The sequence below is a fragment of the Berghia stephanieae genome, chromosome 1 (genome assembly GCF_034508935.2).
Source record: "Berghia stephanieae isolate SIO BIC M18660-M18661 chromosome 1, UCSD_Bste_1.3, whole genome shotgun sequence".
NCBI lineage: Eukaryota > Metazoa > Mollusca > Gastropoda > Nudibranchia > Aeolidiidae > Berghia > Berghia stephanieae.
In genome coordinates, this window is record NC_088360.1 from 5,599,830 (window position 1) to 5,671,918 (window position 72,089).

The window sequence follows — 72,089 nt, forward strand, 5'->3', positions numbered from 1 at the left end:
AGGGAGCGTTCACATATTACGTCATCAAAAATTTGCCCTTTTTAGACCCCCCCCCTCCCCCAAGTCATCACTTGTCATCATTGACCTGACCCCCCCCCCCCCCCCCCCCCCCAACAGATGATGACGTCATCTAATTTAATAAAAACTAAAAGATAACTTTAATTTCACAATATTTATTATTCGTTTTTCAAACCATAAACATTGATTATCAACGTTTGATAAAACACATTCAGACATTTTATTAATTTCAGAAACTGTTGATAATTTATGTTTTACGATACAATGGGGACATAAAATTTAAATTTGCAAAGATAAAATCTAACAAACATTATTTAAATTAGGCTACTTGGTGCAGGTGCTATTAAAAAAAATTCAGAAAGTGTAATTTAAAATATTATAGGAGGCAAATTATTTTATAGCATATTAGTCTTTTAGTGGAATGAATTTCTGTTTCAATTTCCAAACATAAAATTAATTGATTCAAAAATGTTTCTGCCTTGGACCTCTGGCAATGTACTATAAATAGTATCATCAATTTCATCTTCATCGTCATCATTTTCTCCCATTTGCTGTTCTTCATGTATGCCGCATTTTCGTGAATGGTCTTTCATTGCTGTGATCGAGGAGTGATACAATGAACATTGAGGGCAAGTTCGCCTTTTGAGAAGTGATACCCCTTTCCCATTTTGTTTCTTGAGAGATGGGCAATACTCATCATAGCAATTTATCTTTAGCTGTTTTGAAAGGAACAAACTTTGAAATAGGCTTAATTTGCCTATGTTTTGATGACATCATCTTGGGTCTGACCCCCCCCCCCCCCCCCCCCATGTCAACACATGTCAACATTTGGTAGACCCCCCCTCCCCCCCTAGCTGATGACGTAATATGTGAACACTCCCTTAGCCCAAAATCCATCCATCATGATGCAAAACACATCATAAGAAAAATTCTGACCAAATTTGAAGACAATCTGATGGGAAACAATCCAGATGTGAATGTTAGAAAATCAGAGAATGACGCACAATGAAATTTTGAGAAAATGAAAAATTTGTCTTTAATTTGATAATAAAGCCAATTATGCAGACAAAGGCCAACATTCATCAAGTATATAAACAATATGGAACAAGAAAACAGTAATATTTTATAAATTGATCAAATTCTGAAAAAAATTCTAAACGATTCGCTAACCCATACCTCTAAGAAAAAAATTACGAAATAATTTAATATCTGCTGTTATTCACCAAAAAATTACTTTAGTGGTCAAATATGCTTTATAGTTCTAAAATTCTTTAATTATATCTCATGAACTAATAATGTAATGTATAATTTGATGTTAAACACCAAAAATAACTGAATTAAAAAAAACAACTTTTTTAAGGGGCAACATAAGCTAAAATTAGACGTAAAACCCTAAAATTCTAACATAGATGCACCAAAAACTAGCATATAAATTTCTTTCAAATTTAAACACAATGTTTCATAAATAGCTATATCATGAAAACTCTTGGAATAATTTTTTTAGAATTTTTGATTTCAACTGAAAATTTAGCGCGGATCAACAGGAACAAATGAATTTTAAAATTTATAAAATTGCTAAATTTTAATTTACCCCAAACACTTACATCATGATGTAAAACACATCATAGAAAAGATTCTGAATAAATTTGAAGATAATTTAAAGGAAAATGATTAAGGTAGGATTGCTAGAAAATCAGAAAAATGACATAAAACAGACATTTGAGAAAGCGCAAGCTTTTTCTATAATTTGACATAAAGTTAAAAGGCTGATTTTGCAGACAACTAAAAGAAATGATCCATCAAACTTTCAAAATATGACCGTAATAGGACAAGAAAACGAAAATTTTGTAGATTGATCTAAGTCTAAAAAAAATTATAATCGGTTCACTAACCCATACCCCATAGATAAAAAAAAATGCTGTAAAATTGATTTTTTTACGCCAGAGATAAAATAATTTTGTGGTCGAATATGATGTCATACCTTATGAATTCATCATTATAATCACAAAACCTAATTATTTACTGTATACAATAGGTTATACAGATGATTTCTAGATATATTAAATGATTTTTCAAAATATGATAGGGCACGCTATCCTCATTTTTCATTTTTTTATTCTACTTGAGAGACAAGTCGTATAAAATTAGATATCTAGTCAAGTTGAACTGCAAAATCAATTCTATTTTAGACAATAAAACAGTTAAATAGTGCACTAGCTCTGAATAAAAAGCAATTTGCTTTCCCAAACCCTTGGAATAAAAATCTCTTTCGCCTCAATACAGAAAAAGTCAACACTACTTGTTTGCCACCACTTTTTTTGTAGTTCCACAAAGAGGGTTGATCCTGCTCTGGATGGAAAAATTGAAATAAAAAAGAGACACAGTTCATTAGCAATTTTTGGAAATGGCATTATTGTCATAAAATGCATTTGTCAAAGACATAGGGAGCGTTCACATATTACGTCATCAAAAATTTGCCCTTTTTAGACCCCCCCCTCCCCCAAGTCATCACTTGTCATCATTGACCTGACCCCCCCCCCCCCCCCCCCCCCCCCCCCCCCCCCCCCCCCCCCCAACAGATGATGACGTCATCTAATTTAATAAAAACTAAAAGATAACTTTAATTTCACAATATTTATTATTCGTTTTTCAAACCATAAACATTGATTATCAACGTTTGATAAAACACATTCAGACATTTTATTAATTTCAGAAACTGTTGATAATTTATGTTTTACGATACAATGGGGACATAAAATTTAAATTTGCAAAGATAAAATCTAACAAACATTATTTAAATTAGGCTACTTGGTGCAGGTGCTATTAAAAAAAATTCAGAAAGTGTAATTTAAAATAGTATAGGAGGCAAATTATTTTATAGCATATTAGTCTTTTAGTGGAATGAATTTCTGTTTCAATTTCCAAACATAAAATTAATTGATTCAAAAATGTTTCTGCCTTGGACCTCTGGCAATGTACTATAAATAGTATCATCAATTTCATCTTCATCGTCATCATTTTCTCCCATTTGCTGTTCTTCTTGTATGCCGCATTTTCGTGAATGGTCTTTCATTGCTGTGATCGAGGAGTGATACAATGAACATTTAGGGCAAGTTCACCTTTTGAGAAGTGATACCCCTTTCCCATCTTTTTTCTTGAGAGATGGGCAATACTCATCATAGCAATTTATCTTTAGCTGTTTTGAAAGGAACAAACTTTGAAATAGGCTTAATTTGCCTATGTTTTGATGACATCATCTTGGGTCTGACCCCCCCCCCCCCCTCCCCCATGTCAACACATGTCAACATTTGGTAGACCCCCCCTCCCCCCTAGCTGATGACGTAATATGTGAACGCTCCCATAGCAATTTTTAAAAAATGATCATTATTCACACCAACACACTTGAAATTTCATTGGTTTTACATCCATAGAACAAAACTCTTGGCAACAAACTATAGTCATTCGTTAAGTTAATACATTCAGTAGTAATTCAATTCAAATGATGCTTTGCCATTTTCATTTAGAAAAATGAGCATTTATTTTATTGATCACCAATAAAAAATGTAAAGGCGCAATGGAGATTTGAAAACATTACTAACCATTGTCAAAAAGTGCATGCAGACACTCTGGTCTGCTGGCCCAGATGATGGTTTGCTGATTGATGAGTTTTGCCACAGGCAAAGGTTTGCCTCAACACACCTTGCCAGAATAGCCCTTGAGCCAGCATCTTTATGGATTGTCAGGACACCAGTAACGTCAACAGTGTTCTTTCATGTTAGCTGTCAATGAAAACAAAAAATTAAATTAAATTCACTACAGCGAAATAGGCACATACATGCTAATGCTAAAGTTTATAACAGCAACACTTCGCATGTTGAACGGGACATAACGTCTGTTAGGCAATATTACAATTTCTTCGGACAGAGACAACGCATTTAACGGCCAAGTACACATTTTACAACTGAGTCCGGTGAGAGAAAGTGAGCAAAATGCCTTTTCCAAGGGCTCAACTATGCGCAGAGCGAGGCTCGAGCCCAGGACCTTCCGGTCCAAAAGCGAGTGTCATACCACTACGACATAGCCGTACGTAATTTAAAAAAATATAATAAAAATAATCCACACTAATATAATTATCTCACATTGTCATCATCATAGGCATTTCAAAACTACTAATAATACTACCACTACAGATATCTTATCATTATAAAATATTTACTCTCTCTCTCTCTCTCTCTCTCTCTCTCTCTCTCTCTCTCTCTCTCTCTCTCTCTCTCTCTCTCTCCATGAACATAACATACAAAACCCAATTTTCCGATAATAAAAAAACAGCCACCCCCCCCCCCCCCCCCCCCAAAAAAAAGTTTTGAAAAAGTATGGACGATGCATGCTGTGTCGGCCATAATAAAGATAATAACAATAACTGAATGAAAAGTATTTTTAAAGGACCCTGAGCCTGGAATGTCGTGAGTACTCGAAACCTCTTGATCATGATCTTGACAAAATTAGCAACCTTTTGACTGGTGATCGAACATTGAAACACCTGGTTTTAATCGTCTGACATGGAAGGCTGATTTAAATTATTGGGGGGGGGGGGGGGGGGGGGGGGGGGGAATTAGTATTTTAATTTTTTTAAGCCCTGTTATTGTTATTTTTCACAAAATAAAGTTAAGTAATTCGCGGTAGCGACAAATGTGTCGTCAGCTGATGCACAATCAACAAACACACAACCCCAAAGCATGTTTAGTTATAAAAATAAGAAATGAATTAAAATGTGCATTTCGTATGCTTACCTTGTAAACTGAGTATTCTGTGACTTGAAAAGAGTGAAGAATTACCAAAGTCCGTCAAAATCAACTTGTAATAATAGTAATAATTAATAATGTGATTGTGATGAGATGAAGTGTTCACTTTTTGACTTCCAGATAATTCATTGTATATTGGGTGAGAGAGGGATCTAGTAATGACTTTGAGTTTGAAACGAATATTTTTGTGTTCGTGGATAGCTCACACGGTAGAGCCACGCTCTCACCTGCCAGGCGGAGTTGTCGTACCAATAAGGTCGCAGGTTCAAACCCCACCACCGCCGCGAAAAAAAAAAAAAAAAAATTTTATTCTCTATTGTCTTCTGGCACTTTTCTATTCACTTCATATCTTGTTGTTACCAACATAAGTGCCTGCTCCACTCACTTTTCTGAATTAAAATTCACCCCATACACCGGAGCATACTCAATGTCTCAATCGTTTCTATGTTATATGTTTGTGTTGAGAATATTGGCTATTAAGCTTAACTGCTGGTCAAAATTATTCGCGATGGTGGTGTACGAACGAATCGGCGATCTCAAGAAGTGGGTGAGAGAGGGATCTAGTAATGACTTTGAGTTTGAAACGAATATTTTTGTGTTCGTGGATAGCTCACACGGTAGAGCCACGCTCTCACCTGCCAGGCGGAGTTGTCGTACCAATAAGGTCGCAGGTTCAAACCCCACCACCGCCGCGAAAAAAAATTTTATTCTCTATTGTCTTCTGGCACTTTTCTATTCACTTCATATCTTGTTGTTACCAACATAAGTGCCTGCTCCACTCACTTTTCTGAATTAAAATTCACCCCATACACCGGAGCATACTCAATGTCTCAATCGTTTCTATGTTATATGTTTGTGTTGAGAATATTGGCTATTAAGCTTAACTGCTGGTCAAAATTATTCGCGATGGTGGTGTACGAACGAATCGGCGATCTCAAGAAGTGGGTGAGAGAGGGATCTAGTAATGACTTTGAGTTTGAAACGAATATTTTTGTGTTCGTGGATAGCTCACACGGTAGAGCCACGCTCTCACCTGCCAGGCGGAGTTGTCGTACCAATAAGGTCGCAGGTTCAAACCCCACCACCGCCGCGAAAAAAAATTTTATTCTCTATTGTCTTCTGGCACTTTTCTATTCACTTCATATCTTATTGTATATTGCAGTTCTATCCGTATAAAATGTTATATTTTTAGTAATTACGCAAATTCTATTTTTAGTAAGAGTACAAATAAGCTCTGGCGTTATTTGCAGTGGTAGTACAAATAAGCGTAGCCTATGAAATTATGGTGTGAAAGACACCCAGGTGAATAATGACTGTTTTGTAAAGCTGTGGGTTTTGCCAGACAATATCGTAAGCTTTCTTTGCTACAGCAAGGTCAAATGTTACAAATGTATATGTGTTATATGCCCATTAATCATGCCTGAATTGTGCTAGTACAAAATTCCTCTTGTTTATTTATCACTGAAAGGAAGCAAATACACTGTAATATATATTTTTTTCATATTATAGAGAAAATGGCTATCAATATCAAAGATTTAAAAACCCTATATAGCTTTGTAAAATATTTTATGATATGAGGCAAAAAATGAGAAATGACAATAAAATTCCACTATTTATTGCATTTGAAGCAATTTTAGGGTGATAAACAATCATTTTATTCACAAAAATGAGTTCACGAAAAATTGCACCCGATGACCTTTCAAGGGCCATAACTCCTGTAAATGATACTTGAAAAAACTGTAACACCCGGATTAATTTGTGTTATATGTCCCTGAAGCATGCCTGAATTGTGCTAGTGCAAAATCCCTCTTGTTTATTCATCCTGAAGGGAAACAAGTACACTGTAATAGATTTTTTTTTCAAATTATAGAGAAAATGGCTATCAAAGATTTAAAAACGCTATATGGCTTTGTAAAATATTTTATGATATGAGGCAAAAAATGGGAAATGACAATAAAATTCCACTATTTATTGCATTCGAAACAATTTTAGGGTGATAAACAATCATTTTATTCACAAAAATGAGTTCACGAAAAATTGCACCCGATGACCTTTCAAGGGCCATAACTCTTGTAAATGATACTTGAAAAAACTGTAACACCCTTATTAATTTGTGTTATATGTCCCTGAAGCATGCCTGAATTGTGCTAGTGCAAAATCCCTCTTGTTTATTCATCATGAAGGGAAACAAGTACACTGTAATAGATTTTTTTTCAAATTATAGAGAAAATGGCTATCAAAGATTTAAAAACGCTATATGGCTTTGTAAAATATTTTATGACATGAGGCAAAAAATGAGAAATTACAATAAAATTCCATTATTGATTGTATGTGAAACAATTTTAAGGTGATAAACAACCATTTTATGCACAAAAACGATTTCACAAAAAATTGAACCTAATGACCTTTCAAGGGCCGTAACTCTCGTAAATGACACTTGAAAAAACGGTAACACCCGGATTAATACTCAAGATATAGTGCTGTTTCAGAAAAACCATGTGGCGAAAACTCCCCCAGGGGGGGGGGGGGGGGGGGGGGGGGGAGGGTTTCGCCCACTGGCCCATGCACTATGTGTAATGCATTTTAGAAAGTGAAATATAAAAACGTGTAGACTGTTGTTGGAAGATAAATACAATGGAATTGAAAATCCTTTCTTAAAAAAATATAGTCTAGTCTTGTGGAGAACATTGTGCCATTTGAATCAATAAAAAAAATATACGGCGCACAACTCTACTGAAAGATTTGCAAATTAGAAATGTATTTTTTACAGATAGATAAACAGATAACTTGATTCCTTTTATAATTTAAAGTCAGTTTGAAAGTTCGTTGAGTCAAACCGACAGCACTAACACTCTCAAAAACAACCAATTTCGACACTGTAAAAAGTTGTCAGTTTGGCGTTTTTACGCAAACCGTCGCATTCGAAATAATGTATTCACTTAATTACTTTCAGATTTCAGATCGACACTAAGTTTTCAACAGTTTTCATCTATTTATGACATCAAGTATTATTATTATTATTGCCCCTTTGATGCTTTCAATGTGATGGTTTCGGGTGGATAATACCCAGGTTTAACTTATGGCCACACCCTCAACTTTATCTGTCCAGTAGAGTCCTTACTTCCGTAGTGTTGTTGATTTAGCGATGATCCGTGTTTTTATGTAGTAGTGTCTTCTCATTGCGTGTGTGTGTGTGTGTGTGTGTGTGTGTGTGCGTGTGTTGTGTGTGTGGTGTATAGATAGCATGCGCTTGGCTAAGAAGTTCACAACATTGCCATCCGGAAGTATAACGGACCAACACACACAAATGTGTGCAACCATGATCGTTTATAGTCAGGTGAATACAGCTTAGTGAGAATTACTCATAAACGCGGATGGCAAAAAACAATAACAAAGACCTGAGTGACGTCAACTTTGAACTATCTATACATGTGTGTGTGTGTGTGTGTGTGTTTTGGAATGTGGTTGCGTGGAAAAAAGGGGGAGGGGGGGGGGGTATCCATCAAGTACAGAAATTCCTGAGCGATGAGGGGGGGGGGGGGGGGGGGGGGGTGTGTTTGCTTGGAACTGTCAGATTGGCATTTTTCAGCAAATCGTGGCATTCATACTGATATTATTCACTTGAAGGTGTTCGGATTTACAGAAATTTTTAACAAGTTTCACCGATTAACAACATCAACTAATATTACTGCTGATATTACTGTCGTTTTTATGCCATCGATGTGATAATTATTGCCCTGGGAAATATTTAGTTAAACGTTGTCGGCAAACTGTCAATTGGTTCTGTCTAGCTTCTCGCCCGAACAAACCAAAAGTAGACACATTCGGGGACTTGAAATTTTTCGCGTCTGCTTCAGATTTTCATTTTACCTCACATAAGTTAAGTAAAGGGGAGACATTCCGAAAGCTCCTACATCCCCAGTATTCTTTCAATTTGTATTTTCACCGTTGATCTTTTGTCAGGCGTTTATTTATTCAATTTGTCATCATATAGAAGCATTGTAAAAACTCTAGAACAAACCTTGATAGATTTGTCAAAGTTTAAAATTTCCTAATTTGACCATTGTTTTGATTCTCGGCCGCCATTTCAATTTATGAAGTATTCAAGGTAGTGCAACGCACTCCCAAGTAAAGCGTGGTAAAGACTTGCGACTTATTGATATTGATATCTACTGACTGATAAACTAAAATCATGCCGAATAAAGCATGGCAGCTACGACAAGCACATCGATTAATCGTAATCAAGCTAATCAAGAAAATGATTCAGGCAATATCGAATGAAAATAGTTCTTTCCCCGCGAAATTGCGGGATTTTTACTAGTTTATATATAGGCTCGAGCCCAGGACCTTCCGATCCGAAAGCAAGTGTCATGCGCCATACTCATACCACAAGAACACATAGCCGTACGATAGGATTAGGATTGTTCGGGCGTCGAAAAAATCATGTGATGTCAACAAAGCGTGTGAGTGATGAACTCATTATACTCCAATCAACTGTCTAGGATGTTTTATGACACATTTTTAATGCATGGTTTCATTTCTATATATAACTGATATAGAAGCCCCAAAACCAAAGGACCTACGCAACAATCCCAAATATTTGTGAATTGTTGTGTATTTATGGGTTTTACATAACAGAGAGATTAAACTCCTTATACTCTAAAAATATAATCTCCCAAAACGTATACTTTACATTTGACTGTTTCCCTCCGAGCTGAGGACTCCGGCCAGGGATAGAAGAAAACCTCAGGAATCTCATTCTAGGACAAAAACAGAATGCTTGTTTGTTTGTTTTTAAGGGTTTTACGGCGCTTGCAACACATTAAGGTCATATCAGCGCCAGTAAAAAGGAAGAAAATGGGATAGTAAAAAGTTCTAGAATTACAATTAAATCACAAAAGAAAAGGTAAGACAAAGGGCAATTGGTTCAAATAGGGAACAGATGTAGATTCCAAGAGCACACCGTCGAAGTACTTAGTTTGAGATCACCTAAAAGTCTCATCCAGACACAAGCACAGGTCCCAACTAAGAGGAATACACTCAAATGTTTACCAATCATATAATATAATATGTAAACTAAACATAATATAATGCATAACAGAGAGATGATTTACAAGGAAAAAAATATAATCTCCCAAAACTATAACTATACATTCGACTGTTTCCCTCCCTGCCAAGGAACTCCGGCAAGGATCAGGACAAAACTAAGTAATCTCATTCCAAGACAATGACAGGAAACAGTTGGAAAACGGGTATGGAGGTATAGAAGACACAGCATGTACCTCCCTGCCCACTATGGGAGGTCAGGATCCCCACCCAATAAAGACAGAATGCAACAAAGAAAATGGATATTATAGTGAGATAGTAGACACAGCAAGTGACCTCCTGCCCACTATGGGAGGTTTAAAAAAAAACATCCAGTTCCCCAACGTTGAAGGGTGTCAACCTCCCTCATTGTTGAAATTGAACAGTCGGTAATTGGTTAAGTGAAGGGTGGACATGAAATAACTGAAACACATTTGCTTTATTTTAAAATTAAGCATACAAAAGGCATTATTCTAAAAATATAAAATTATTAAAACAACATACTATGCCCTTAAATACATTTCGCCATTTAAATAACGATAAACAAATCAAGTAAAAATAGGTACATTCTTAATAACCCTAACTACATTAAAATATTTGATTTTAAAGTAAAGCTTTTCCATCCAAAGAAGCATAAAATCAAATGTGTAAATTAAACAATCACAATAAATAACTATTTGAACCACAATTGTTCATAACATGTGAAAACGAATATATTTTATATAAAACCAATAATGGCTATATTTTATCCGGAGGTGCCAAAACAAAAATAAACAAACAAACAAACAAAAAAGAAAAGAAAAGTAAGTTTAAGAAGAAAGTAATTAAGAAATGAATAAACAAATAAACTTTCTTTTATAAGTTTCAAAGCGCTATCAACACTTTAAATTAAAGTCGTATAAGTCATGAGCGCCAGTATAAAGGAAATGTTTGTTTTTAAGGGTTTTACGGCGTTTGCAACACATTAAGGTCATATCAGCGCCAGTAAAAAGGAGGAAAATGGGATAGTAATAAGTTCTAGAATAACAATAAAAGGTAAGACAAAGGGAACTGGATCAAATAGGAAACAGATGTAGATTCCAAGAGCACACTATCAAAGTACTTAGCTTGAGATCGCTCATCCAGACACAAGCACAGATCCCCACTAAGAGGAATGCACTCACATGTTTTACAAATCATTTATAATATGTAAACAAAACATAATACAGTGCATAACAGAGAGATGATTTACAAGACAAAATATACCATCTCCCAAAACTCTAACAAAACATTTGACTATTTCCCTCCCAGCTAGGATATCCGGCTAGGGCCAGGACAAAACCAAGTAATCTCATCCCAAGACAAAAGACAGAAAGCATGTAGAAAAACATATATAGGGGGATAAAAGACACCGTAAGTGCCCCCCTGCTCACTTTGGGAGGTCATGAACCCCACCCGGAAAGGGGAAAAGGTGACAGAGTCAATCGATAGTAATGTATAGAAAGTTTGCTTGCGCTTACATCACTCGATAAAGGTTAAGGAAAGGGGGACTAGCTCTAATGAGGAACAGAAATTGAAACAGATCCCAAGAGCAATATTATGTCAAATTGGATGTAGTTGAATCACTGCAAGAGGGACTCACTCAAATGAATAACTTTAGTGAGATTAAAAAAAAAAAATACTCGTATATCATCTCCCACAAAAGAGAAGTGTGTACCCATTTGTCTCGGCCAAAAGACATCGAGCTGGGCCCAGGAAAAAACAACATCAGGTGAATTAGACGATTTGACATAACCAAATTAGACCACAATCAACATCCTATTTTTTTTCCTTTCGAGCGAAAAAAAAAAAATAGCCACTAATCCTTACCATTACCATGAGCCGTTGCAATGCAACTGACACCCGTTTTATCTGCTGCTTTACAGCTGATGCCTGGATATTATCGTTTGTTTTGTTTATATTCTTTAAAAATCAAAATGAACCCATGAAGACTAATTTTCTATTACTATTAGTATTAATTTAAATAATATCAACCATAACATCTTTTTAAAATCTTATCAAAATAAAGACATCAAGTTTGGGGTTTCCATCCCCAGCTCTTCCTCCTCCAGTCACAATGTCCTATCCTAACCATTACATATACACGATTCGATATTCTATTTCAAGACATGGCACGGTCCTGGTGATTTAAGAAAAAATCATTTATTTAATCATTTTGATCCTATTTTTTAGGCGTGTACTTGACCATTTTACCCCAAAACACCGCTGTTATTGAAACAAGATCACAACCTGAAAAATCTAATATTAAATATATTTATCCCTGCTGGCAGTTGTAAAAAGACTGAATGAACAGATCTGCTGATGATTATACTTTTAATTTATACAAAGCTTTCTTTCCACTGAAACTAAAACCAATCCAACACCCAAAATAAACCGAAGAAGACATAATAACCACACACCACCATTTGTCTATAATACATTGTACAGTTAGAATCAACACAACAAGCGAAGTCAAAATCAAACAATCGTGTCAACATTATATTATATGCTCTTATTATTAGTTGCTTACCGGTACAAACAAGATTGTGGAGTCCAACAAATCAGATGGATATAATGACTCAATGGTTCTCTTAACCAGTTAACCACCGTATTGGAAAGACAAATATTTAAAAATTTGGCCAGAAAACTCATCCTTCTAAGATCGATAGATTTAAATGACCTTCATCTTGGCAAAAACTCTCAAAACTGGGACCTCCTGAATTTGGAGTTCTAATCAGATGATTCCCTGTTTATCTATTAACAGGGCTTATAGGATTCCAGCTATCTTGCACGGACTTCTGATCGGATGATTCCTTACTATCTCTATTAACAGGGCTTATAGGATTCCAGCTATCTTGCACGGACTTCTGATCGGATGATTCCTTACTATCTCTATTAACAGGACTTTTAGGATTCCAATGCCCGTTTTCATGAACGATGACTAGATTTAGTAATTTACTAGTCTAGTAAACGACTAGCTAATCTTAAGCCCAAGCGAAGTAAGTGTAAAAAAAATTGGATTTCATGAACGCTTTCTAGTCTCGGACTAGCAAGTCTCTTTTGCCTAGAAGGGGACGTTGGAAGGACGGTGACTAATAATTCGAGTATTTTGTGCGAGTAACATCACCTCTCTACTACACGAAGGCAGGTTAAGATACACAAACTTTCATACTTACAACGCAAAAGATTTTCAAAGAGGAAATTAGCAACACACGTGATGTTGACTGTCGACTATTATAGACAATGATGTCCATCGTCGATTGTCAATTCTATATTTAGAACAATGGCAGTTTCATTGAAAAGACAAATACCGAGATTGAAACTCAAAGAAATTGGATCAGAATAAACAAACAAACAAAAACAACAAATAATTATACAAAAGAGAAAATGTGTTCTGATTAATCACATTATTTCAATCAATTGCAATGTCAACAGAATAACTTTTGTCTCCACTATACTTTCTTATCATTTTTGTTGTTGCCGTTGTTCTTTGATGCAAACCCTTTGATTTCGGAGTCTTTCGTTCACTCTCAACTCACCGAGCCGATATATTCCGTTGTTTCTTTTAGTTTTTACTTTTACTCACAAAAATGTTTACTTTCGACGATCTGCACTTATCTTATAGTTTCCTAAAGCCAGTGTCAATGGCAACAAGACACTTTTTGCCTCTTTCATTCGTAACCGACGTATTTGTTTTCCGAATCAAAACGCAATCTAAAAATAGATGCTATCTTGTTGACGCTAAGACGTTTCCTTGTTACTAGACTCAGTCTAAGCTTGTGAAGTCCTGCCTCAGCAAATGACTAAAACTTGGTCAAACTTAGTCCGAAGGTACCGTGATTTTAGTTCCTGACTTGCTTAGTCAGCTCACATGAAATTCGATTTTTGCAAATCATTGACTAAAGTCAGAGATTGTCAGAGACTAAGCGCTAGACCGCGTACATGAAAACGGCCCCAGCACTCTTACATTTGGAGTTCTGATCGGATGATTCTATATTTACCTCTGTTAAACAGGGCTTTTAGGATTCCAGCACTCTTGCATTCGCCGTTTTCATGAACGCGGACTAGCGCTTAGTCTCTATCTCTGACTTTAGTTAGAACTTGAAAAAAATCGGATATGGCCAAGTTTTAGTCATTTGCTGAGACTAGTTACGAGGATATATCATAACTATTTTAAGACTGAGCGCTTCGATTCGGAAGGAAAATACTTCGGTTACGAATGCAGGCAAAAAGTCAAGACAAAAAGTCAAAGACTGTTGCTATTGACATTGGCTTTAAAAAAAAAAAAAGATAAGTGCAGATCGCCGAAAGTACACCTTTTTGTGAGTAAAAATTAACAATTAAAAAATGAATCTAATCGGCTCGCGAGTTGCGAGTGTACGGAGACTCGAAATGAAGGGTTTGTGTCAAAAGAACAACCCAAAAAAGATGCTTTTTTAATGATTAGAAAGTATAGTCGAGACAAAAGTTATTTTGCTGGCATTGCAACTGACTTTAAAAATGTGAATCATCAGAACACACTTTCTCTCTCTTTTTTTTTTTTTTTTTTTTTGAAGAGGGGGGGGAGAGGGGGGGGGGGGGGGTTTGGGGGTGTTTTGTTGTGTTTTTTTTTGTTGTTGTTGGTGGTTTTTTTTTGTTTTTTGTTTTTGTTTTAGTTCAATTTGTTTGAGTTTCAATGAAACTTTCATGGGCCTAAATATAGAATTGACAGTTGACAATAGACATCATTGTAGTCTAACGGTCGAAAGTCAATATTACGTGATTTGATTCTCATGAAAAAAGTAAGTTAAAATGTGAAAAAGAACGAAATGTTATCTATACCGGATGTGTTGTTAATTTCCACTTTGGAAATATTTTGCGTTGAAAGTATGAAAGCGGGTATCTTTCATGCAACGATATTTTGCTTACATGCCATCATGTACTCGAGAGCGTGATGTTACCAGCACAAAATAGCCGAATTAGTCACCGTCCTCACAACGCCCACTTCTAGTCAAGAGACTAGTTTGTCTGAGACTGAGACTGTTTATGAAATCCGCTTTATTTAGTCACTTGCTCCGCTTAGGCTTAAGATTAGCAAGTGATTTACTAGACTATTAAATAACAAAATCTAGTCCTCGTTTATGAAAATGGGCCCTGATGATTCCATAATTATCTCTGTTAACAGGGCTTTTAGGATTCCAGCAATCTTACATTTGGAATTCTGATCGAGTTTCCAATATTAGCACTAGAAGACATTGGGAATGCTTGTAATGGGAGTAAGTTCAAAATGAGTACAAGAATCATCCCCCTCATTTAAATTCTAACATTACTAAAACTTTTCATGTCATTCAAAAAAAAAAAAAAAAGGTTTTGTTTATCCTCCTCAACATATCATGTGTTTTGGTCAAATAGAGGCTTTTGTGTTCTCTAATATTATTGCGCGTGAATTGTTGCCCTCCAATGATTTTATGTTGCTTCCTTCTCTTTGACAATATTATTTAATTTCCAATAAATAAAAACCTGGACATGTGTTTATGCATAATGAAAACCTACATTTTTAACAAAGATAAAAGCACTCCCCGTAGGTTTATGGCTATATTGATAAAGTAAACTCAGGATTTTTTATGACTCCAACCAGTATAATGAAAGTTATTTTTAAGGCTCACTAAAAAAAAATATTTTAAAAAAGGTTTGATGAACCTTTGAAATCTTTCCAATTAATCAGCACGAGTGTTCCAATTAACCAGTAAAATGATATAGGGTAAACATTCAGATCACTCCCGAGTCAGCAGATCCCCGATTATTGACCTCTAGTTTTATGAGATGGCAAGATAAACAGGTTTACATTATATGTTCTGCCACACACAGACAAACGTTTATTTCAGTTCATTAATTAAACGTTTACTTCAAAATATCAATTCATTAAGACGACCCCAACTAATCCTAAAGTAAACCAAGTGTGTGTGTGTGTATGTGCGTGTGTGTTTGTGTGTGTGATAAATTAACAGTTTTCCTGCTAAAATGAAAACAAATTTTTTATCAGTGCATGACAAAATGACGCGCATAAATATAATAAGTCAATACGCAATATATACTCGACCGGTTTTTTAAAAATGATGGGCAAAATTAAAGTCTTTGGTAACTAACTTAATTAATAGTTGAAATAAATATATTGCTGTCATATCGTGTATATAAAGTCAATAACAACAATTCTATAAAAATTCTAACAAAATCTTTGGTCAACGAAATATATAATGCAGGCTATATATATTATTATAATATAAAAGAAATTAAATTTTAAAAAAAGGGGGTGGGGGGAGAACAGAAAAAAAAGGATAAAACATTAAAATATAATGATCTTTGGCAAATTTTAAACAAGAGCAGTTACATTCTATGTACATAGAGGTAATTTTTCAAAAATAATTTGTTATAATAATCTACGCTGTTTATTTTAGGACCGGGAGAAAGAACATAGATATCTAATTGATATTTGCGGTACAAATTCCAAAAATAAAGGTTGCAGTATTGGAAAGTAATTCAATTACAAAAAAAAAAAAAAAAACCAAAAAAAAACCAACAACAACAATAACAAAAGCAAACAAAGCAAAAGGAAAAACGGTGATATAAATGGAAAATTCAAAATACATTGAGCAACAACTATATTTTATGAACAAGAGCAAAACAAATTGGTAAATAAAAAATTGAACCATTAAAAAAAAAAAGAAAAAGAAAATAAAATTGTCAGTGACAGGATTGAGTCTGCGTCTATTCTTAAGGGGGGACCTATAGTCAAAAATCCATTTTTGATTGTAATGCTAATATTGCTATTCCCTTGTTATTTTCAGGTGGTAGGAGGTCTAATTTGATGATTAACACCAAAAAAAAAAGCCACACAAAAATAAATAAAAAAAATATAGGCTAAAAATAGACAAAAAACCCCCAAAATTTCTTACAGTAATGCAGCAAAGACCAACGAATTAAAAAAATTAAGGCTTCGTGAATATCAAGTGGAGTTACAAGGATATTTTGCAGAACTACCTGGTAAATCCTATACAAAGTCAATATCGGCCTCTCAGCTCAAAAATATAGTATGCATGATTGCCCAACTTATTCGCATTATTTGAAGAATGGCGAAGCAGGTCCCAGTGCACTTTGTGCTACAAAAGGTTGGCTTGTCCATTGTTAATCAAGTGCTAGGTCTGTTGAGGAGAATGTTTGCAACCAAGTCTCTTCAACCTTCTCTGTCGTCCGCTCTTTTCAAGAAACCCACACACCTGTTATCTACATATCAAGACTTCATACATGCTATTTATCCTACCGTAATCTGGAAAAAAGACGTATTTAACATTTTGGCCAGAAAACTCAGCCTTCAAATATCAATCGATTAAAATAACCCTTATCATGTCAAAAACTCTCAAACATGGGACTTCTCAAAATTTCAACGGCGTGTTTTTTAGTTTTTCCGAGTACGACAGTATATAATTCTTTGTCTTCAGCTGTTTTCCCCTCCCTTCTCTTTTACTTGTTATCCATGTCTTTTTTCTTCTGTGCCATTATCTCTGTAAATGTGACCAAGATATTTCGTCTTATTCTGATCACTTTGCTTACGAATAATTGGCTTTAATCAGAGGCAATGTTTTCTTCAAGTACAATAATAATAATAATAACAACAACAACAACAACAACAATAATAATAATAATAATAATAATAACAATAATAATAATAATAATAATAATAATAATAATAATGATAATAATAATAATAATAATAATAATAATAATAATAATAATAATAATAATAATTTAATAATAATGAATTAATAATAATAATAATAATAATAATATAATAATAATAATAATAATAATAATAATAATAATAATAATAATAATAATAACAGGACTGAGTAAGCGAAAAAAACGAGTTCTTCTAGCAAAACAACCCCTACCCAGAAACACGAGAGGTGAATAAAATATATGTGGTTAAATTATCAATAACAACATTATATTAAAGAACATTAACCAAAATATTTTTTATCAACCCTCTAGTCACTTGCCAAACTTGGATAACAAAAATAATCCCACCTTATAGTTGGTCCATGAACATTTTTAATGTTATAAAATTACACATTAACACTTTAAGACATGCAACAGTTTAGTAATGGTCCATATTTAAGAGATAGAAAAAACCCCCACAAGATTGTAAAGGTTTTTAAAAAAAAATTAATTCTGTATTTGTTTTTATTTTAAGGGTTTTACCATTTAGAGCGTTTGCAACACTTTAAGGGCATTTCAGCGCCGTTAAAAGAAAACTGATAGGGGAAAAGTTGTAGATCTGAAGTTAATAGTACCAAAGAAAAAGTGAGACAAAAGGACTGATTAACGTAGTAGGGAACAAACAGAAGGTTTATTCCAGAGAGCAATCTATTACCACAAAAGTTACACCCTGGACAAGCGAAGGACCCCACTATGAAGGATACTCTCAGATTTTTGCTAGGTACAATAAATTCAATACCTATAAGTATAGTACATAACAAAGAGTTGATTTACAAGGAGAAAATAAATAAAATATCTCTCAAAAAGGGTACTATATACCTATCTCCTCTCACAAAGGATCCCTGCAGGACCAGGAAAAAAACTGAGCAATATCAATCCAGAATCAAAGAGGAGAGCGACGTGGAAACTGAAAACAGATATAAGGGAATAGAAGGCCAAGCAGAGTGACCTCTCATCCAATCATACATAGGAAATAAGTGTAATGCAATCTTTTACAAAAACAAAAAATTAAATTCGACTTCAAATAAAGTGATTAATAAACGCTCTCTCTCTCTCTCTCTCTCTCTCTCTCTCTCTCTCTCTCTCTCTCTCTCTCACACACACACACACACGCACACACACACAAACACAGGAACACATACACACACTCTTGCATGCACACACACACACACACAAACACACACACACACACACCACTACTACTACTAAATAAAAAATATTCAAAAAGAGTAGCATATACTCATACAAACAACATTAGTAAGTCTAAGGCACTAACAAAATTGCATTTTGAGAATATGGTCTGCTGAGATTCTTTGTTCTTTACCAAAAATATATATTAATTACCAATATTATTTATTATTCTCACCTCATTTGGTTTATTCCTCCTACAACACTGTTTCCTCCATCCGCTGGTATATAGATGGATTCTTCAGGGAGGTATGCTGTAAGTTGTGTCAGGGAGGAATGCATACTTCCCTCTATCCATCTTTATACCAGCGGATGGAGGAAACAGCGTAGTAGAAAGAATAAACCAAATGAAGTGAGAATAATAAATAACTTGCGCTCCAAAGAAACTGTCGAGCACTCTACAGACATTATTCAAGCCAATTCCCCTCATCCATATAATTCATTAACAATATGCATTTAGCTTCATTGGTTCATAAACAACTGTCAACAAGAATTAAGCTATCATTAAAATCAAGGCTTCTTATTATTTCCGGATCACTGCCTTGTTACAATACTGTGCTTGGATTAAATTAAGGCTGACAATTAAATTTACTGTGCAAACATATTCGGAAATACAAAATTTGATTAAATGATATGACCTTATTCAATTCTTAGTTTTCTTCATCCAACCCTAAAGAACTGATCATGCGTAGGTCACATTTAAAATTTTAAAAAGCACATAATATTTTCAAATTCAAAAACATTCTCAAGTCATTTATATATCATGGGAAAGGGGAAAAGGGAGAAAAGGGGAGGGGAGGGGGAGGGGGGGGGGGGGGGTAAAGAAGAACATTCATTTCAAAAGATGTGGAATAAAAATTAACAATAAATAAATATCATATCAAATATGTTTATGTATCTTTACTTCACACAATCAGAACATTGTTTAAGTTCATTCATTTCAAATTCATGAATATTTTGCTATTTAATTTTGATGGGGGCTATGTATCTCAATCTGTTGGCACCCAAAATAGCACAAAAATTGATCTAAGGTCAATATTTTGTCTTAAATCAGAAATTTTTTTTTCAAATTCAATGCAACCGCTTAATCAACATTAGACCTATGATAAGGCCAATGACTTATTTTCGATATGTGATCAATCTCTATTTGCAACACTCTCATGAATGAAAGTTCTCAACTTCAACATTTCTTGTAAAGGATGAAAAAAACCAAACCCCAACAAAAAAAGATAAAATCATGCAATTAAATTCATGACTATGTGGCAGAGAATAGCTTAAACTTAAAATGATGACTAATAAACATGTAAAATGAAAACATCACTTTTTTCTAGGCAGATACTGATATTCAGGGTAAATTATCTGAAAAACCTAATTCATGGCCATTTTTTTCACACTTTTCAAATCTGATTGGCCTTTGGTTAGGATATTAATCATATCTGACCGAACTAGCTGCCCCATTGGTGCTTGGTGGACAGAGGACTTAGTAAAAAAAAACAAAAAACAACCTTATTGTACATGAAAATGATGTCAACCACTTTGCTTGTAGGGTGAGTGCTCTAATGACTGACCAAATTATTCTTCTTTATACTTTCAAATACAGATCGCAAAAACAACAACAACAGCAACAACAACACACACAAAAAATCACCAATATCTATTTTTTCAAAGCCTATTGCTATTTTTAAAGATTAAAAAAAAACTTTCTTGATGTAATAGATTTGGGACTAAATTTTATATAATTTTGAAATCTCAAGATGACGCTGTTTCCATGGAGACAGATTGCAATGCTATCGTCTGTAATGTTGAACAGTGCACTTGAATTCCTGTCTCTAAAAGTCAAAGATAATTGCTGTTAAATACTAGTTTCATGAATTGTTTTACACCTTTTTTTGCTTTCCACGGTCCTTGAAGTTTTCTAACTGTTAATTAGATGGACTTAAGTGTGGTATTTAGCACAGTATTTTTCAGAGCTGACCAAAAAAAAAAAAAAAAAATGCGTGTGCGCTGTGTTTTTAGGCCATTATTTTATAAAATAACTGATTTGTTCCTCAATCATTCATATTATGTTAATGGAAGATAATAAACCTCTACAATGTGTACAGATCATTCACAGATCAATCTTGCACTTCAATGCTCTTCCTTTAAAATGTATAACATTTTAGATTTTGACGAGAAGAAAGCTGCTTCAAATAGGTCGTTATCAAAATTACTGACACTCCATTCACTTTCTTTTGCTTTAGTAAGATTTCTTCAACAAAACCTATGATAGCCTTATATGCATTGAATTTTACAATTCTTTCATTGTAGGGAGATTGAATGACCAATCTCTCTTTTCATTCACTTTATAGTGACATTAATTAATGTCTTTGTCGTCAGCTAAAAAATGGAAAGTCACTCATGTTTAACAAGTGTGTCTGACTTGTTTTAACAAATTTACTCATAATAATGCCAAATAGTTTAGCAATTCGTCAAAAAGTTTAGACGCTTTTGAAATTTAAAGTCAAAGGAAAAATTCTCTTTTCTTTTTTTTTTTGTCGCTAACTGAATGTTTGGCCCCAAACAAGGACATTTAATGGGGATAAATTGAATAAATTAGTTTTAAATGTTTGGCAATTAATAATGAGGAGATAAGGGCACAATATTGCTGCTAAACTGTTTTAAAAAGAAACTATTAAATAATATTGAGCAAACATGTGAGAGAATACATTATCATGTAAACATTTTTATAAAAAATGTATATATATGAATATATAATATATATCAAATTTGAGCACAGTGAACAGGAGAACTAATACGCTCCATTGTAAAAGGATATTCTCACAAGTTTCAATTCATCACTCTTAAATTTTACTGACAATCAAATTGATTGTCTGCTTTGGAATGAGCAGTCCTGTAAAATCATCTAAATCAACCTCGTCTGGCGTGGCACCATCGATGGAAAATGCTCTAAGGACATGAACCAAGGCAATCTTCAGCTGTAACATGGCCAGTCTGAGACCAATACACTGACGAGGGCCAAATCCAAAAGGTAGTTGAGCCAAAAAGCTTGATGATGTTTTAGCTTCATCCATAAACCTGTCAGGTTTATAAGTATCAGGATCTTCAAACAAATCAGGATCCCGACAGACATTGTAAATGGGAACAATAATTCCTGCTTTGGCAGGAACTTTAAATCCTTTTAAAGTAGTGCTTTTGTCTGAAATTCTTGATAAATTTATAGCCGGTGGATACATTCTCAGGGTTTCATGTATCACTGCATCCATGTACTTCAGTCTCTGACAGTGCTCATTGCTGACCTCATCCAAATCACCGATGACATCTTCTATCTCTTGCCTCATTTTTTCCTGGACATCTTTGTTCCTGGATAGCTCATATGTCAACCACTGAAGAGTACTTGAAGTAGTTTCATAGCCAGCAAGAACAAAAATAATACTTTGGGCTACAATCTCCTCTGTTGTTAATTTTTTTCTACCCTCCAGATCCTCTGTAGAATCAGCTTCAGCATTGATAAGAAATTGGAGGAAGTCAACATTTTGAAACTGATCGGGATTTGACTTCCTTTGCGATACTATTCTTGTAAGCTGCTCTTCAAAATAATTAACATCATGGGAGTTAAAAAATCCTACATCAAGCATCCTGACAAACCGACTAAGAAATGGAAACATCCCCACAATGCCAATGAAAACTTGAAGAGATTTCTTGAAAGTCACTAATCCTTTGGCATGTTGGTAAAATGATCCTTTTACATTGTTTTGGGAGTCTAATTCCAAACCAAATGCCGTTCCTGCCAGAACATCCAGAGAAAATGCTGAAAAAACAACTTTGGCTTCAGGTTGAGTGCCATCATTTACATGTTTATCAATAGCACCCACGAGCTGGTTTGCTGTAGTATTTATATAATGTGTCAGAAATTTGAGTTTTCCAGAGCTGAAGCTTGGGGACATGATACGACGGATTCGTTTCCAATTTTGCCCCCTAATAAACAAGATGCCCTTTTTCATTATTGGTTGCCAGAGTGCATTGTAGCCTGTAAGATATCTGTCGAAGTAATTATTAAAGTCCTTGACCAAAATCTCTTTCAAAGCTTCAAAGTCTGTCACAATAAGCACTGGATCTCTGAAAAATAGCACACCAAATATTTTCCCATACATTTTGGTCCACTTGTCAACAGCTCCACGCATACCAGTTTGCGGGTCAAATACTTGATGCATGTGTCCAATGAAAGGAGCAGATGGAGGACTGGGGACTCCGAGGTTTTTCCAAATTGTTCCAGGGTATGCACCATATCTGTAGAGTAATACATGTATATTTGTTAATCTTTCTAATAAGGATGGAAATCAAATTATGCAATAGACTTGCACACCCTGTATATGCTAAATTTGGAATCAGAGAATTGAAAAATAATAAACTTGTATTATTTTTAACTGGAATTGGTTTTGTACAATAATTATGAATAAAGAAAATTCTCCTTTTGGTAAAGCAAAAAATAATCAATCTTCTTTTTGTTTAAATTTGTTAAGGATTATGAGAAATATCCAAAATTTGCTGTAATTCTTTTATTTCTTTAAGTCACTGTAATTGGATTTATTATAAATGTTCCTCCTAGTTGATTTTTCTTTTTTTAATCTGTATCACAAGCTTATCAAACTCAATAAACACTTGGTTCCAAATAAAACCATACCCTTCTATTTTTGCGATCATCAAGGGGCTACTGGGTTTTAAATCATGGTGCATTTGGGAGGGGGGGGGAGGGGGGAAAGGGGTAATTTGACAACCCATAATGGGCAAAGTGGTCACTGTTTCTGTGTCTCCTATCTGCCCTGTCATCCATCCTCTCTAAAAGAAGAATTTACATAAACTCAGTTGTCTATTAGTTGTCTATTAGAGACAACAATGGTTCTATTATTATTTACAAACTTGGGTTTGATTTGGTTGAAAAAGTTGGTTCTACACATATGAATGAGATGACAGAGATGACAAGTAAAATGAAATATTAACAAGATAGTCACATTTGTTGTCAATTCTCTGGATACATTTAAGCCGTCATGTTTGGATTTCATAAGATAATCATCTTTTTATTCACATGAGCCTTAAAAAAATCAAAGTTCCAAGCAGATCATGATACCAAAACACATCAAAAATTGAAAAACCCACCCTCTATTTAATTACAAGTGGCAATGGACAATCGATAATAAGACTCGCCCTAACATTTTCCAAATGAGGTCAACCAATCAGATTACTAGTGCTGAGCGTAAATTGGACCAAGAAACTGGATAACCGTTTAAATTCTTATAGCTAGCTATATATATATAATTATCCAAATGAATTATTAAAATAATTGTCCAGATAAGAATTTTTCTTTAGATGATTGGACAAAACTATTCTACCCGGAATGTGGGTCAGGAATGTAGTTAACTGGAATGGTAGCATCAATTGCCAAGGACCTTGACAGTTGGCAAAACGTCAACTACCATGGAGCCATGGTAATTTGTGACCAAAGTCAATTGACACAGGCCACCTCTGGATAATGACACCCCTGAATAACAACAATTCCTGGATAGCTACAGTGACCTCTGAACCTAATTTTTTTGCTTTATATTATTAGTAATAAAAAACCCAAAATAACGACACATGCATTTTAGTAAAAATCCTGTTTAGTGACATTGATATATCAATACTCAGCAGTTGACACTGACGTGTGATACAAAAATTCAAGCCAAGTAGGTAATATGGTTTCTGACTATTGTTATCTCATACTCTTAGACAATAAAAAGCCTACTCACAGCCAAAGAGATCACTTTGGCAGTGACCAATGCTTACCAACCTATTGCTGTTGCCATTGGGACAACAATATCCACTGCTGTCAGATGGCCACTGGCCAAAATTGACCACACAGAGAATCATGCTTCAATTAATAGTTTTAATTTTCTACTTTTTTAAATCATTCTTTTTTCAATAACAAACTTGTTCCTAGACTAGACAATACTTTGTCTATCAAAACCGATGAGTTTTTCTAGAGAGATCAAATGGTTTGATGTAGTGTTTGGCCAAGTGAGATTCTATTTGGCCACTTTCAAATTCGTAATTGACCACAAGGAACTCTGGTGATCTGGCAGCTCTGGTGCTATCAACGGTGCATTACCAATCGCTGACAACCTCCCTGACAAAGTAAGAGGGAATCAAGAATGAAGACATATTTTGATGTATTATCAAATGCTGTTTAATCAAATAAATGTCGGTCCCAAGCCCAGATAAATGACAGAAGGAAAACAGTGTTCAGGCAATGTTTACAATCAAAAGAATGACTTATACATTGGAGAGTGAAAGTGTATCTGGTAAATCTATAGACAACATAAAAAATACACATTCTGACATGATTGGGACGGGTCTTATCACAGGCACTGGTCCGCGAATCGCATCACTATTATCACAGGTCTCACCCCAACCCCTTTTTTCGCCATCTTGAAAACCCCGGAATTATGACACCCCTGGATAACTACATCGCCTAGGACCAAAAATTTATGTCATTGCTCAGGGGTTGCACTGTACTATTAACTGTCATGGAGTACCTAATGTTAATGTCATGGAGTGATGTTATTAATATTAATACTCTCTCTTTCTAACACAGTTTCTCTTCTCTCTCTTTCTCTCCCTCTCTCTCTCTCTCTCTCTCTCTCTCTCTCTAACAGTTTCTCTTCTCTCTCTCTCTCTCTCTCTCTCTCTCTCTCTCTCTCTCTCTCTCTCTCTCTCTCTCTCTCTCTCTCTTATTCAGATTTTCTAAATTGATCATTGATTATTTTGAGTGGCCAATGTGGTAAGAAGGATTTAGCTTTTTTTAATGGTCAAAATAGATTGTTGGCTATTTTGAATGGCTAATGTGGCACTCTAACATGACCTAACAGATTATACTAGATGTCACAAAACCTAATGTAAAACTAGATATACACTCCAGCACAATTTCCTCGAACGCAGTTTCCTTGAACACGTGGTTTCCTCAAATTCATTCAAATGTCCCAGATTTTTTCACTATTATTCTTTATTATCATTCCATTCCTTCCTCGAACAAATTTTTACCTCGAAGACAGTTGTCTCAAACTAATTTCACCCTGCCAAAGGGAAGACTGGAATAACCCAGGTATCAGCCGCAGCACAGCGCTGCAAACTGAGCTAGGGAGAGATGGCTTTGCTAACGGCCACAAAACACGGTGGACATTCGAACATAGTATCTTTCAGGTACGAAGCAAAGACCATACCGCTGAGCCACATTGCCACCCACCCCCTCAATAAAATGTCATGGAAGCAATATACGTTTTCCTCGAATTACAGTTTCCTCGAGCGTTTGTGCATTTCCAAAGGAGTTTGAGGAAACCATGCTGGAGGGTAGGGTATCATGCAACTTGAGCGACAAGTCTACTAATTAACTGCACGAATTCCTGTCTATTTTAATTGGATAACCATATAAAATTTCTTGAAAAATTTTCTGTGTTTTTGCAATTTATATAAAGAGTCTAGTTGTTTAAGTTATACTTATATAATCCAAGTTCCTTTTTTTTTTTTGACTGAATTACTTGCACACCTTTTATAAATAGTTATTGTTCTTATTCAATTCGTGTTTCCTTTCAAAAGAACAAACTATTTTCTGTGCCATCAATGATTTTGTTTATTCACCTTTAAAACACCATTCTCACAAATCTCATTCATCTGTAGTGTTTCATTCATCGTATTTTGTTGATAAAGGGGAAATCCGAAACGTCCACAATATCTGTTCTTGTTTATTAAATTGAAACTTACATACAATTTCACATTGTTATTCACAAACGTCATTTATTAGGAAAGATAAGTTTAAGACATTTGTTGAAAGATATATTTCGTAAATTATAAGGAAAAATACACTAATTAAAATAACTGTGGCAAGTTGGAATAAGCTAAAGTTTGAGACAAAAAATTCTAACGTCTAATTTAGTTAACATTTTAAAGAATTCTATTGATACAGAACTTTCCAACATAATATTTGATTTCGATGAATAATGTAACATGATATTGGATATTATTTGCATGTTGTATATTAATTAATGGAAAATCTTGATTGTATAAATAGTAAAGTTGGTGGACATGCCAAATGAATGTATATAGAGATTACGAATATTGACCATGATTCTGATGATATGATACACATACAGAGAAGAAAGATAAGAAGGAGAGAGAGAGAGAGAGAGAGAGAGAGAGAGAGAGAGAGAGAGAGAGAGAGAGAGAGAGAGAAGAGAGAGGGGGGGGGGGTGGAGAGAGAGAGGACACGATTCCTACCCTTAGAAAGAAAAGAGAGTGGAAATTTGATGTGCAAATCATGTAACTTTACTATAACATAATTGCATGTCATAACATTGTTATATATATATATTATATAAAGATATATACCATATAAAGATATTACTATTTCTGACATAAGCATGAAAGTACAGAGAGATAGAGATAGATAAATAGATAGATAGATAGATAGATAGATAGAGAGAGAGAGAGAGAGAGAGAGAGAGAGAGAGAGAGAGAAGAGAGAGAGAGAGAGAGGGGGAGAGAGAGAGGGAGAGAGAGAGAGAGAGAGAGAGAGAGAGAGAGAGAGAGGGAGGGAGAGAGAGAGAGGGAGAGGGAGTGAGGAGGACCACAAGCTTTCCCTCTCATAGCTTGTGACAGGAAAATAATATAATAATATGGAGTATGATGAGGATGGTGATGGTGTTATAGAGGAATGGTAAAAGTGAAGGATTGGAACGGAAATATTAGGAAGGTTGTTGTGATGATGATGATGATGATGATGATGATGATGATGGTGGTGATGTTGTTGTTGTTGATGCCGATGATGGTGACGATGACAAAGATGTTACTATTTATTACATGTGTGCATATGTGTGAGTGTTATCAATGTCAATATATTGTATTTTTATAAATGCGTAACCAAATAACAAATTGCCATTTATTGAGGACAATAAAGATAAATTATTATTATCATTATTATTATTATTATTATTATTATTATTATTACTATTTTTTTTTCTTTACTAGAGAGCTGCTATCTAGTTAGTTTGTGTCATAGTAGTCTAGATATTTAATACTAAATATTATCAAAAGAACTATGAATGTTGTCTATATATAACTCTGATAAATTGTATCTTTGCATGAAAGTTTCACATCACAGAGCTTAATATAATTTATAATTTAAAGGTTTTTATAACCAAGAAAACTTAAACGATAAGATGCAACTTACATGTATAACAGCACAATGCAGCATACGGTCAGCAGTGCCCACATCGGAACTTCAAGAATGCCCAACAGAATCATCTTTCAACTGTTTTATTTTTCACAAATATTTTCTCTACGCTTTTCACTGCTGTCTTATTGTGTTGCTTGTTTGTTTGTTTGTTTGTTTTTTTATTTAATAATCTATTTCTGCTTCCTGGATGATGATTACTGGACTGCAGAGACTGGATAACATTCAATAATAACGAAAGTTGCAGGGTTGCCAGGTGATTTTTTGTCGTGGGGCCAGATTTTGACAAGAAAAGGACCAAATGAGATGGTTTGGGGCCAAAATACGGAAAATGTTTACTAAATGTTACAGAATGTATATCCGAATACAGATAATCATACAAACATGTGTGAACAATAAAGAGGAGTGAGCTTACGTGCAAAGGGGGGTCGTATGCATGTTGCCAGACTCAGATTGTACATAGCCAAAGGGTTGCCATAACTGCTCTTGGTGAAGGATGGTTGGTGGGTGGGTGGCCTTGGTCCACAAAGTGTACAGTTTTGCCATACCTAACTCCAACAAAATTTTGAAGTGATTACTTCCATTGTTTCAACTTGGGTTACATTTTCCTTATCACAGACCTGAGTGATCCTGTACTTTTCGACGACATCGTGGGTTTCCATAGCTCATGATACTAATTTTGTATATTTTCACCGCATGTCATTCCAATTAATCACAACTTATATGAATGAACGAATAATTCTGAAATAAAGTTCTATTTACGTTTAAATACATTCAAAGTGGAAAAGAAAATAAAGTATTTACATTTAACTTAAATATTCGTTATCCAATCTACAGGAATTGCTGAATGCACTCTTCCTGCTGTTCCTCATCCTTCTCATCTGATTGGGTGTACAACACCTTTGTGTTATGGAGTGCAATCATTTTGCTTGTGGCCACAAAATCTTTACAGCATTTGGATCGTTGCTGAAGATGAGATTTGATCCTGATTATTGCATCAAGACAAAGTACTCCCATTCGGTTGCGGGGCTTTGTTTTTGTGGCCGTTACCAATGAGAAGACACGCTCGATGACTTCATTGCTGCTCGGAACAATGAGGCAATTCATCACATATTGACCTAGCTCTTCAAATCCAGGTGTTTTCATAACTCCAAACCAAAATTTATGGGTGTCACTTGGGAGTCCTGTGGTTTTGAAAGCTTCCACATCTGACCAGTCAATAAAAGTGAGACGTCTGTATTGATCCTCTACCAAATCTGATTTAACCAAATGAAGGAACGGTAAGCTGCTGAATGCAGGTTTGTCCACTTGGTTAAGGACTTTTGTTGGACTAAGCTGACTGAGTCCTTTGAACATATCCTTTGTCGATGGAAGTCTTAGTTTGACTTGCTCACAAGCAACCTCTAACATGGACAGGCATCTTTCTTTTGTGTGACGCACCCTTTCCTCCACACTTTGGCGTTGCTGTTCATTGGCTACAAATTCCAGTACATATTTACTACACTCATTTGTGTACTTGTACCCAAATTCCACGAACTAGGCAGTTCCATTGTTTTTCAACCATAAAGGCATTTGGGGAGTGGGAGGGCGCGGTGTTAAGTGCCGACCGGACGCAACCCCCCTCTCAATTTCCGAACTCCAAGTCATCGCCGTCCGTTGTCAGATTCCTTGCCTCGTGGAATTAATCAGCACTCAGCACTTGCAGAGACAGGTCGAGGAGGGTTTTGGTGCCAGATCAATGTCTCAAACACTCAAATCAGTAATACTACGGATATCGATGTGTGCATGCACATATCAGTTTTCTTGATGTGGATAAATTGAACAAAATTCATTTTGAACTAAAGGCTATGTAGTTGGGTTCGTTTGGGGCAATCACTATCCAAAAGGGGCCAAAAAAGGGCCAAAGGGCCAACTGATATATGGGGGACCAACTGTGTTTGAAAAGGGCCAAAAATCTCGGATTTGGCCCTAAAAAGGGCCAAAATGGCAACCCTGGAAAGTTGTATTGTACCTAACGGAAACCAACAAAAAATTGCTAAATTTCGACGTCATCGATAAAGTGTGTACACAGTTGTCTAGAGTCCAGATGATATCATAAACACTGGAAAAAGCGTGGAAATCCAAAGGATTCGAAAGAAAGCATTGTTATGAAGAGAAAAGAATAAAAAAACCCATCTTACCCACAAAATAGTTATCTTACCCATTGTAACAATTTCAGAGGCACCAGCCCTAGATAATTATGTAGACCGCATTGGACCAAAAATTTAAAGATATCAGCAGGCAGGTTTCGTCAGGAGAGAATATTATTTAAACTGAGCTTAAAATTGAGCTTTTATATAGGGCAATATCCACTAAACGTGCTCAATGCGCTCTACAAGGGGTCCTTGGCCAACAGCAACACTTAACATTTAGGATGGGACATGACGCCTGACAGGCGATATTACATTTTTTTTTTTCGGACAGAGACACGCTGTTAACGGCCAGGTACTCATTTTACACATGAGTACGGTGAGAGAATGTGAGTAAAGAGCCTTTTCCAAGGACTCAACTATGCGCCGATTGAGGCTCGAACCCAGGACCTTCCGATCCGAAAGCGAGTGTCATACCACAAGACCACATAGTCGCACGTGAACCAAAATAACACATTAGGAACCACGGTAGAGCAATCTTTCGAATGGATTTCTACTTCGAAAAAACATTCGACAACATCCTATAACTATAACGCAACATCATTCAATAAAAATCACAGTGATTTAAAACACATAAGCATGCCATGCAGGATTTGTCCACGTGTTTATCGACATCATTACGACGATTACGATGTTGTTGTTGATGATGATGATGATGATGATGATGATGTTGATGATGATGATGATCATCATCATTATTATTATTATTATTATTATTATTATTATTATTATTATTATTATTATTATTATTATTATTATTATTATTATTATGAGGACGACGATAACGACGAGGATAATGCGATAGTAGTTGAAATGATATTAATGTGGTGCCGGGATTAAAAAAAAAGCTTTTATATAGCGCAATATCCACTAAACGTGCTCAAAGCGCTTTTCAAGGGATCCCTGGTCAACAGCAACATTTAACATGTAGGACAGGACAGACGCCTGTTAGGCGATAATACGCCTTTTCGGACAAAGACAGCGCTGTTAACGCCAGGTACTAATTTTACACATGAGTACGATGAGAGAATGTAGCTAAAGAGCCTTTTCCAAGGACTCAACAATGCGCCGAGCGCGAGGCTCAAACCGAGGACCTTCCGATCCGAAAGCGAGTGTCATACCACTTGACGACATAACCGCATGTGGTGCCGGTTGTGTAACGATTTGGTGTAGTGATAGTTGTGGTTGTAGTAATGATAATGTGGTGATGGTGGTGGTGCTGGTAGTGGCGGTCGTAGTCGTCTTGAAGATTTTTTCTCAAGTTCAGAAAGCTATGATTGTTTTTTTCTCCTTTTATTTTTTTCCTTCTGCAAACAAAAGGGAGGTTATTGGAGCTCTTCTTATTTTCCGACAATAACAATGCAACGGTTAGAGTCCGTCAAGACAAAATGGCGGATGATGATATTGATGTCGAAGGAGAGTTTGATCTCAAATCAGAGTAAGTTTATAAAATGTCGCCTTATCGCATGCTTTAAAAAAAAAGTAATTAGTTTGATTTGGCAGTTAGGCACCCGCTTTATCTCAATTTCGACGTGCAGTGTTGTTGGAATCGAAAGTTGATCATGAAACCGAAACTCAACTCAACATACATCTTCAATAAAAACTTAAGTTTAAGTTTAAGACTTAGACTTAGACCTAAAGCCTTAAACCGTACTTAGACTTAACTTTCTGAAGACCTGTATTGATTGATATGTCCTTTTCTGAGGATGGAATTTTGGAGCGGTCTTGGATTATCAACCGCCACAGCCCAGTGCAGAATCATATTCATATATTCATATGGAACTGTTAGTGTTAGTGTTAGATCTGCTGACTGATGGAGTACCGTCCTTCATCTAGATACTACTGGCACTGGCTACTGGGACTGTAAACAGTAACTGACTATGACTAACTGTAAAAATAGCCTCTGCGTAAACTTAAAACTTAATTTACTTTTAATAAACAAATGACAACAGTAGCACAGGGTGTCTGGGTGTCAGTTTCAGTAAACAGTCAGCAGAGACAGATTATCGGGGGGAAAACTGTGTTTCTCCACTGCCATTACACTTAATCATTACACTACACAGCAGAGATTTAGATTAGATGATTTTTAGGCACATTGATAAAATTTTCAATCATTTATGGACATGGATGGATTGAGATGGGATTGGGACTTGTCAGTGTCAGCAGTTCAGCGGGGACCGCAGGCCATTTTTTAAAAGAGTTGAATTATGTGGTCATGTTCACCGCCAAAAGTAAAAGAATCATTTTTAAATTTCCTACTCATAATTTTTATGAATTAAAAGAAAATCCTCTTATCAAGAAAGTGATGCATGTTTTAAGTTGGTAAATATTCAGATCACCAGTCATTTCCTGCCAAGACGTGACCCAGGAGTTTACTATTACTTTATAGTAAGCATAAACTTTGAGTGATATCACAAAAGGAACTAAAACTAAACATTTACATTAATTGCAACCTCTATCTAAGTATTAGAATTTTTTTTAATGTCTGATTTAAAGGCGAGCACAGTCCCATGCCATATATATATAGCCTAAAATAAGGGCACCAAAAGTCCTGCATCTTGTCATAAAAGAGGTAAATAAAGTAGCCCTACACAGCAGTTAGTCCCTTGGATTCAAAGTTTATTCTGGTTTCTGTAGCTGTAGCATGAAATAGACTGACACTCCAGTATGGTTTCTACGAAGACACAGTTTCCTCGAACTCTTTCGAATGTCCTGAATTGTTTCTCTATGACAAACAGTTCCAAACTTATTGATATTTGTCTGTTGAAAATTTTAGTCAATTTTACAGAGAGTATCTGTGATCTCTTTGCTGTTTCCAAACCAGCACCTCACAGCGATCTGAAAAGTTTGGGTTTTACGGTAGAATTGGCCCACCAGTGATTTTGTTTCAATTAAAAAATATATGGCAAGTGACAAGTATCATTTTCAAGGTCATTCTCGTGTATTGTAAGTATGAAAAAAAATTAGGGTTATGTGAAAATTGAAAACACTATGAGGTTTGGTAAAATAAAATTGCAATTTTTGCAATTTTTATTAAGTTTGGCAGAGATTGGTCTTCAATTATTTGTCTATCGATATACCAATATAATTAAAATGTATTTCTAATTTTAAAAGTTCTAATACTAGTAATTTAAAACTTGATAAAATTTTTACTCTATTTGCTTTCTGTGAAATACAATAAGGAATTAAGAATTAAAAAAACAACATTAGAAAGCTTGTTTTGTGTCCTAAATTGATACCAATATTAGGCACCGAGGGTCATAAATAACGTCAGTGTGACCAACACAATAAAGGGGCAAAAATTAAGTTCCAAAAATGAGTTTCATCTTACTGTGAGCCTATAAGCTTCTGGACTTGAGTTATCAAAGTACCTACTCAAAGACAATATCAGATTCACTTCAGCATTCATCAGGTCAACCGCTTTATGACTGATGGAAGACCTTTCTTAATTTTAGATTTTGTTATGAAAAAAGACCATGCCTGTGTTAGGTTATAGTGAGTTATGTACTGTGATGTTTTATTAAAGTAATGTCTTGTAATTTGTCTCAAAAACTGAAATTCACAGACGTCACCTAAGTTGTTAGAACCTCTTAACTGATATTGTCTAGTGAGATTTTCCAATACAGTGTGAGCCGCTTAAGTGAAAATTGTTCCAGCTAAGTGGTTTTTCAATTAACCCAACGGTTTCAACAGGACTTTGATGTGAAATTACCACAATTACTCCATCCAATTTTCTCAGCTCATGTTTACCTCAATATTTTGAAAGTATAATGATTTTGCATTAACAATTCCATTTTCACAAGAGGATATCATAAAGTAAAAATAATGTTCAAACGAATAATGGTCAATTTGAAACAATGAATACTTATACATTTGAAGAGTTTTTCATTTAGGAAGATTCTTGGTAAATAGCAGTCAAGGTTAACAAAACTCCAGATGTTAGAAGATAAAGCGATAAATTGGAGAACTTAATGTTTTGCTATAGCTGTAAAATGAGTTTGTTTTATACTGCCATGATCCCTAGAAAACCTATATTAGTATTGGGTATAATATAATTTTTACATATGTTTTTTGAATCCACACCTGAATTGATAAGGCATTACAATGGTCATTCCTATATTTTTAGCATGCTCTTCATATCATCATCTTGGTATTTTGTTTTTACAGGCTTGGCGATGAATTCTATGATGCTAATGAGCTTCCATCCAAAAGTGCAAATTTATTACCAGAGTTTACAAGTCCAGCATGGATGTTGGAGCAGGTGAAGTGAACATGATAATGAAATATAAAGTATGATTTGAATGGAATAGAACTGTGCCATTCCATGCAAGATTCAAATTTTGATAAAACATCTCAGATTTTTTTCTATTGAAGTAAAATGCCTAAACTTCTTTTAATCAATATGGTCAACTATTTAAAAAAATATATTTCAGGTGATCACAAAAAATGCGCCGCTGTTTATTTCTTTCTTTTGTAAAAAGTTATAATGATATCTTTTCCAAATTTTCACTACTATTAAAACTATTCTTAATAGAATTGCAAAATAAAAAAATAATTGGATGAGTGGAATTTTGAATAATATAAAATCTTGTAACAACACCTAAAAATTTCAGTATCTGCGAAAAGATGATGCAAATTATTGCAGCATTTGCGTGTTGTAAGTCTTCAAAGAAGACACTCGTTGCTATGCCTAGGAAACTCTATGCACATCCAGTTACATATCTGTCAAAGCCATAATGAACCATTCTGCAGTTTGAACTGTTGAAGAAAGAAAACTGTCTTAAGCAGGATCAGATCTCTTTGCAGTATGCTGTCAAAATAAAAAGGCTATTCACAATCCAACCATTCATAACATTTTTTTTTTTTTCAAATCATAGTGGATCTTTATTAGTTTACAAAATGCTGTTTACAGAGACTGACAAATTTACTATAGATAGAATGAAGTTGACGTCACTCAGGTCTTTGTTATTGCTTTTTGCCATCCACTTTTATGAGTAATTCTCACTTAACTGTATTATCCAGAATATAAAAGTTCATGGTTACACAGAGATTTGTGTGTTGGTTCGTTATACTTCCGGATGGTAATGTTGTGAGCTTCTTAGCCAAGCACATACTATCTATAGAGACACTTTACAAAGAAAAGGACTGGACAAATAGCAATGTTAATTGCCTTCTTACTCTCTGCAATGTTGCGTCATTTTTCTCTGATGTTGTATTTCTGATCACAGTTTTGAATAATCTTTTTTGTTTCTCAATTCATATTCATAAATTTTGACAGTCTACCTGTAAGGATTTGTTTTATTTGTATTTTTGATTTGAAAGAAATCCAGAGGACTAAAATATGCAGGGTGTTTTTTTTTTTATTACTACCCGATACAGAATTGAAATCACTAAAAAAGTAGATGTGATAGAAATATCCTGTCTTTTACATAGTTTTCGATCATTATTCAAGCTTTTTTTATTGTGAAATTTCAGGAAGATGCTATAAGCCATTACAATACAATCGCGGTTTTTGTAAAAAGGGAGAAATTTGACTCAAGCGATTTTTTTGATGGACAAATTGGAAGAAGAATAAAAACACATTTAAAAAATTGCATTGAGTCAAATTTCTCCCTTTTATTCTATGGTTTTATGTTTAATAATAACCTTCTCATTTTCCTTTTTTTCTCTCTCTCTCTTTCTTTCAAATTCTAGGGTTGGTCTCTCGACAGTTGCATGGATGAGAAATCAAAAGCAACAATTGAAAAGATGCTCTTAGAAGAACAGTATCTTTTTCTTAGTATAGAATGAAATAAAATATTTCATCAATTAAAGATTTAGAATTAAATGGCTTGAATTTAGGGATCAAATAAAATATTCAAGATTGTGACACAAGGTCATTTTAAAAATGTTCCACACAATAAGAGTAAAAGTTATTTTGAAGAACAATCTAAACTATCTAGATATCTTCAGTTTTTCTGATCGTTATGTTGACAAACGATTTAGAAACTGAGAGACTAGCAATAAAACACGGTTCCTGCAGCCTCCTTAAATTCAAGGACTCTTTGAAAACTCCTTGTTCTTGATATTACTTGGAAGATCTCCTTGAAAACTACTTGAATTTCATTTTAGGAGAAAACTCCTTGAATTTTTTTGAGATCACCACTACTACAACCACAAAATCCTCATTATCAGTACCACCACCACCACATCATCATCACTCCCACCACACTATCATCACCTCTACCAACATGAATACAACAACCATACCACATCATCATTACCACCACCACATCACCATCCCTACCACCCCAACTACAACAACCACCACATCACCATCCCTACTATCACCACCACTACAACAACAGCCACATCACCGTCCCCACAACCACTACTACAACAACCACTGCATCACCATCCCTAACACTACTACTACAACAACCACCACATCACCATCTCTACCACCACTACTATGCCAACCGCCACATCACCTTCCCTATCAACACTAATAAAACAACCATCACCATCCCTACCACCACTGATAAAACAATCACCATCCTACCACCACAACTAAAACAAGCGCCACATCACTATCCCAACCCCAACTACTGCAACAACCACCACATCATCATCCCTACCACCACAGCTATAATAAGAATCACCTCCACATCTCAAGGGCTGGCTACAGACGAATTCTTTGAAGAGACGGTTGATAAGATTATAAAGAGGAAGAGGGAGGGAGAGAAGATAATTTTCAGAGTTGTTGAAAGTAAAGAAAGCAAAATTTGGGAATGAGATTTCAGATCGTGAAAAAAAAAAATAGCTGACAAAATGGCAGCAAAGGCAGAGTATTTGAATACCAGAAACTTTTTTTAAACTGTCGAGGGGTTAATTCGTCATTTTAATCCTTGAATTAAAAAAAAAAATCACCTTGAAAACTCCTTGAATTCCAACATGGAATTGCAGTAGGAACCCTGCGAAACGAATGGAGTGGAGGGAGTATTACCTCAAAGTGATGACCCAAAAAAAAAAGGCAGTGGAAAAGATCGGTTGACATTGATAGTCACATAGAGTGCAAGGATATCAAATCCTCTGGATAGCGACAACCCCTGGATAGCAGCATAGACCTCTGGTCACGATTTTTTTACTATATATTATTGGTAATAAAACCCCTAAAATACATTTTAGTAAAACCCCTGTTTAGCGACATCGTTATTACAATAATTGGCATTTGATATTGGTACTTGATACCCGACCATCGTCATCTTGTACTCTTAACCAATACAAAACACTTCCCTCCCCCCCTCCCCCAATGAGATCGCTTCGTTACCAATCAGAAAGCATGTTTACTACACTGCGTGGAATCAGCGCTAGTTCATATGGAACCACAGCAAAAGAAATGTATTAGTGGATGGAATTCTCAAGGGTCCATTAACCTTCCTTGTTAGCGACCTGTCTGAGGTCAGTGGAGGTTAACTGATATCAGACAATGTCGTGTCCAACTGAGCAATTATGGATATTTATGGTCTTATAATATGTTGGAATAGCCGGGGAAAAAATATCACTGTTATTAACAGCCTCTTTCACTTTATTATTTTCATTTGAAAAATCAGTTGTTTTTCTAAACTCCAGTCAAAATTTTATATTATTGTGGTTAGTACCTAGTTTTTTTTTCTTTTTGATAATACAAGATGTGGATCAACTGATTTTATTTGCTTGTAAATTTTGGTGCACTTAAATAAAATTTTGGTATTCAAAACTCATCAGCAGTATCCCATGGATTTGAATAAAAATCAAAACTAGCTGTGTTATTGTACGGTATTATCATATTGGCACTTGATTGTCTTGATTGATAACTAGTTTTCTTAAGTGGCGTTTAAGCACTGTTTACAATCAAAACAATGACAATACAGATTGGAGTAGGTACGACAAACCCTCTGATCGAGTCATGGCTTTATTGGCAAACCGAGAATTTCAACTCAAATCGTCACTCTCTTTTTCTCATTTTCAGTCCGTCAAATAAAACGTGTTTGGTATCAAATTAAATCTCAAATCTTCATCTTTTATAAAATGTTTATGCTTTTTTCATAGGATTTGCCGTTATTTTATGGCTTTGAGTTGAAGAAGAGGGGTAAACTCCGATTTTTGAACTGGTGCTCCGCTACTCGAACACCGTAGCTGACAGTCGTCTTTTCTCTCCGCTCGCTGATCGCGTCAGCGCTATTAATAGTAATGTCAATGGCTGCATCAGAAAGAAAATTGAACAAGCTTTCATTCGATACCAGATTCGCATTTTTATGATTTTTTTCAAAGTTTGAAGTTTGAAGTTAAAAACTTTCAATTGATTAAAAAATTAAGAAAAATTTGAAAATTTGGACGATTCTGGTATCAAAAGAAAGTTTAAAATATCAGCTTTAAAATGATGTATACGAAAGCAAGATTTATAGCTTTGCATTCACCAGCCAACTGAAAACAAAACTACAACTAAAACATTTGCCATATTCACTTCACTCATACGCCAGCTCAGGCAAGGGGCACAATTGCTGATATTTCGTAACTTTGTGTTGAAATTGACAATTTTGGCTTTGTCAGCTACTTTGGGGGCAAATTATTTCTTTTTTACTTAGAGTTGAGCTCAGGAAAAAAAATACACAGATGTAAAGATGTGTATTGTTAGAAAGTTACAGAGGTCTGGCTTGAATATTTATGAAAATACAGCTTTTTGAAAACGGACAAAAGGTTGCTTTCAAGATTCAAAGCAGCCCAAATTTGGGCGATTTTCTACAAATTTCGAAATAACATATCTTTTTTAATTTTTAACCAATTTTAATAATTTTTATACCATTTTAATCAGGAAAAAAAGTTCTACCTAGTGCATGCAACTTAAAGACAACAATTATATAATCTAAATTTGGGTTTTCCATACCTAATTGGAGAGTGAAAGTGTAACTGGTATACCCCTTGTAAATTGGAAAAATAGACATTCTAACGTTGTTGGGACGTGTCTTCTCTCAGGCACTAGTCCATCCATTGCACTGTTATGCATTGAACAGGTCTCACCACGCCCCCTTTTTCGTCATCTTTAAAATCCTGGAATAACAAAGCCCCTGGATATCGACATAATTTTCCAGTCCTGGGCGATGTTGGTATCCAAGGGTTGCACTGTATTTTGATACACAGAAACAAAAACATTTCATAACCATATCTAGAGAATTATGGGTATTAACCAGTTCAGAAGCAGAGCAGTTTATTGCTGATTTTGTTTTTCTTAAAAGTGGAGAACCCACACACTGTAGGTAAATAAAGCTTTATTGCACACTGAATATCATACTATAGTGGAAATTGAGATAGAGATTAATCTTTTGAACCTTAAGCAATCAAAATTGCTAATAATAAAGCTCAGAGGTGCCCTCATATGAATGCGGCAACTTTTCTCCACTGTTAATTTAACTTTTAAACATTAATGATATGAAGTGGGTTTTTACTTAGACAAGTCATAGAATTTGAAGGCTTATTACGCACAGGCATTTATTTATTTAAATGATTATACTAATGTGAAAATTTGTACTTAACAAGTATTTCAGACAGTATTTATATGGGCGAAAAACTTCCCGATATCTTAGCATCAAGAAAAATGTTCTTTTAGTGACTGCTGGAACAAGTAAGACGACTGTGCCCAATAAAAGTCCATGGACCCAAGAGGAAAAGAATTCATTTCTAAGAGGAATGGTAGGTAAAATATATGAACATTTTATTTTGGGAATACTTTCCATCATTTTTTTCTATATACATTTTATTTAGCAATATCAATTCAAGTTTTTTGTGCAAAACTGTACATTTCTTTCATTTTGAAAAAAAGAAAAGGTTTTGATTCTTTTATTTGAAGATTTATTTTCTCTATTTCGTCATTCTTATTCAATTGATCTATGAAGATTTTGATACTTTTATTTTCAGGGGATTTTTGGCCGAAGCTGGAGCAAGATTGCAAGTTTGATTCCAACGCGTACAAGCTTACAAGTCAAGAACTATGCTCAGCAATACATGAAGAATTTGGTATGGGCGGTTTCTTAACATATTATATTGTTGACTAAAAAGCTTTGATATTAATTCAGATTTGTCAAAGTAAGAGGTTCTTCATGCTTTCCATTTTTATTTCTTTTTTGTTTTATTAAAATTTATTTTAAAAATTTATTTGATTCAAAAATTTAGGAGAAGTAGAAATCAAATATAAAATTTAAAGGGTGATATTTTGGCATCATGAAATAATAAAATAGCTTTGTCTTCTAGTTGCAGGCCTGTAAATCTTGCGTCTATTGTCGAATTTCCGACAGTACGATTTTGCTCTATAAGTGCCAAAGAACAGAACCAATAAAAAAGAAAATAAAAGACTTTTATTTCGTTCCTCGAAAAAAATATTTTATTCCGTTTCAAATGCCGACTTAAAAAAAAACCAAAACAAAAATACTTTTTATTTGTCGCATCAAAGACAAATCATGCCGTCTATCAGTTAGCTATAATATTATCATGCCACCTACACGCTCCGCTAGACGTGTATGTATTCACTGCCTGGCTACTGTGCCACAGCCAGCGAGAGAGAGGTCGCGAAGTTCGCGCGAGTCGTCTTCACACACACACACACACCTAGTCAGTAAATAACGCACACACAGAAGTGTGTCGAACCGGACCTGAAGGTTTCTCTCTATTTTGCATATTTTATTGGTTCCGTCCTGATGTGAGACGGAAAAAAAAAATAATGCGAAATAATTATTTCTCTTCGAAAGCTCTCACACCACCGCACCACCTCCTCCTCTTCTTCTTCTTCTTCTTCTTCTTCTTCTTCTTCTTCTTCTTCTTCTTCTTCTTCTTCTTCTTCTTCTTCTTCTTCTTCTTCTTCTTCTTCTTCTTCTTCTTCTTCTTCTTCTTCTTCTTCTTCTTCTTCTTCTTCTTCTTCTTCTATAAGAATTAATCCAAATAAACGAAAGAATCTGCGTTAACATTTAACACAAACAGGAGCGAAGATAAGCAGCTTCCCGTGTCGAGCACTAGACGTCTAGATACACATCCTTCAAAAGGGTAGGAATTGTTCTCTTCCTTTCATTTTACAACTAACTCAGACCTGGGACTTCAAATAATTGGGATTTTTTTTTTGATACCGTAAAATAAGGACCTCGTTATAAATAAGTAGGGGAAAGTGACATGATTTGACTAGTCAATTGACGTGTCGTATCTGTGTTGTGTCCATATTTTTGTCCTGTTGTGTCTATTTTCGCGTGTTCAAAGAGTTCCAACAATTTTTTCACCAACCATTTACAGGCCTGTAGTTGGCATTGTCATTTTGACTATCATGATTTCTATGTAAAATAATAATTACCAGCTTTTACCATTGTCCTTAACTCTGATCTTACAGTAACCCCTGTTGAAGAGCAACACAACCATTTACAGTGCACTCTGGATACGTCGACGTTGCCTAAGTCGATTTTTACCCAAGTCGATTTTTTTTCTTGGTCCCTCCCCCTTCTTCCTATATAACATTAGTAAAAAAAAAAAACTCCACATAAGTCAATGTCGCTTAAGTCGATGTTCATATCACTCATGACCACAATAAAATCACAAATAAACAAGTATTTCCATTGGTTAAAAAAGCTACCAGTAAGAATTTTCCGTGGTTAAGAATATCCGCGAATGATTGACGCACATCGATGTGATGAAGGTGCTTTGCCTGACATCCGTGTTCAATGTACATAAGCAGTATTGAATAACTTTGATTTCTCCATCTCAAATTTTACATTTGTCGCAAGTTCAAGTTCCAAGATTTTTTTTTTTGTTCTAATCCCAGGCCATCCTATGTAATGGTCCTCTTAATTAGTATCAATTTTATCAAGAATTCAATTCAAGTCTACAACTACAATGGCAAACCTATCGCGGAAAAGGAAGATTCAGCCTATCAATGCATTTAAAAAGTTTGGCATGCGACAGAAAATCATCGCATAGGAAATAGGCATACCAGCTATTTCTGTCTCGACAATTTACAAGAAGCATGACTTTGACTTAGAGGCTCCTACCCTTCCGCTTTTCGCGGAATAATTTCACTTAATTGGTATACATTCTGCATTCAAGCCAAAAATTCCGCTTTTCACCTTTCCAATCAAGGAAAATTGAAAAATAAAATCTCTACTAAAAAAACAGTGAGCTATGGTCTATTTCATCAGCATCTCTTATGGTCAATCAAATCACGTTTTGTGTGTCTGATTAGTCCCTTCAAAGTGTGTGCAGATGATGTAGGATAATATTATATTTTTGGGAGAGGGGTTGACCGAAGTATTATTATTATTATTATTATTATTATTATTATTATTATTATTATTATTATTATTATTATTATTATTATTATTATTATTATTATTATGTTGACGCCAATATATGAGGTCAATGACTTTGGTAATATTATATGTTGGCTCCAATCTGTAATATTATTGCATTTGGTCAGCCTTTTCCCCCAATTTAATTTTAGCCCTGTATATTTGTGTGAATGTGTGTGTGTGTGTGTGTGTGCCGGCATGAGCGTTTGATTTGATTAGGTGTGTGTTGAAACGGGGGGGGGGGGGGGGGGGGGGGGTAAACCCATCCATTCAATGCTTTGCTCTGAGACTGCCAGAACCTGTGTCCTCTATTATTATTTGACCCCCTTTTTAGTCTTTACACAACCTGCACATTTTTACACATATTATTTTGTATCATTTGAGTACTTTTGGATTGTCTATTACATTTTCTGTTGCAAAACATGTCATAATCAATAACAGTAAGTTGATTCCGCTTTTTGATCTCAAATTCAGCTTTTTATGTATTCTGATTCCTCTTTTTCCCCGTGTGGTGTCCGGGGTCCCTCAACTGAGAGGGTCAAGAATAGCCCAACGCCAAGCCAGCGTGTCGTAAAAGGCGACTAATGGTGTGTGATTCCCCCATCTTTGAGTCACCTGGTCCTCCAGGTTGGGGGTTGGCAAAGGGTTAACACCCCTTTCCGTTAAACTCAAACCGTTACAGAAACACAGACAGACAAACCAAATCCTTTTTTTAGCTTGGGCGACCGAAGAGTTTCTGGAATTACAGAATTTATGAAGGAAAACAGACAAAGCCGAAAGGACTCTGCTGACCCGATGACGTCTTCGCCAAACAAGCAGCTTCGAATTGCGTCGTGGAACGTTCGCACCATGTATGAAGCAGGAAAAGCTCTCAAGTTGTGACTGAGATGAGAAGATACAGGCTGCATATACTTGGAGTAAGCGAAACCCACTGGATACAATCCGGACAGAAACACCTCAAGTCTGGGAGAAGATTTTATATTCAGGGAGAGGGGACGGGATTCATACACAGGGAGTAGGAATAATTCTAAGCAAGTTTGCCCAGAAGTCACTGAGAGGATGGGAACAATGCGGAGAAAGGATCATCATGGCGTCCTTTACAACACGGAGTAAGAAGATCAGCATGAACATTGTACAGATCTATGCCCCAACAAATGATGCAACAGATGAGGACAAAGATACATTTTATGGTCTGCTACAACAAGTCATTGACAAGTTGCCAAGGAAAGACATCAACATATTGATGGGAGATGCTAATGCAAAAGTGGGACGGGATAACGTAGGCTATGAAGGTATCATGGGACGTCATGGCATGGGAGAAATGAATGATAATGGTGAGAGATTTGCAAATTTCTGTGCATTCAACAGTTTGGTGATTGGAGGATCAGTGTTCCCCCATAAGAGGATCCACAAAGCAACTTGGGTCTCACCAGATGGTGTGACAGAGAATCAGATTGATCATTTTTGTATCTCTCGTAGATTCAGACGTTCATTGGAAGATGTGACAGTACGGAGAGGGGCAGATGTTGGATCAGACCACCACCTGCTATTGGCAAAGCTTAAGCTCCGACTTAGAAAACACGGGGCCAGATCACATACAAGAAGAAAATTCGAGGTGAATGCACTTGATGGGGAAAAGAATGAGGAATTCAAACTACAATTGAGTAATAGATTCCAACCTCTTACTGAGCTCGAGGAGGACATAGATGTAGAGTCACATTGGGCAAAGATCAAGGAAGTTTACATAACAACTTGCCACGAGGTATTGGGGGTAAAGAAATCGGAACATAAAGAATGGATAAGTCCAACCACCTTGGACCTTATTGAAAAGAGGAGAACAAGGAAGGAACAAGTGAATGCAAGCCGAACAAGGGCTTCAAGACTGGATGCACAAGAGCAGTATCGAGCCATAGCTAAGGAAGTCAAAAGATCTGTGAAGAAAGACAAGGAAGCATTCATGAACAGACTTGCAGAGAAAGCAGAAGCAGCAGCGACTGGAGGACACATGAGGATCCTTTATCAAACTACCAAGACACTTGCTGGAAAATATGGGAAACCAGAGGTACCAGTCAAAGACAAAGATGGGAAAACTATTTTTGGAAAAGAGGCTCAATCTGAACGATGGAGGGAACATTTCAACTGCCTTCTGAACAGACCACCACCAGACAACCAGCCAGAAATTTTGCCTGCAAGGAATGAGCTACCAATTAGCTGTGATCCACCATCGATAGCAGAGATTGTGGGTGCCATTAACAAGATGAAAAGGGGGAAAGCTGCTGGACCAGACCAGATTCCACCGGAGGCTCTAAAAGTTGATGCGGAAAGAAATGCTGAGGCCCTGCACCCACTATTTGAGAGAATCTGGAATGACGGGATATTCCCAAAGGATTGGAAGGAAGGACATCTTATCAAGCTTCCAAAGAAAGGGGACCTCAGTAATTGTAATAATTATCGAGGCATCACTCTTCTTTCTATCCCAGGAAAGGTTTTCAACCGTATTATTTAGAGAGAATTAAGAATGCAACAGATGCTAAACTGCGGGACGAACAGGCAGGTTTTCGGAAAAACCGTTCAACCACCGACCAGATTGCCTCTCTGCGAGTCATAGTGGAACAGTCTATAGAATGGAACTCTCCTCTTATTGTCAACTTTCTGGATTACGAGAAGGCTTTCGACAGTATTGACAGAGCAACATTGTGGAAAATTCTGGCACATTATGGACTCCCTGAAAAGATAGTAAACCTCATTAAGGAAATGTATGAAGGATCAAGTTGCAGGGTTGTACATGAAGATCAGCTGACTGACAGCTTTGAAATTAAGACTGGTGTCAAGCAGGGATGCTTGCTCTCTCCATTCCTGTTCATCCTTGCCATTGATTGGCTAATGAAGGAAACCTCCAAAGGGAGAAGAAATGGGATACAGTGGACCCCCTGGACACAGTTGGATGATCTGGATTTTGCAGATGATCTGGCTCTTTTGTCCCACACCCAGGACCAGATGCAAGCAAAAACCACAATTATAAACAGCCTCTCGGAATCAATTGGTCTAAGAATACACCCTGCAAAGTCAAAGGTCTTGAGGATAGGTATGCGTCAAAGGGAGCAGATCAAAGTAAAAGATCAGGAACTCGAAGATATAGACACTTTCTGCTATCTCGGAAGTATAATTGACAAGGATGGAGGCACGGAAGCAGAGGTGAAAGCACGAATAGGAAAGGCACAGGCTGCATTCACATCTTTGAACAGAGTTTGGAGAACTAAAGATATCTCCCTTCAACTAAAGCTAAGACTTTTCAACTCAAACGTGAAGTCTGTCCTACTGTATGGATGTGAAACTTGGAACGCATCACAGGCATGTATAAGGAGGGTACAGATTTTTGTAAACAGGTGCATGCGTAAGCTACTCAGAATAAAATGGATGGATAGAATAAAAAATGAAGAAGTATGGAAAAGAACACAGCAGAAACCAGTAGGAGAGGATATAGGAAGAAGACGATGGAGGTGGATTGGACACACGCTTAGAAAGAATGACTCAACTATAACAAAGAAAGTATTGGACTGGAACCCTCAGGGCAGAAGATCAAGGGGAAGGCCACGAGGAACATGGAGAAGAATTAAAGAAGCTGATATACAGAGAAGTGGTAAGACCTGGAATGAGATAAAAAAGTTGGCTCAGGATAGAGAAGGATGGAAACTGTTTGTCTGTGGCCTATACCCTGACCCAGGGTGAAAAAGGCAATGATGATGATGATGATGATTCCTCTTTGGGGCTATTGGGGATAAGAAAGAGCCTCTGATGACCACTACCGGGACCTCTACTTCTCTGGTCAATTCAACGCGACCAAGCAACGTCAGCGAAAAGCGCGACATGAAGGGCCTTACTTATTCTAGAATGGCTTGCTTTGTTCACATGCATTTTTGCTCATTTTGGTTACACTCCGGTTAAGTTGATTTTCGGTTAAATCGATTTTTTTCACGGTTCCCCTGGGCATCGTCTTATCCGGAGTCCACTGTACTATCATTTTCTTATGATTTATTATATCTTTTCTTCTTTTTTTGTTTCATTTTAAATTATAGGCCAAGAAAAAAGCTGAAATGGAAAGAATGGAAATGGAAACTCTTAAGTCAATGACAGAGACTCCTTTGTTCACACCATCATCCCTTGCTGCTACCATTGCAAGTGTGACAACAGCTCAACCAACAGTCACAGTCACCACATCGTCTTCACAAGCCTCAACTCTTTCTAAAGAATCGCAGTTAGCACAGAAGTTGCTAGCTGACTTACCCACAAAGCCATCTTTAAGCGGAAATATTAAAGACATGCCTGAAAAGGGATCAACAAAAAATACCTCAAAAGTAAAGAGAATGGAATGTAAAAATAGAGAGAAAAATCAGCCTCTTAGCAAAACACCAAAAAATAATCATAGAGATAAGAAGAAAAAAGGGCTACAAAAATCTCGGAAAAAGAAGGAGTCTCCTCCTGGAAAAATTCTTGCTTTTTCAGATGTATCCGGAACAGTGGGGGCTGAACATGAAGCAAATCTAATTCTGAAACAAAGGCACAAAGGTGGTAGATCTGACAGTGTTCACTCATCATCCAATGGAAGTTCACTTTCAAATGAAAATAATGATGCGAGCAACTCAAGTTTGACAAAAGATACACGACTTTCAGATGATGATGACATTGATATTGACGTTGACATTGAGAATGATGACGATAATGACTGCAGTACGTTACTCACTGGTAGATCAGCTTCACCAACATCTGTTTATCAACAACTCCTTCGTTCTGCCCAAATAGAGGTGGGGCCAAAAAAGACTGCAACTGCAAAGGTCGGCCCAATTCCAAACCATAAGAAACCAATCACAACGGAAATGCCTTACAAAGGGGATGAAAAAGAAATGGAAGAAAAATGTCCTTTGAATAATCAGGTTGGATCTGAAAATGATAGCTTGATCTCAAATAACAGTCTCTCTGAAAAACTAATATCAAGTTCAGGCAATCCAGATATGACAGTTGAAGATGTAAAATATGAGGTGGACAAAGACTCTGAAGATGATGAAGATTCCTGTGTCAAAATTGAGAATATTGGTAAGGTTTTATAAGATATTTGTTAAAATAGTTCATTAGAGCTATAAGGCTAATGGAGCGAGAGCATATCCCGGTTTCTATAATATTAAATGAACAGTAGCAGAGCATTTGCTTGCCACCCTTTCAATAAGACGCTTTTCTATTGTAAAGTACTTTTTGCTAGGTGCTTGTCTATTTCAAAGTGCTTTCCACTAGATCTAAAAGACCCTATCAAGTACCCAATCACTGCTGGGTGGATATGAGGAGGGGGGGGGGGGGGGGGGGGCGGGGGGGATGTCAGAAAAATCTCAACTGCACCCTAGATTGATTTCTATTTTCTCCTTCATATTTTGGGCTGTGACATCTCTCTCATAAGAATTGTTGATCTTTTCCTCCCTCTAGATTTTAATAAATATCACTCCGAGACCATTAATGATGCCCTCTTGTTCATATTCCAGGTCTTTTGTTTGTTTTCCTGTTTCTGCTCCAATGTTTATTTCGTTTTTTTTTTCGTTTGTTGTTGTTGAAATTGTTATTGTTTTTTTTGTCATGGATTTTTTTGTTGTTCCTTTATAGTGATGTTAGCATGACCAGTGCCTATCTAATTTTATAATCTAGATTTTAGAGCTTAATTTCAAAGTCACACCCTTCTTTTTAATCTGAAATAACTGACTTGGAATGTTTTTCTAATATCTGTTGTCTAAGCCTGAGAATGTTTGTTTTTAATTATAGATTTAAAAAAAAATGTTATAAGCTTTTAACAATTTTGTTTGTTTGTTTTGAAATGCTTATGGATATAATATATAATTAATGTTGATTTTTTTTTTTTCATATTTTATTCCAGTAAATGGAGTCCTATCAGCAACAGGGGAAGTAATTGAATTTGAAGTTCCAGAAGAAGAGAAAGTTTTTCCCATTGATTTTATCTCGGAGGAAGAAAAGCAAGTCCATTCTGATTTCTTTGATGGAAGGCCACCTAAAACCCCAGAGAGATATCTAAAGATCAGAAGTTACATTGTAGATTGCTGGTAAATAATTGTTATATTTTCATCTGTATTTTTAAAATGTGCAATGTGTCATCGTTCCAAAATTAAAATAGCAAATGGCCCAAACAACAGACTTGGTGTAAATTTATATTGATAAAGTGCTCATACAGATCACCTACAATCTGCTAAATTCCTTCTGATACCATAGGTTACGTTCTACCTCTGAAAGAATAATTTTGCAAATGATTTTAATAGATCAGAAATTCAGTGTCTTAGAAAAATAAGAAGGGTAAAAGAGACAGTATTCTTAATAGATTAATGATAAAAAAAAGAAGAGAAAGAAAAGCGTCAACACCTTCAAAAATTATGAACAGAGGATGTTCACACAAGAGTCAGTCAAAGTCAAAGAAAATTAGTATATAGTGATTGAGGACATTTAATTATTACCATGTTTCAAAAGATAAGTCACAAATGGTATTAAGCCATTGTGGTCAAAATTCAGTATAATACTTGATTTATTTAAAAAAGTTAAGTGATATTGAACGTGGACAAAGAGGAAAGATATTTTAATTAGAAAAAAATGTTTCGTTCCAGGTTGAAAAACAAGCCTATATACCTTAATAAGACCTCAGTGAGACCAGGCCTGAAGAACTGTGGGGATGTAAATTGTATAGGCCGTATACATGCATATCTAGAATGTGTTGGAGCCATTAATTTTGGGTGTGGTGAGTTTTGGAACCAGTGTCTTGTTATTGCTTTCATCTCCCAGTTCAATGTTGGTTCCAAAAGGAAAAAATTAATTCCGTCATATAGGGTGTGAATTATAATGCATTTTGTTTATGTTGCATTATCCATAGCAAAGATTTATGTTTGATTGGTTGGTTCAAATTTGCTCAATTCTCTTTCTTCCAGTCGTTTTAGACCTTCATTGTGGCCTTTGTGGCATTAATATATTTCTCCATTGCAAAGAATTTCAGTACTTAATGTACTTAATTATGGGACAGCATGGCTCAGCTGCACGGTCTTTGCTTCGTACCCAAAAGGTACTGAGTTCGATCACCCGCCGCGTTGCGTGGCTTTGAGCAAGTCACATCACCTTAGCTCACTTTGCGGCGCGGCAATGTGGCTGGGTTATTCCAGTCTTCCCTTGGAATACCTAAAGACAAATTTCCGGATGGGGTGAATAAAGGGAGTTTGTTTTTTAAAATAATTTTAATCCATCAAAATTGATACAAGAATAATTGTAGGTACTGAGGTCTTGAGTTTAAAGGAAGGTTAATCTGAATTTTAAAATTCAATTGATGGTAATGTCTTGAAAAAGGGTATCTCTTGTGTTTTTTGGATTTCAGTAAAAGGGAATCTTTTTTTTTTTTTTTTTTTTTGGATTATCTAATCATGTTTTATGAGCATTATGGGTTGGCGGTTTTGTGACCTCCCAGAAGTCTGGTGCTTTGTATATTATAAACGTAAATTCAATTATTCATTCTGCTAAAATTTAACTGTCATAGGACAAGATGTTGCTCTACTGGTAATTAGATTAAGTGAATTTTGAAATCCCACCGTGAATACCATAAATAAGATAATGTAATTTGAGAAATATTCTGTCTATCTAATTACATTATCAGTTTTTGGTTTTGATTTTATTTATTTACTTGTTTTAACACCAAGAATTGTGTAATACACAATTTTACATCAATTGCCACTGATTTTGAAATTTATTGTAAAGTATGTTAGAAATATAAACATTTTAATTGTAAAGTAATATTCTTCATTTATGTTTTCCAAATACATTTTCATAATTTCAAATGCTTTTGTATTAAATATAGAACAAGCGGCATATAGAAATCCTCAAAGGAATATAAATGGTGGACCAAACAGCCGGGCCAAGGGAATGAACAAAGAATTGATGGCTTCTTTCCCTGTTTCAAAATCAGAATTTATGGTGAACAATTTATGTGAATCTTCATTTAAAAAATTTTTCTTTCTTTTTTTTCTTTCTTTCTCTCTCTCTCTCTCTCTCTCTCTCTCTCTCTCTCTCTCTCTCTTCTCTCTCTCTCTCTCTCTCTCTCTCTCTCTTCTCTCTCCTCTCTCTCCTCTCTCTCTCTCTCTCTCTCTCCTCTCTCTCCTCTCTCTCTCTCTCTCTCTCTCTCTCCTCTTTTCTCTCTCTCTCTCTCTCTCTCTCCTCTCTCTCCTCTCCTCTCTCTCTCCTCTCTCTCTCTCTCTCTCTCTCTCTCTCTCTCCTCTCTCTCTCTCTTCTCTCTCTCTCCTCTCTCTCTCTCTCTCTCTCTCTCTCCTCTCTCTCTCTCTCCTCTCTCCTCTCTCTCTCTCTCCCTCTCTCTCTCTCTCCTCCTCTCCTCTCTCTCTCTCTCTCTCTCTCTCTCTCTTCTCTCCTCTCTCTCTCTCCTCTCTCCTCTCTCCCTCCCTCCCTCCCTCTTTTCTCTCTTTCTTTCTTTCTTTCTTTCTTTCTTTCTTTCTTTCTCTCTTTCTTTATTTTTTCAGATGTAAATGTTGTGTCAATAGATAGATTAAGAGAAACAAATTAACGACAACTTAAAAAAAAAATATCACTGAAAATGATCTGATGACTATGAGAAAATTGATTCTCCTTTGCTTCAAAGAAAGCTTTTCTAGGTAAACTTATTATATGCAAATGCTTTTACTAATTATATTCTACGTCGACTTTACTGTTATCGATAACACTCCATTGTTGTATTTTGATATGACACAGAGACCTCGAAAAAGAAGAATTCGGGATGAAAGCGGATTATGGGTAGATGAAAAAGAAATGGAAGGGAAAACAATTGATGTAAGTTGGGAATTATGTAATTAAATCTTTTTAGTTAGACAATGCACAGATATTGCACAAACATTGACTACTTTATTTCATATATTTATTCTCTCAAGCCATCCTCAACTTTTAAAGAAATCATATCTGCTTTCTTGGGGGTTATGTTTTGTTAAAAAAGGGAAGACAGATGTCTGCCCATTGTTTGCAATTCATTTTCATCTAAAACCTTTAAAGTGTTTTATGCTTTTATTTTATAAAATAAGCACATTGTATCCTTTTAATACTTTTTATATTCTTTGATGCTCTAATTGACAAAGCAGTTGTGACAGTTATTAGAATTTTACATTATTAATTTCAATGTTTAAAAAATATATTTTACAGCACAATGTTGTTGAGAAAAAGAAAATTCAAAGTCGCAAGGTTAGGAATACAAAGCAAATGAAGCAAACTTATAATCCTTTCAAGTTGGTACCTTGTCTGTCTTTCACAGAAGAGAATAAGGTAAGTTTGATAAGTTTAGAGATACAAATTTTGTTTCCCAGTATAATAAGAATATGAAGACCAGTTGAGAATGACCGATGCCCTGAATAACAGATTACCTCTTATGAGAATTAAAAAAAAAATCTCCTCCATTCTTTTCTATTACTTAACAAAGTAAAATTATTTATTCTTTTCACCTGAGAGATTTCCCTTAGTTTAGAGAATCTTACCGGTGCACATCAAATTAAGTGAAATAGTCTTTCCATTGACTTAAAGGTAATATTAAACATATTTCCATCGCCTATGGAGTATTGAAAAAATGTACCTACTGTTTATAGATGAAAGATAACAATTGAGAATGAATTGTTCTGATTTTGATGACACTTACCGACCTTTTATGAACTGTAACCCATTCAATATTGCAATAATTAGTGTTCAACCATTTTGCTTTGACTCATATATCCATATTACATCGAATATAACCTTTATTGCAATTAATTGCCCAGAAAACTGCATTTGAGATATTTTATTTTTAGATGATAAATGTTTTGGCCTTAAGTTGCCATTTAATTTATTTTATCATTCCACAAGGAGCCGTACAAAATTGAAATATTCAACACTGCACTCTCCATCATGGACATCCATTCCCATATCTCCAAGACTGAGGTGATTGGTATGCTTGGGGGTCGCTTTAATATGGAGACCAAATGTTTGACTATAAGTATGGCCGTGCCCTGTAAAAGTATGAGCACTGGGATGCAATGTGAGATGGATCCAGGTAAACTGCTCTATGCTTCTTTGGATAACTCTGTGGGAGGAAAATATATTGTTTCATTTTATTGATTACGAGAACAAGATAAGTTGTTATTTTGGTAAAATGAAAATTGAGAAAACTGTAAAGGTGGATATTGTAAGGTATCATGAACAAAATAAAATCGAGATTTAGGGTATTTTTACAGCTCTAACACATTTACTTCCAATGAACTTAACAAGTTGGTTTTTATTTTTATTTTTTAAATTTTCAAGTTTTGTGTTTATTTTGTGTAATTCCATGTGGGATACTTTATAATATAATCATTTTATTATTAACTTAAAGGCAACAACAATACCATTTTGTTAATGTTGATAACATCAAATTGTTGGATATTATTATGATTATTATTTTTTTTTTATTATTTGTTTATTGGTTGTTAATTTTATTTGAATTTATTAAGGGCCTTCAAAGAATGAATAATGTATCTTTTGACACTTATTTTAAGTTGAACATCTAATATGACTTTCTGCAGTGTCCCAAACACTTGCTAGTGAACAGATAGAAGACGTTGGGATGTCGGTGGTTGGTTGGTATCATTCTCATCCAACATTCAGTCCCGATCCGTCTGTAAGGGATATAGAAACTCAACAGAAGTTTCAGGTTAGTGAATATGACTTTATCCTTTCACAAAGGACAGAAATTCAAATCAGGTTGATGCTATAATGCAGGTTTACTTGGTAGACATTTAGTTTAGTTAGTTGGTTTTTTTAATTTTAATTTTATGCACCAAACATTGCCAAATTTGATTTTATACTCTTTAGATTGAGATTTTGAAACCAAAATTTAAGATGAAAATTTGTGAAGGTATATTTGTAAGAAATGAATAATGATCAAAAGTTACTTCTTGTTACTTCTAAAATACTCGAAAGTGACAAATTTGAAATATTTGATAGAAAATCCTGCATTTTGATTTGATGCAGATTTTTTTCACGGATTGTTTAATCAAATATATATATATTTGTTTTTGTTTTTTTTTTAATTTTTTTTTTTTTTAAATTTAATTTATTTATATATATTTTAAAATTAATTTATTTATTTAAAAAAATTTTTACATTTTTTAATTTATTATTATTATTATTATATTATTATTATTTATATTATTATTATTATTATTATTATTATTATTATTATTATTATTATTATTATTATTATTATTATTATTATTATTATTATTATTTGTTATTATTATTATTATTTTATTATTATTTTTTATTTTTGTTTACTGTGGCAGATCTATTAAATAACTAAAGAAAAGTCTGAAAGATTATAAAAGCAAAATTTCAGAGGACACCACTGTATTCACAAGGTCTGCAAATTATTCTCATATACATAAATGATTTTAATTTCCATCTTTATATTTTGTCATTGTTTTCTCTCTTAATTTCAGTACTGGTTTTCCAAAGGAGGCAATCATTTTGTTGGGGTTATCATCAGTCCTTACAATACCTCATGCCAATCAACATTCTCTGATATACGCTGCCTGACCATTAGCGATGAACACAGTTCAGAATTCCTGTGTAGTAAGTTTTGTATCATATCATATTAGACTTATTTATCTGCTTTAATGTTATTATATACCTACAAGATATATTGTTGGAATTTGTTTATTCACATTTTGAACTTCAGATCACTATAGGCCTCAGTTTTAAAAAATGTTAGGGGAAACAAGAATTATAAACATCATGGTAGAGTTATTAAGTTTACACTTGTTTTATCATTATTGATTATTGACAACAAGGGATACTCAGTTCCCCCTTAATATTTATAAGTGAGTGGTTTTATTAGGTTCAGACATTTTCAAGATATTGAGACTTAAGTTTGTCCAAGGAGTACAATTTTATGTATCGTCATTATTTTTTTGTTTTGATTGTATTTAGTTTGCATTGCAATGTTAAAACTGGATATGAATTATTTTTTTTTATTTTCTTTTTCAGATATTCCTTATAAGTTTGAGTATCAAATTGTGTACAGGGACAATCTTAGAGAAATTTTGGGACCTGCCAGTGAGTTGGCAGAGAAGTACTCAAACTATGTTAATCGGGTGGTGTTATCTTGTCAGTACAAGGCATCCCTAGGAATTACATGCTTGTCTAAGGTATGTCTAATCGTTAATTCTGTAACCCTATGCCATAAATTTTGAGATCTCACTGTGATGTGTAACTTTATTCTCTAAAAAGTTTCTCTGTCAGTTACATTTTTTAGTTTAGAATTTATAATAATAACAATATTATTTTTTACCACTGTAAAATTTTTAACAGCATTTAGCCCCCATTAATGCCAAGTTTTGATTGTTAAAGTGGGACAGAAATATAGCTTCAAATTTCCCCTTTCAAAAGATACCAAATTTAGCTTTGTACCTTATTTGTCAGCTGAAGTATCAATGGGAGAACAGTCAAGTTGAACATTCATAATTCATAAATGTGAACTGTAGTCCGCATCCTCAATTTAAGAGGCTACTACAACGACCACGAAGAAGAAGAAGGAAATTGTATGTGGTAGAGTTTATCCATAATTCATCCTGAATTTTATTTTTATATGAATTCCACAGATGCTTGAGTCAGTAAAACGTTTGTTGGTACCTCCTGTTGATGAGTCACATCCCACAGTTGAGAAAATGATATCAGAAGTTGGGAAGCCACATGGGGTATTGCCATCATCATCATCATCATCTTCCCAAACAACAACAACCACAGATCACTCACTTACCATATCAACTTCATCGTCTTCACCATCTCCATCATCGTCATCATCTCTCCCAGCAGCAGGGTTGTCTGCACTGTCGTCTTTCAGTCTAGCAAACAGGAGCAAGCTGAATGAGGTTCTTCATTGGTTAGAGCAGATCTTTCTAGAAAAGTTTTCCCAGTCAGCTCCCTTGTCTCCAACTCTTGAGAGTCTGGCCTCTTCCTCCAATCTCAGTCCTGCTGTCTTTGAACAACAAGGCAGTTCTGTTCTAGGCAGTTAATTTTATTTAAATATTTAGGAAAAGAAAAAAAATAAAACAACTTTAGTCCTTTGGAACTTTAACACTTTACTATCACACCAATAAACCCAGTAGTTTCCCCTGCTGGCACAACCATTTTGGTCTGCCTTGTCAAAATTTCAGTACATGCACTAAAATGCCTATATCTCAATGACTATGGCATAGAATTGCTTCAAATTTTCAGACAACACACTTAAATAAAGAAGAAATGCATTGGCGTAGTTGCGGGCAATTATTAATGATTAAAAAAATTTTTTTAAATTATTAAATGTTAAATTTTACTTTTTTTTTTTACAAAAAAGTGGTTCTTTTTCAAATTATTGTTTATTAAATATTACTTTAAAACTCAAAAAAATCAAAAAAATCAAAAAATGAATGAATCAATTACTTAACATTGCAAAAATAAGAGTGTTTCTTGTCATGTGGGTCCATATTCGATTGTGATTTTGTTTTGATTACATGTTTTAGTACCAATTCTGGTCTGCCTTTTCAACATTTTAGTGCATGTACTAAAATGGCCATATCTCAATGACTATGGCATGGAATTGCTTCAAATTTTCAGAAATTTCACTGAAATGACTGACAAACACATTGATATAGTTTATAGCTATTATTCAACATTGTTAGATTTTTTTTTTAAAATTAAAATTAAAAAAATTGTTTGAAATTAAAAAAAAAAAGTTTTTCTGTTATTGACAAATAATCATTACCTATAATCCCCATAAAACAGATTGCAATGGATGAATAAATAATTCAACATTGCAAATAAACAGTTCTTGTTGCTATGTAGCTCCAAATCTGATGGTTTGTTTTTATTTCATGATAATCCGAAAAATCAAAGAATTCACTGCTACTTCAAAATAAAATGAATTTTCTGCTACCTACTCCAAAATAAAATGAATTTTCTCCTACTCCAAAATAAATTGAATTTGCTGCTACTCCAAAAAAATAAAAGAATTTGCTGCTACTCCATACATAGTGTGGAAATTAATTATAATTAAAACATTCACAATCACAAATTTCCAAGAGCCGCTCTGGCTTTTTGATAATCATCTTCCGTGTGATACAGGCGGAAGCACGGTTCCACCCAGAGTGGTGCATTGCATGGTGCACAGTAGTAACTTGTTTGCCTCCTTATCATGTGCTTGCAAACAATACATCTTGGACGCTCCTTTGCTGTATACTTTTGAGGAAAATGATCAAATTGTGAAACCACCAAACGAGGATGTGCAGCATTGGGCCGCGACTTCTTCTTGTGGTGAAGGATCGCTACAATCGGCTTCACAAGCTGATCAATAAGCTCCTTCCTGAAGTCTTTGACGGCAAGAACTTTTCCATTTCCCTTTCATTGCATATGTTGTTTGTAGCTGATGTGTGCATTGACGAGGGCGACTTCCTTGACGTAATGGTACAAGGCAAGGTACCATTTGTAATTTCTGTGAGGGTAGTAGTAATTGATCATGAGCTGGTCGAAGTGGTCGACACTAGTGCGGGGCGGTCCTTGGCAAGCTTAAGGACCACGGTCCTACGGTCCCTGGGAAATGAAAACCGCAAGGACCGGTCCTAGGACCGGCGGTCCTTTTCGACATTGAACATTCCTGAGAGACTGTTGGAAGTTCGAACCGTTTTGACCTTTGGGACCATGGGATCGTTCATTCTTGAACTGTTAAAGACCGCTACACGATGAAAACCGTGGTCTACAGGAGTAAAACACACGGAGTAGTCACACTCATTTCAAATTGTAACCTAATTAGAGAAGAGGGGTGATGCCTTCTTTATTTACTCACCGTACTTCATTGTTACTTCGATAATTTAATAAAATTTGAAATTTATCCCCATTAACGGAGATAATGGCATCGTCCAAGGCGTTGATCGAGTTGTTCGTGGCGTTGATACACACACGCAACTCCTACCCCCCCCCACACACACACACACACACACACATTAGAGGGCAGCGAGCATTGAAGAGTAAGAGAGAGACGTGAAGTTATAATAAGAGGGGGTGGATGCGGCGGTAATAAGTTAATAAGTAATAAGTGGGGTCCATGGTGACTTTTCGCCAGATCTAACAAACCCAGCTACCCATTCACTGCTGAGTAGACAGGGATTCAGAAAAAAACTCGACTGCACCCGGGATCGATCTCTGGCCCTTTGCGTATAAAGAGAGTGCTCTATCAACTGAGCTATCGGGGTCCCCAAATATTCTATTGGACTTTTTTTAAATACAGACGTAAAAACTGGGTTTTTTTGGAAGGAAGAAACTAATGAAACTCATATTATTTGATTAGTTAAAACACCAAACGAAATTTTAATATTATTGTATTATTTTGAATGACAACAATGCGATAGAAAGGAGTGGTGACAAGAGATGGACAAAAGAAAACAAAAAATCGGACTTGCTACTTGCTAGGTTCGACACACACACACACACAAACACACACATCTTTAGTAGTCACATGCATTTCAAACAATAACCCATTAGAAAGAGGGGTCATGCCTTCATCATAGATCATTGTCATTGCGATCATTATGGTGTAGTAAATTTTGAAATTTACCCCGTATAATGGAATCGTCCAAGGCGTGCGCCTCCTGTTCCCCCCATCTCACACCCGAAAGGGCGGTTTGCGGAGTGGAGGGAGGTGGTCGTCTGCCTCTATGGTCGTCTGTGTCGTTTAGTGTATGGCAAAGGGGGGTGGGTGCGATTAATTAAGTGGGATGGGTGATGATTGGTGGAAGATAGGCTACCGAGGCAACGAATCGCTGGGGAAGTAGTAGGCTATGGCGCGAGACCGTTGAAAGGTGATAAGAAGTGAGGACCGCCGCCGGTCTTCCCCTATGGGACCGGTCTCCGGTTCACAGCTAAAAGACCGTGGGACCGCCGGTCCAGACCGGTCTTCAGCGCGGCACTAGTCGACACCACCCATGTATTTGTTGTATCTTTCAACAATCATCGGTTTATGGACAGAACGATATCCTGTTGTGGTGTTCTTCGCCCGCACACGTTTTTCCACAGTGTCGTTCCCGTGAACTGTGCTGAGCAGGTTACATCGCTTGGTGTCGTGCCACGTTAGACAGACAAGATTGTCGCTGCGGTAGAATTTTGGGGGATCTGATTTCTTCAGACGTAAATTTTTCTTTTTGAGTGCAGGGGGGAAGCCTTTCCTGTCCTCTCGAACTGTCCCAACAGCACCAGTTTTTTGAAGTTCAAGTGCCTTGAACAGGGTAGTAACTGTCCATGTAAATGACATGGTTGAAATTTAAGTATGACTCCAGAAGATCTTTCACTACATGGTCAACAAATGTATCTGGCCCAGTAAAATTGAAATAGTTTTTTCCTGTATACACACAGAATTTTAAGCAAAAAAAGGTAGCTGCATCACATAAGGTGAACAACTTGAACCCCCTTTTCGTCGGTTTGTCTGGCATGTACTGCTGAAAATGAATCCTCCCTTTGAACGGGGCCATCGACTCGTCCACAGATAAATGTTGACTAGGGTAGAAATTTGTCCCATGTGTCAAATCTAGCAGAGGTTGAATTTTATAAAGAGGCATGTAGCCAACCTGACCCCTAGGAATTCGTCCAGTGTTGTCCCTGAAATGGAAAAATGCTTGAAGCATCTTATAATTGTAATAGGGCATAACATCAGAGAAGCAGTTGCCCAAGAGCCAATACTTCTGCCAATGGTCGCTGATGGAAGTCTTGGGATCAATGCCCATGGCTATCTGCAATCCAATGAAAGCACACACTTGCACATAACTGACTGGTGTCCACCTCTTCTTGTAAAAATTGCTATCAGGGAGAGGAGCAAGGGATTGGGCAGCATAACGGTTTGTCTCAGTGACGAGTAAATTTATAACTTCATCAGGGAAATATAAGTTGGAGAAGTCCAGTGGTGTTGGTTCATTGAGATCAACCAACAATCCAGAGCGCTTCGTGAAAGGACCTAAACACGTCGATCGATGACTCTCACCTTCGCCAAAACGCTCCCAGTCTATATTATTAGATGTTTGATACTTAGGAAGGGTCTGTCATGCCACGCCCCTTTGTCCACCTCTATCAACTGTATTTCTGGTCGGTTCATGATCAGAATCGTCTCCACTATCACTATCAACATCGAGAAGTCGCCTAACAGTGAATTCAGGATCGCCTGTTGGAAAACTAGCCCATGAATTGACACTTTCTTCCGAGTCAGAGTCATAACGAAACTCCTGGTTATCGTCTACTACGTAGCTAGTCGAGGCATCACCTTCTGCAGCCATGGCAACGTGAAAAAAAGTGTCTAAAATCGTGTTAGAATCGTGTTTTTTTCGATCAGTTGAAGAATGGAAACTGACGCTATCCGAAAAACGAAAGTAGGAAGTGCGCATGCGCAGGAAGAATAACTCTGCTGGCTTTTATCAAACCTTTCCGTAACCAAGGGACGCTGTCGCAATAATGCGTCCAGTGACGACTAGCGAGCTATTTCCGGGTCGCATTATTGCGACGTGTGATAGTAAAGTGTTAAGATATGATTTCATCTCATTAATTGAACTTTCATACAATGGGAGATTTACTTTGCATTTTAGCCAGTAAACTTTTACTTCATACAGTCCAAGCCGTTATTGCGGATGCCACTTAATTGGGACAACTGCTTTATGGGGATGAATTCTGGGGAGTGGAAGATTTCCTATACAAAAAGTCATACCCTTTCTAATTCCCAGCCGCCTAATTGGGACTGCCCGTCGCTTAATGGGGTCGAAATTTGACAATAAAAGAGCTTTTTCGTTGTCTTCAATCATATAAAACGATGGTTCATAAAGTGCGAATTAGTCTCACGGGATGGTCAACGGGTGTGGGGTCATACAATTCATCATAGAGACGTGAACAATAGAATTTACCTGTATCCACTGATTGCGTCTATCATGACAACCACTCGGGTGTGTGGCTATCACCACCAAATAGTTTGTATGTTCAATGAGACGAATGGGTAGACAATGCATTCTTTATCTGTTGCTTACCTATGCAACCGCTATGAGTGGCATATTGGTAATTGATCTGTTCGGTTAGATTTGTCTCTCATGGTATAGGTAGATTATTTTGTTGTTTGTCTGATTAATGTTGTTACAATATCTGACATGCAAAGTGATTACGACAAGATCTAAACAATGATGAAGGCAGTCAATATAAAACTCGCATTTCATCAAAGAACATGGCTTCATCAATAGGAAAAGACCTTAGTCTGGATTAATGCAGAGTGAACTTTGCTGCCGTGCAATGGCAAAACCCCATATAATGGCCAAACCTGATTTTACAGGAGAGCTGAAAAACTATTCAAATTTTACTTCAACTGTTTACAATAACTATGCGGAGAATTGATGCAAATTTGGTATCAATTGAAAGGTCTTTTTTTATTCTATCACTTTTGATGTATAAAAATGAAAAATATAGACCTGTTCAAAAATCTGAATTTACTGTTATACAGGGTTTTGGCACTTCATAGTGATAGAACAACCTAAATAAACCCCTAATTTTTTCAGTTTTTATTAACCTGTATTTTTTTTTTAATGACTTTCTAGCCTTGGTTTTTATTAAACATGTTGGTTTTATCAATTTATCCATGTAATTGTTTTCATATCTGGTTCGTCTCTTGATGTCTATTTATTGCTAAAAAAAAAAAAAGTGACGAATTTTTACACACACTCTACACTCATGGAGCCATGCTGTTGTTCTGACAAAATGATTGTTTGGCCTCGTCATGACTATGGTAGATTTTTACGGTCAAAGGTGTGATGTCATTTTTAAAACAATTGCATAGGAATAGCCACTACTTGTAGTTTATAAATAGTCAGAAGACACATAATGGTTCATCCCAATGTGTTAGAAATTTGAAAAAGCATTGCCATTGTGTACTTTATTTAGGAAAAATGGTACTTGTAATAGTTATAATTTTGAGAGTGGAGAAATAAAAGACTTCAAAGTGCCACTTTGTTTTCTAAATTATTCATTTTTTTTCTAATGCTTCCATGATATACTATGTATAGGGATTATAGGATCAATAAGAGTTACTAGTGGCTAATGAAGCAGTATATGTGTAGAAGTTTAATAATCATTCTTTACGTCATTAAAACTGGATCAAAATGGATAATCGGTTGACGATTATTTTTTTGTTTTTGTTTGTATCAAACTATAGACAGCGATAGGTAGTGATTAAAATCAAATCTAAATCAAACATGATATTTTACCATTCTCCTTAGTGAACAGTAACACTTATGAGCTGTCACTGCTCTCTCTGTGAAATGGCAAGAAATGAGGGGAATGATGATTTTTTTTTTTCGATTCAGTCTGGGCTGGAAAAAGGGTATCTATGAAAAAATTGTCAGCATAAAATAACTAATTTTTTTATGTATTCTCCAGCCGGTTAATGAATTTTTTGTTTTATAATATTGAACATTCTTGGGATCTGAAATGTGAAAATACCCCCCCCCCCCCTCCCCCCCCGGAAAATACAAATCATTTTTTTTTTCTCACTATTTATTCTGCCATGCCAAAGATCTATATCATACCACATTCACTCTAGCTTATCAATTATTTTTTTATTTGGTTTATAACACAATGAACGTTAGTTGAACTATAAAAGAAAACAAAAAAGTGCAAATCAATTTTGTTGCGCCATTTTCCCCTGAAATGATAAGTGTACATGGCTGGAAAATAGTAAGCATTTTTATTATTTTTTTTTTTTTAATTCAACTGCCTTTATCTCATCACACCTAGATTCATTATTATCATAATTTGTTATGACGACTACAACTTGTATTACTATGAAAGAAATGTTATTGACATCATTGTTTTTTTTTTTAATTTTATTATTGCACTCATTGATCTGTAAATGACAGCTGTTATTTTTTAACTAAATATATTCATGTTGAAATAAAATCAAAATGACGATCAAATTTACTTCATGTGTTTTGTCTGTCACTGATATTGTAAAAAGCAATAGACAAAAATGAATGTAACGGCACAGCTTTAAAAAACCAAACAGAACATCACATTCACATTGTCATTTGACTCTGACTAGTGATTAGGATACATCATAGCGTCGACAAGGTAGCTGCTGTTACTGTGACTGTTACTGTTATGAGATTAGGAGGGAAATACATCTGTTCTGAATGACGGAGGAAAAAATGTCCTCTTGTTATTGCAATGGCTTTAAAAAACTGTAATAAAAGTACAGATTGTCGAAAGTAGGTAGGTACACATTTTTGTGAATAAAAACTTTAAAAAAAAAAGAATCTAATTCGGCTCGTAAGTTGCGAGTGAACAGAGAATTTAGTTGAAGGGTTCGCTTCAAAGAACAACAAAAATAAAGATGATATGAAAGTATAATGGAGACACAAGTTATTCTGCTGACTGGCATTGTAACTGACTAAAATAATAGGAAAATTGTGTGATTCATCAGAACACACTTTCTGATTTTTTTTGGGGTTCAATTTGTTTGACATTGACCTTGATAGAGAATTGACAGTTGACAGTCAATATCGCAAGACTTGATTAATCCTGTGGTTATGGCAAAGTTAAGTTCAAATATGAAACGGAATGAAATATACCGGATTTGTAACTATGTAGTTTCCTCTTTGGAAATCTTTTGCGTTGGAAAAGTATGAAGACGTATATTATCGTCTAGAGAGCTTGATATTACCAGCACAAAATAACCAAATTAATCATCGTTCTTGTAACGCCCACTTCTAGGCAAAAATCTACCTAGTCAGAGACCAGAAAACGCTTATGTGAACCGATTTTTTAGTCACCTGCTACACTCAGGCTTAAGACTAGGAAGTCTCTGACTAGACTAGTAATAGTGGACAGGGAGCCACTTTTTGCGTCTTCGTTCCACCTATGTCTGTTTTCCAACATGCTTTCTGTCTTTGTCTTGGAATGAGATTACTTGGTTTTGTCCTGGCCCTGGCTTGGAAGGGGGCAATCAAATGTAAAGAGTTTTGGGAGATAATATTTTTGTCTTGTAAATCCTCTTCCTGTTATGCACTGTATTATTTTTGTGGTCAGGTGATCATAAAAATGCGCCGATCTTTGTCGGCTTGCAACTTTAAGACTCTTCATTGGATTTCTTTCAAATTCAAAACACAAATAACTGGGTGGGGTTCCTGACTTCCCATAGTGGGCAGGGAGGCACTTACCGTGTCTTCTATCACCCTGTATCTATTTTCCAACTTGCTTTTTGTTTTTGTCTTGGAATGAGATAACTTTGTTTTGTCCTGGCCCTGGTCGGATGCCCTTGATGAAAGGGAAATAGTCAAATGTATAGTTAGTTTTTGGGAGATGATATTTCGTCTGTTATGTACTGTATTATTTTTTTGTTTACATGTTATATATAATTTGTAAACATTTGAGTGTATCCCTCTTAGTAGGGACCTGTGCTTGTGTCTGGATGAGACTTTTATGTGATCTCAAACTAAGTACTTTGATAGTGTGCTCTTGGAATCTACATCTATTTCCTATTTGAACCAATTCCCCTTTGTCTTACCTTTTCTTGGGTGCTTTAATTGTAATTCTATAACTTTTTACTATCCCATTTTCTTCCTTATTCAGGGCTGAGAATCTTCCGCCTAAAGGCGGATTTCCGCCTAAATGGTGGTTTATCTCCGCCCATCACCATCACTATTCCGCCTTTTAAAAAGACTCACGACAACCACTACATCAACATCCTTATCACCACTACTTTTACAACCACCACCTGTACTACAACAACCATCACATCATCATTCCTATCACCATCACTACTACAACCACCACCACATCATCATCCCTACCACCACCACCACTACAGCTACAACCACTACTACTACAACTACCATCACATCATCATCCCTACCACCACTACTACAACAACCACCACCACATCATCATTCCTACTACCAATACAACTACATCCTCCTCTGTACTCATCACTACATTCACTTTGAGCTCTCTCCTCTCTCTCCTCTCTCTCTCTCTCTCTCTCTCTCTCTCTCTCACACACACACACACACACACACACACACACATCAGTTAAGTGCACCCGTTCTTTAGCCTCGATAATTTTTCACTTTTCATCTTCATGTACTTAACAATGATACACACACACACACACACACACACACACACACACACACAAACACAGAGGATTCAATTAAAACGTTAATTTCCTGGCAATTGTCAACATGAAACATACGTTAACTTAATATTTACGATTAACAAATAAAGCACATACACACCTAATAATAAAATTCACTAAGTACTTTAACCTCGGTTAGTTTTTCACTTTAATCTTTCTGTACCTATCACTATATTTACTTTGAGCAGTCTCTCTCTCTCTCTCTCTCTCTCTCTCTCTCTCTCTCTCTCTCTCTGTCTTTCTGTCTGTCTCTCTCTCACTCACACACACACACACACACACACACACACCTGGGTGGGGTTCCTGACCTCCCATAGTGGGCAAGGGGGTACATACTATTCTTCTATCCCCTTATATCTGTTTTCCAACATGCTTTCTGTCTTTGTCTTGGAATGAGATTACTTGGTTTTGTCCTGGCCCTGGCCAGAGTCCTAACTGGAAGGGAAACAGTCAAATGCACAGTTATTGTTTTGGGAGATGATATTTTTTTCCTTGTAAATCATCTCTCTGTTATGTATTATTATATTTGTTATTTTGAATGTATAATGTAAGCATTTGAGTGTATTCCTCTTTGTGCCCGGATGAGACTTATAGGTGATCTCAAACTAATTAGATTGGTGGTATGCTCTTGGAATCTACATCTGGTCCCTTTTTGTTTCCTTCCCCTATGTCTTACTTTTTCTTGGGTGCTTTAATTGTAATTCTAGAACTTTTTACTATCCCATTTTCATCCTTTTTACTGGCGCTGATATGACCTAAATGTGTTTCAAGCGCCGTAAACCATTAAAACAAACAAACAAACACACACTATCTTTCCTTCTGTCCGACAAACCTAAATCTATAAAGTGGATCATATCCTTTTCACATCAGTCATCATTCTCTCTTTTCACCTTCAAGTACACACCTTATCACCACCACTATCATCATCATCACTGCCACTACTACTACAACCACCGCCATCGCCACACCATCATTTCATGAAGCACCACCATTACTACATCCACCTCCACCACATCATCATCATCACCATCATTGCCACCACCACTACATCATCGCAACACTATCACCATTAAAACAACAATCACTACCACATCCTTACCACCACTACTACAACCTCCTCAAACACAATAATATCACCACCACCACTTCTGCAACCACCACAACCACATACATTATCATTACTGCCACCACTACAACATCCACCATCATATCATTATTACCACCACACCTACCATTCATTTTAATATTTTATTCGTCATAAATTGGTTTTGAAACTTTACTTGATTTGAAACAAGGGGTATTAGGATGATTATATATCTCAGTAGATTATAGTTTGTTTGCAGAAATTCCTGTTTAAGCATTGAAGTTGTTCGGAATTGTTTCTGAAATTTACGTGAGCCAAATTTTAAGTTGGCTTCTCTGGTCAACTTGAAACAAGGGATGTGGGCATTAGTGAATCTGTGAATACCGGAGATGTATGTGGCGACTACCACTACTACTACAACCATCATTACATCATCATCCTTACTACGACAACCACCACCACATCATTATCCCTACCACTACCATTACGACAACCACCATGTTATAATTACACTTTCAGTTTTTGAAATTCCTCCGAGTTATGTCCGAAATTGCTGGGAGACACATTTTGGATTGCATCACAATAACTTTTAATGAAATTTAAATTTATAGGTTATTTTTGCATGGATGGTTCTTGATCTAGCGCTGAAAAATTTCCTCCTTTTAGTGACCAGTAATTCTCACTCCTTCTTTTTACTGGCGCTGATATGACCGTAATGTGTTTCGAGCGCCGTAAAACCCTTAAAAATAAACAAAACAAAACACAAATAAAACAAATCCATGAATATGAATTGAGAAACTAAAAAGACAGTGATTTTTCAAAACTGTGTCAGAAATATAATACCAGAGAAAAATGACGCAACATTACAGAGAGTAAAATGGCGATCTTAACTTATGTTGCCATTTTTAACTAACATTAATTATGTCACCATAAACATTATTTTCATCATAATTTTCTTCATCGTGCAAGAAATCGTCAATGTAGCACACTCATACACATATTTTGGTCCAACGATTTCAAGTTACAAGCACCTTAAGTGATCAATAGCATTGCCGTCCTCATTAATGAGCAAACGGAGTCTCTTTTTCCAACTTGAAACGTAGTTCGGAATTTCCTTTATAGTTATTTCATCCCAGCATAAAATAAATCTTTCTCTCGAGGTTTTTTCTGTGGATGTGGATCTTTGTCGACTATAAACCTTTTTGGTCAAAGAAATTTCGAAATGCGTAATTCATTGGATTCAAGTCGGGTGATTTAAGCGGCCAGTTGTCTTTCTCTATGAAATGAAAATCTACTCCGACTACATAATTAAAATAGGGCCTTGTTTTTTTTAGTGATGTCTTTATGATTCCATTGCTTTTTGTTGTTGGCTGATGAAGGGTTTTGAGCCCGAAACGTTCCGTATTGGTATTTTGTTCTTTTTCGAAGCTGTTATGTTTATTTTTGTTTATAACTTTCATAGTCCACAGCTTCAAGCGTGATTTCTCTTTATGTTCTGTCGTCATTATTCTCCTTGATACGGCTTTTTGTCCTTGTCTATTGAGTGAGATTTCACCGTCAAACCTTGCCCTGGCTGGCATCCTTTATTAAAGGGGGAGCCGTCCGTTAAATGAGTGCTTTTCTTTTCGCGTGATGATCCTAAATCACGCCCTTCTATTGTAGGTTATACACTTTGTTTTTATGTAATTGATTTATTAAATCACACATGAGTTTGACGGTCTCTAGCACCAAATGAATACATGGCTTGAAAGGTGAGGACAAAGATGCTACTTTGTCCACATTTTTCAACATTTAACTACGCAATTACTATTACTAATGCTTCCACTTTCAACCTAGCATAGATTGGGTATCTTGGGTCTGTTAGATGGGCCTGAAAGTCCTTTGCAATAAACTACCGTCATTAAAAAACCCCCAGTAAAAATGTCTTATCGGTCAGAGAAAAAGTACTACCTGATGTCAGAATTGAATATGATCTTCAAACAAAGGATGTCTTACGGGCGACATGTACTGTATGAAACGGCTATGTGGTCTAGTGGTATGACACTCGCTTTCGGATCGAAAGGTCCTGGGTTCGAGCCTCGCCCGACGCATAGTTGAGTCCTTGGAAAAGACTCTTTACTCACATTTTCTCACCGTACCAGTGTAATGAGTCCCTGGTCGTTAACAGCGTTGTCTTTTCCGAAAATTGTAATATCGCTAACAGGCGTCATGTCTCGTCCTACATGTTAAGTTGCTGTGACCAGGGACCCCTTGTAAAGCGCTTTGAGCACGTTAAGTGGATATTGCGCTATATGAAAGCTCAATTTAATTTAAAAACGGAAGCTTGGGTCTGTAAAGCCCTTTGTGGAAAAATGAAGCATGGAGGGAGCGCAATGAGCTTGGTAAATGCGTGGAAATGCTCTACCTTAGCCTTAATGTAAATGTTTTACTCTAGGCTAAAAGGGAAAGGCATCGTGGTCTTATCTCTGACGTATGAAAAGAGCACGATGAAGGAATGGTCAGTCAACTTTCCCACTTCTAAAAACAACTCAACGGTACTTGACCTTTATCAAATGTATAACAGCATTGCACAGACACTGACGATAGTCATCACTCACCCATGCCTTCAACACATTAATGTCATCATCATCATCATCATCATCATCATCATCATCACCATTAGGACGATTTGGGTGGCATCACACGAGCAATTGGCCGCAGGCTTTGGATTCTTTTGTTTATCAGTTTCCTTTTCCGCTGTTGTCGACTCTTTAATACCGACAGGGGTTAACGTTTTGGCCTGGGGCGGACATGTTTTGTTTTCAATAATCTATCTGATTTCCTGTGGTTTTCTGTACATCAAGCGGCTACAATTACTCGCCCCTTGTTGTGGCGCCAACCTCTGGTATGTAGGGTATATTTTAGGGAGGATTGATATGGAAATACGATGCTTTCTAATATGGACCATGCTTTCATTGAAAAACATAAAAAGTGGTCCTTTAGAACCATGAGGCCCAGACCTGCCTACTTGAAAGTCTAAAAAATTGTAGTTTTTAGAAAATAAAAATTGTAATCGCCATAGTTAACTTTACATATCAACAATTTGCCCTCACAATGATTAGATATCACTTCAAAATCCTTAGAATTATGCAATCTGCCATCAACTTTCATTTTCAATAGTTTTAATGACTCAGAAATGTTCAAGGAGTTATGAAAATGGAGTCAAAATTTCGTATTTCTACGAATTTTTCGTACTAGTACTTGGCAGGTCTGATGAGGCCCATCGAACTGGAGTTTATCACGGGGTTTCTGTAGCGTGAAACGGACAATAGCAATTGCTTGCTGTCACAGTAAAGATTGTTCACAATTATCTTATTGAATTTTTATTTTAGTAAGAACGGAATTCATCTCACTCCAGTTATAGATAGTATGCGCTTGGCTAAGAAGCTCATAACATTGCCATCCGGAAGTATAACGGGCCAACACACAAAACTGTGTGTATCCATGAACGTTTATAGTCTGGCTAATACAGTTTAGTGAGAATCACTCACAAATGCGGATGGCAAAATACAATAACAAAGGCTTGAGTGACGTCATCTTCATTCTATCTATATTTCGGTAGGCTTCGAAAAACTTTACCTTCTAATATTAGATCATTTTTCCTTTTATAGCCTTCCCTCGAATTAATTTCTAATTAGTGAATACTTTTCGTTCTACGTTCTGTCACGTAGCCACTTATTATAAAAGCTGATAGGTCTAACATTCTACACTCACTTCTCTCTACAATCTACGCCGGACGGCCAGCCGCTCCATTCCTCACGTTATACATCGGTATATTTGAAGATTTTTATCTTTTGGTACTTTGTGGATATTTTTATCTCCACCATCAAGAAGCCGGAGCTTTTGCCTTTGACATTGCTGCCATTGAAGGATCAAAGATCAAACCAGAGCCCGCAGTCGGAGGAATAGATAATTCAACCCTTCTCAACTGCCTGGAAATGGAACCTTACAAACCTGATATTATATTATCATAAGTTACGTAATATCTTCACATTTCTATTTGTAACTGCCATAATCATTATTCATCTCATTTAATGAAATTTCATCTTTCTTTTTATTTCACCTTAAACAAATCGTTAATTGTTCTTCATTTTAAAGTAACTAGTAAATTCTGGGGCCTTATCTTCATATCTTTGTGTTGTGCATAGTCGAGTTGCTCTTTACTCACTTGACACTATGACATTGCTACCCTTCGGATAGGACACTTGTCTATCGCAAAGTACTTTCCACCAGATTTAATACTCTGTTACCCAATCACTGTTGAGTGGACAGTAGGAGTCAGAAAAAAATCTCGACTTCACCCGAGATCGAACTCGGTCCCTTTGCGTGTGAACCGAGTGCTCTACCAACTGAGCTATTGGGACTTCTCCTCTCCCCTCCCCGCCATTGGCTGAAAGCAAACGTAATATTTTTGAAATTTTGAGATAAACATAAAATAGATAAGAAGCGCATTTCATTGATCCACCATACTTAAATCGCTTCCCAATCCTTTATTTATGCATTTTCCAATTCGGCCATCGAGAACCAGATTGTCATTTCACACAGTAACATTCGCCTTTAGGTGCAAGCACACTTTCAGTTGGGGGTGGTTGGATGGGAGCATCACCCTTGAATCATATACCTATGATGTTCGCATGGGTGTACGGTCCGATAGTCATGTCGTTTCTTCTTCTCTTTACTAGCCTATCCTGCTTCTTTGGTTTGTGATTGTATTTTTGACAGGGGATATTTTTTTTCTTCTGTAAATCTTCTGCCTGTTTCTTCTTGGTTATTTGTAATTTAGCTTATGATATTTTTAGGTTATGATTTTGATTAACATTTGTACTATTTTTGTTAGATTGCTTGTTTTTTTGTTTCAGCGGTCTCTCATATAACCTCAATTGTGTTGGAAGAGACCTAAAGCAACAAACAAACAAACAAACAAAAAACACTTTCAGTTGCTGTCTGTATCTAGACACTCATTTCCACTTGAGTGAGGTAATGTGTGTAAATTCTATTCTTCCTTGATCAAATCAAAGAATGTAGTTCGAATATAATTATAATGTATAATCTTTGATCAAATGCCGGGGCTAGAGGACTGTGATCACCCAGTCACTGACCACGCTCAACATCACTTGCTTTATGTCAATGTTACGCGTATAATTTACTCATCACTTAGATATGCCTATGAGCTTCTAAACTAATGCTAAGTAATCGAGGTTTGGGCATTTCAATCAACAACAAAACAACTTGAGCTTTATGCAGCGCAATGTCCACTAAGCGTGCTCAATGCGCTTTAAAAATAGCCTCTGCCAACAGCAACATGAAACATATAGAACGCGACATGACGCCTGTTAGGCGATATTACATTTTTTTTCCGACACCGACAACACTGTGAACGGTCAGGTACTCATTTTACACCTAAGTACAGTGAGTGAATATGAGTAAAGAGCCTTTTCCAAGGACTCAACTATGCGCCGCCCGGGACTCGAACCCAGGATATTACGATCCGAAAGTGAGCGTCATGCCACTAGACCACATGGCCGCAAAGATAAAATATTTGACACCTCAAAATAAAGATATCTTACAGAATATTGCTAATGTTATCGGGAAAATCGCAGTTAAGTTTCATGACTGTTGCATAAAGTGATGCATATTGGCAGAAATAACCCAAATAATGCATATAAGTATAAGATGAACCCCCTGGGAGGAACGGTTCTGGCTTGCGTTGATTTAAAATGCTTTGGGAGCTTAGTTTGGTCTAGACTTTAAGTTTGATCAACACATTAATACGCTTAAACTTAAAGACAAAGAAAGCAGAATGACTGGTACTTGGTACGTATTTTGAAATGAAGCTCTGCTAAACATGAATGTGATAATTATATTTACAACTCTTCATAGATCTAGTTCGACCTGTAATTCAATGTGGAAAATGTAGACTGTCTCCCATTTTTTTCAACAGTCACGTGTTATTGAGATTGTCCAAAGACGTGCAACGAAATATGCTAAATGTCACTATGGATTGGTCCGACGTGAACTTATTTACAGGTCTGATAACTCAAATTATCATG

General features: G+C 35.8%; 3 protein-coding genes and 1 long non-coding RNA gene across 4 annotated transcripts in view; 2 read left to right on the forward strand and 2 right to left on the reverse strand.

Moving 5' to 3' along the window:
- Positions 1 to 1,964: 1,964 nt before the first annotated feature.
- LOC144966547 (uncharacterized) lies at positions 1,965 to 5,925 on the reverse strand. Its single transcript, XR_013644234.1, has 3 exons — positions 4,809 to 5,925; positions 3,618 to 3,797; positions 1,965 to 2,367 (listed from the first exon to the last, which is right to left on the reverse strand). It is a non-coding gene; the product is annotated as an uncharacterized LOC144966547 (long non-coding RNA).
- Positions 5,926 to 21,380: 15,455 nt separating this feature from the next.
- On the reverse strand, positions 21,381 to 28,358 carry LOC144966553 (cytochrome P450 3A29-like). Its single transcript, XM_078903215.1, has 2 exons — positions 28,120 to 28,358; positions 21,381 to 23,150 (listed from the first exon to the last, which is right to left on the reverse strand). Exons 1-2 carry the CDS (start codon positions 28,191 to 28,193, stop codon positions 21,704 to 21,706), a joined length of 1,521 nt encoding a protein of 506 aa, XP_078759341.1. The 5' UTR covers positions 28,194 to 28,358; the 3' UTR covers positions 21,381 to 21,703.
- Positions 28,359 to 31,480: 3,122 nt separating this feature from the next.
- Positions 31,481 to 56,447, forward strand: LOC144966560 (histone H2A deubiquitinase MYSM1-like). The gene is made up of 16 exons (XM_078903227.1): positions 31,481 to 31,749; positions 34,479 to 34,572; positions 36,006 to 36,076; positions 39,875 to 40,019; positions 40,245 to 40,343; positions 46,726 to 47,740; positions 48,564 to 48,747; positions 49,300 to 49,430; positions 50,532 to 50,647; positions 51,434 to 51,511; positions 51,875 to 51,994; positions 52,565 to 52,751; positions 53,260 to 53,387; positions 54,175 to 54,307; positions 54,722 to 54,882; positions 55,336 to 56,447. Exons 1-16 carry the CDS (start codon positions 31,700 to 31,702, stop codon positions 55,747 to 55,749), a joined length of 3,126 nt encoding a protein of 1,041 aa, XP_078759353.1. The 5' UTR covers positions 31,481 to 31,699; the 3' UTR covers positions 55,750 to 56,447.
- A 6,426-nt stretch (positions 56,448 to 62,873) lies between these two features.
- The window catches only part of LOC144966566 (uncharacterized), a 23,631-nt gene continuing 14,415 nt past the window's right edge, over positions 62,874 to 72,089 (forward strand). Inside the window, exon 1 of the mRNA XM_078903248.1 lies at positions 62,874 to 62,992. The gene's annotated coding sequence lies outside the window, so the exon portion shown is untranslated. The remainder of the gene's footprint in view (positions 62,993 to 72,089) is intronic.

What these genes read in the sequence shown, in the direction of transcription:
- LOC144966553 (XM_078903215.1), bottom strand. Translation starts at nt 28,193, where the DNA reads ATGATTCTGTTGGGCATTCTTGAAGTTCCGATGTGGGCACTGCTGACC. An exon ending in TGCATTGTGCTGTTATACAT is followed by an intron (nt 23,151 to 28,119) that starts GTAAGTTGCATC and finishes ATTACTCTACAG; the next exon opens with ATATGGTGCATACCCTGGAA.
- LOC144966560 (XM_078903227.1), top strand. Translation starts at nt 31,700, where the DNA reads ATGGCGGATGATGATATTGATGTCGAAGGAGAGTTTGATCTCAAATCA. An exon ending in AAGATGCTCTTAGAAGAACA is followed by an intron (nt 36,077 to 39,874) that starts GTATCTTTTTCT and finishes CAAGTATTTCAG; the next exon opens with ACAGTATTTATATGGGCGAA. An exon ending in AGCAATACATGAAGAATTTG is followed by an intron (nt 40,344 to 46,725) that starts GTATGGGCGGTT and finishes TTTAAATTATAG; the next exon opens with GCCAAGAAAAAAGCTGAAAT.